A 72089-nucleotide genomic window follows, 5' to 3' on the forward strand; every position below is an offset into this window, starting at 1 on the left:
TTGATAAGGTGAGGAAGTGACTAACCCAATTAAGCTAGACAAATGAAATCTTAGCCTAGATACCTAAGGAGATATTAGGAGTACACCATAAACCCTAGAATAACCATTCTTAAATGAGAAAGCTCAACCTATGGTGTTATACTCAAGATAATTGAGACAACCATAACAATGCCCATTCAAGAACGATAAAAGAAAGTATATATTGATCAAGACAACACTTGATCTTGAGAGTGGGAAACCTATTAAATGAGAGATCCTTAGGAAGCCAAATCTTGATCATTATTAATTCAGTGATGATCATAAACCCTAAGAACTTGAGGTAAAGATATTAAGAACAAGTTGATCATGCCTAAACCATGATCATGTCCTTGAGAAATGTGAGGATAAGTTAAACTCTAATAGGATAAGTAGATATTATTCACCACATGAAATCATGGGGAGATCATTAGTATGCAACAATAGGCTTATATCCTAAACCTTAACTTGTGAATCACTTGGTGATCATAAGTACAATTCTACCATATTTACATTCCACTTGTCCTTCACTTCAGAACCACAAGAAAACCTTAGAGTAAAACTCTATACTTTATATGGTAAGAAACCATTCATTCATATGACCAAAGTTAACTATAAAAAGAACTATAATCAATATAGTTACTTCAATGATAAATTGAGGTTAATAATAGAAGTTAATTGGTGGAAGATAAAACCAATTCTCAAATCCTTAGTAATTAGAGAAGCACATGAAATATTAAGCAAGTAACCATCTTATCATGGTTAGGGGAGATAAACCCTAGCACATGCAATATGGTGTCATATCATCTCTACAACCTAGAATTTTATCTCAACCCTAGTTTATGCATCACTATGGTGATCATAATATGAACCTAGGCCATAAATTGAGATTCAAACCAATTGCCATTAGGTAAATATCATTAGAACCGTAATGGTTCATTAATTAAATACTATGCTTCAATTATTAAACATAAGAGCCACCTAATGATAAATTCATAATTAAAACCTATGGTGGTGATCAACCACTTATCATTATACCCAATCTCACACCATGTTGATTGAAACACCTACTTTAGGTATTTCAAGGTGTCATTAAATTATAATACCAGTGCTAACCTTAAATAGGATTATAGTAAGTCTTACAAGACCTTACTAAAGGAGTGTTCACATTGAATCATATGCCAGGAACTAAACTCTCAATTAAGAGAACAAATCCTAATCATACCTTCTAAAACACTTGGAGTATAATTATTAACTCTAACCATTCCAAAAGGGAGTGGTGTTCCAAATGAAAAAGGAAATTAAAATGAGTACTTGAATTCTTGCCTAAATGAAAATTTCAGCGAAAGCTCCCATATATTTGTATTTATTCAAAAACAATACAATAATACAATGATCCTTGAATTAGACCTCATGAAATACAAATTGATAAACATCTGCAAAACAGAAAAGAATTCAAAGCTGAATTAAAACCAGAGATTCAAATTTGAAAGAAATATAAAACAGAAAATAAAAACAGAAAAGAAAAATGAGAGAAAACCTTACCTGCCTCACCTGGCCGGACAGCCCACGCTGTAGCCCACCCGAACAGCCCAACATCACAGCCCATCAGCAGCCAAGCCCAACCCAGCAGCCAGAGCAAGCACAGCCCAGTACCTCTTCGTGAAATATCTACGAAGGAGGAGACGTCCTCATCTTCTTCCTCGCGCGGAGGACAGCACGACGCCGTGTCTCTCTTCTCCCTCGCGCTGGCAGCATCCCCTGGCTCGACGTCGTGACGAGGCGCACCCTGTCGCCCTATAAAAGCTCCCGAACGAACCCTAATTCGGTTTCCTCCTCTTCTGCTCCGTTCCACTACCATGCCGAAACCATGCCGCACCATCTCACCATTACCGCCGTCGATGGAGGCCACCCCGGTGTCTAATAAGTGGACCTGGAGATGCGCCTCGACGCGTAGAGCATGTGTGCGGAAGCTAGCATCATGGGGAGCTTGGAGTCGGCCTAATTTCAACAATTCCTCCCTCAGCACCTCGCCGGAATCGGCGAATTTCTCGCCGTCTCCGCCATCAATCGCCGTCGCCGACCACACCGTTCGCTTCAGGGTATGAATCCGCTTCGTTAGCATCCTTTATTGCATCCTAGGTTTGCCTGTAGCTCACTGTCGAAATCGGGCCGGAGTTTGCCGCCGCGGAGACGCTCGCCGGAGTTGTCTCCGGTGACCATTAGCCAGCGGCGCCGCCACTATAGGGTTCACCACGTCACGGTGAATCGTTTGAAACCAAAAACGCACCCGCGGGAGCACCACCGCGCCGTCATTGCCGACGGCAGCTCGCCAGCGATAAGCTCGCTGGCCATGTTGGCGTGTTGGACCTGGTCCACGCCGACGTGGCGTCGACCTGGCCAATGGCCCACCTGGTCGGTGCCCACCGGGGGTACATCAGCCGGGTGTGTTTAGTTATTTACTTTTAATTTTCAATTCACAAATTACTGCAACTTTGCAAAATTATATTCAAATCCATATTAACTCAGAAAAATGAAAATAATATATAAAAATTCTTAGAAAACTAAACTCTATCTAATAAAAATATAAAATGAAATTTTTATTTTTAATAAAAATTCAATTATTACAGACTTGTTAATTAAGCCTTATTTATTAATTCTAAATTCAATTAAACTTCAATAATTAGAAAAACTTCTAAATTTAATAAAAACCAGTAAGTAAATCAGGAAAATATTAAAACTAATTTTCCTTTACTTTTAACTTATTAAATCCTTAATAAGAGGATTTAAAACCCAATTAATAATTACCTTAATTATTAATTATTTAAAAATAATAAAATGCCAAATTCAATATTATTTTTATTTCAAAGTTATTAATAACTTCAACTTTATTAATGAAGTTATTAATCCAATAATTATAGGGTAATTAGGAAACCCTAGTTCCATTAGAAACAAAGTGATAACCTCATCATTTCATGTGTAATCCTAAAACCCTAGTGCCATTTAGATCTAGATCCATTACTTCTTATGAACCCTAAATGGATCCCAAACCTAAACCTAAGTAACATGTGATCATGTTACTTCACCAGTAAACATAGATTCATATCTAGCAACCAAATACTAGTTAGAATCCACATAAAATATGGGAAATCCTATCACTACTAACTAGCATCCCATGTGTTCATCTTCATTAGACCTAAATAATCCAGTAGGGCCAACCAAATGGAAACCCTAGATTACATTACAAAAAACCACCATCCTTAATTAACCATGCTTATCATCACATCCTTGTGATGAACCATAATAGCAACTATACTTGCTATTCTGTATCACATACCATATTCCACTAAAACCTACTAGTGTTGGATACTTATCCACCATTCCATTTAGGAGCCACTCATTCTTTACTTAAATAGAACCAACAGTAAAACCTAGACCACCTAAACCCTAATTGTTATACTTCTTATTATTTAAGAAGTATGTTCTTCAAAAGTTATTCTTTTGAAGTAAATAAAGCATCATCATCAATCCTGCTTATAAGGACCTATAAACCCTAGCTTGACTATCACCAACAAGGTATACCACCTTGATAGCAACTATTGGTAATTAAGATGTTTAGGCTTAACTCAACAATACCAACCTAGTAGCTGATGAATCCAACTAGGTTGTGGTCCATCTAATACTAACTTCAGAAACTAGATGAAACCATAGTCAACCATAGAACCCCACCAATCTAATTATCATACTTGTTCTTTATTAAAGAACATGTTCTTCCAAAGTTATTCTTTTGAGTTATATAATAAGTAATCATCAACCATGCACTATAGGACTTAAAATTGACAACTGCTCTTTACTTATTATACAACTAATATTCCTTGGTGGGTATGATTGTTACTATGCATCTTACCACTTACTTATGATTCTAAACCAACACAAACCTGAATAAAAACCTTGTTTGTGAATCACTCTAAAAAGTGCAACACACCTGAACTAATCATTACCATTCACTAATCCTAAATCATCGGGTTAGGTCGTGCTTAGAGCGATTGCATCTCATACTTATGCATTATTGCATCTTTGCCAATCTTTTAAAACATCGTCCTTACCGGACGATGATGCTATTTCAGAATTTGGAGTTATTGCGTATCGAAGACCTTGCCTGCATAATCTTGCAGTCAAGAAAGGCAAGTTCATCACTTGCTCATGTCATTTGAGTATTTTTACCAAATTACTTGCAAAGTACTATATTTATCACTATTGCATGAAAAACAAAAACACTATTTTCATAACTATGAATATGACTATGTGGTGGGCAATGGAACCATGGATTGTGTTGATATGGTGGAGGTTCCATTGCAAGGGTTTATACCCATCTAGGATTAAACAACAAATGTCGCCAGTGATTCTTGTGCCGTAATACCCGTGTTAACCATAAGATCTGGAGTGGGACGGAATAGTCAAAAGTGTTTCCACCTCTCGTTCATCAACGGATGCGCTTACCGTAGCAGTTGTGTCTGGCGGAACAACCGGAGGGTGGGGAGCCCATTCTAATTCCCCACGGTAAAGCATTGCTTGCCGTAGCAGTTGTGTCTTGCGGAACAACCGGAGGGTGGGGATCCCATTCTAATTCCCCACGGTAATGCGGTCTATGATGGGTTGCAGCCACCGGCGTAGGAGTGTATGGTAGAGCCCAGCACTGTTGTCGTGGTCGGGGTCCACCCTGAAATTACGGGAATCATGGGACCGACGTGGACCCAGGGTCGGCGCATGCAACAAAGGGTGGGTGTTCGAGGTAGCGGAGGAACATGATTGGCTAGACCTTATACCGGGCCTCACACCAAAGGAAGTGTGGACGGGAACATATGCCCGGTTGGCACCAAGGTTAAGATCTCTTATGGGTAAAGCAACACACCTGCAGAGTGTAAAGAACCGTGACTGTCACTCCCTGTTCCGGGATATGGAATCGCGAACGCGCCGGAAAGGAGCTCCATGAAGTTCTAGTAAACCGGTGAAGGCTGACGGACATAGTTCTTCTGAATAAAAACAACCTTTTGAAGAAATGATTATGAAAACCTGCATTGGTATTAGACTTTCTGGTCTAATGCCGTAGCTAGTGCATTAAACACCTCTTTCCTATAATGAACTTGTTGAGTACGCTCGTACTCATCCCACTCTTAAATCCCCTGCTTAGATATGGAGGCCTCGAAGGAGGATCTACAGTGCAACTCGAAGGCCAAGGAGCCAATAACTACTTCACGAGACAGGACCCTGTCAGCGGAGTCAGATACGTCATCCAACAAGGAGAAAACCTAGATTAACAGTAGAAAGGAACTAGCTTCCTCAACCTAACTCCTACTTAGCTAGAATCTACTCTTAGCCTCTATAGCTAGTCAAATACTCTACAAATAGAGTTCGTGATAGAATTAGACTACGAGTCGTTCTTCTGGAGTTTATTTGCAGATTTACCTCATTGTAAAGTAGGAGGCTGTGATGATCTTATGTAACTGAGTCAATGTTGTAATTCTATAGACATGCCTTGGACCCGCATATGTTTCTGTTGTACCACTCTGAGCGATATAATACTAGTGGAACGGTGTTTCATTGGTGTTATATCAGACTTGCATACTACACCATGCAGTGGTATGCTGGGTCACCACAGTTGGTATCAGAGCAAATGCTTTGACCCTAGGATTAAAACCCTTTAAAGGAGACCTATAGGATTGGTAGTGTCTATAGGAAGTTGTCTTAACTAAACCAAATCTTCTTATGACTTGAGATGGATATTCACTTGAGAATAATCCTGATACACTTGAGTCAACATTCTTACTTGTCTTTACTAAGTAAAGTTAGCAGATCTCAAACATGTAGGACACCATTAAGTCCTTCAAACCATAAATGAGTAGATCACAGTTGGTACACAATACATGGTAGTCCAAAGAGAGGATACAACCATAAGGAAGATATCCTAGTGGAAGATGTGTACCAACACATGTTATAATTAAATAAGAATTAATCAGACCTGTACTAGAAGTAATATCAAGTGATGATAATCATTAAGATATCCTAATAGAAGATGTAGATCCAGACAAGTAATGGGTAAGTAAAATCTATCCAAACTTGTGAAACAGTTGCTAGTAAGTGATAACTATGAGTTATATGAGGTAGTATAGACCATGATGAGTCAATCATGAGAGGTAAGTAAGAGAGATAGAAACAAAACATATCTACTTACAGAGTAGTGATAGTAATCATATATGATTCACCTGAGAATCATTATGTGATGGAAGTAGAACATTTAAAGTAATTAGGAGGAGTACAATAATAAGTCAGGTGTTCACCAATAGTGTAAAAATTGTGTTCCAAAACCATGGGAACTGTGTCAAGTACATCAGAACCCTAGTAACATGGTAAGAACACATGGAAGTATAGGAACTACATTCCAATAGTATGTGTTTAGAGTAACCATACTAGAACTAGTGGTATCATATAAAATAGTCCTCAACAGCACTTATGTATGATATAATACTTTGTTAGTACTTCCAAACAAAACTAGGTTAAACTTAGCTATCCTAGACCACTTTGTTTCAAGTTTATCTCATTGGAAATGTGCAATTAGGGTAAAGGTTGAGACAAATAGTAGAATTCCCTATATTCGTGCTAAGTATCACGATATAAACCTATCTTATGTGGTGTTATACACTACACATCAGAGCCTGATGTTTAAAGATGTCTTACTCAACTAATATATTCAGGCTTATGACGATGTGTATTATAAGCACAAAGCTGGATTTTCTTGGATCTTATTGGATTTTCATTGTTTGACTAGATCCATACATGAAGTTTGACTTTGATATGCAAATGCATGTTGCAATATCAAGTTCTTACTTGATGCTATAGATCTAGAGGGTAATGGTATTCGTGTGAGGAAGTGACGAATTGTGAAGATTCCGAAGACAAGATGAAGGTTCATCAAAATAAGGAAGTAAAGTTGTGGGAAGCAACCACAATACTCAGAAGGAAGTACCAATCAAAACTCATGCCTTACCTCAACAGAGGAGTACTTTAGTACATAAGAAGCATGAAGGTGAGAAATATAATGATTATGGTGAAGCTCAAGCAGATCCATAATTAATATAGAAGAGGGAATGCATGGGAAATCACTTCGAATACTATAATCATAGTGTCAGCTAGTGGTTTTCTTGCAACAATAAACCCTCAAAGAAAGGAAGATGATCTATGAACCTATAGCAGACATAAGAAGACCATAGTCGATATCAGAAGACCACAATTGGTATAATATCAATACTGCGAGATAAAATAGAAGATGTCTCGTCCAGTTGATCAGAACCTATAATAGAATCCATTTTTTTTTATATCAAATAGCCACAGTTGGTATAATAACCACAGCTGGTATCAGTTGGTATTACAAATAGTCCACGATTTAATTAGTTGTAACAAAAGTTTGTAAACAAATAAAAATCTTATCACCAAATAGCTAGATCTATAAACATTTAGTCAAAGGATTCACAGTGGATGTCCACAATTGAGTGGATACACCACAAAGTTTCTTCGCAAAACCTTAGAGGAATATAAATTATAAACAAGACCTAGATCAATATTCTAATCATAAGTCCAATATTTGGAAGAAAAGGAATTGAAGACCATAAGAAAACTCTAAGGGGTAGAGTAAAGACGGAGTTGGATGTACAATAACTCAATATTCTGAGTAAGAAAGATAAAGAAGGTCTGAACCGAGAGGAAATTCAATCTTATTTTCATAAGATTATTGGACACTACTTTCAGAAGGATGTCAGACCAGAAGCCGAGGTTTATACCTCGAGGAAGCAAGAAGGGGACTATATCTTGAGAAAGTGAGTAATAATTACTCAAAATATACGAAAGCTCAAGAAAGTCAAGTATAAAGAAGTTGGACGAAGAAATTACCGTAGGCCAATAAAGCTCAAGAAGGCCAATGACCAAAGGAGATTGACTATACCAAAACTAAAGTCCAATTGAAAGATTCCTTTCATGGAACCTAAAGAAACCAAAATAGTTTTAGGTATTAACTATAATCCATGATTGGATAGACTAAATGAGTCTAATCCATTATTAGAAAAATAAACCATCATGACCAATTCCATGTTAAGTACCTTACCAAGTACCATTATTGCAGTTTTGGTAGTAAGGGAAAACAAAGACCTATTTTATCAAATAGGAGAATGTTATCCAATTAGTCTTCAATTAAGACTATCAGGACAAGAAGAAGTCCCATCATTGATTCTTCAATGAGAAAGGAAACAAGACTATAGGGTTGAAAGAAATCAAATAATTAAAGTTAGAAGCCATGGCTCAGAGACAGGTATTATTAGATTCCAGAGAAAGATCATAGAACTGGAGTAAGAAACTAATGTTCAGAGACAAATCCTAATGGATTCCAGGAAGAATCTGGACAAGTGATATATTCAATTATATCCAGTGAGATCACCACGGAGTTCGAGAAAAGAAGTAGTCTGCACAAGTCAGATCCACAATTCCGAAACGTGAGAGATATCAAACTTCGAGGACGAAGTTTAGTTTAAGGGGTAGAGACTGTAATATCCCAGGTATTGGGGTTACAAAAATAGAAGAAACAGATGTGTGCATTGCATTCATGCATAGAAAATCTGGGGAATTTTCGCGCTTTAAAGTAAAACAGTCCATGAATGGCGAAGTTTCACTTGACCTTGGTGGAATTGAAGTAGCTCATCAGGTCAAGCGCTATAAACCTCAATGTGACTTTGCTAAAACTTTGTTTTGGGTAGAGATGATTTGATCTAAGGGGTTAGATCAAATGGAACTAATAATCAACACAACAACACTTTACTCAATGATCAATTGCTTGATCTTATAAAAGATCATAATATGGAATTCCTTGCCATAACATATGAACATCCATTTAATTGGAAATCAAGTAACAATAATTGGAGAAACTATTCTTCACTTATCTTTTCCATGTCCTAAGACTAATCCTTGATCCTACCATGAACCTCATGGTATTCAATTGACTTCACTCTTGGAAACAAGACAAGGAGATCAACTCCAGAAATATATAACTCTTCTCTATTCCAAATTATTAAGCATCAAACCAAGAGAGATGAGAGTTCTACAATAATTATTAGAGAAGCAACAAACCTTGAGCTAAACCTTGGATATACATCCAAGTATTCAAATCATCATCTTTAATAGGAACCCTAGGATATTACTCAAGACAATCCCTAGAGAGAGAATCCATTTATGTTAAACATTGATATTGATGATCACATCATTCTCTATGAACTTAATCTTAGGATGGAATTAAAGTCCTTCCCAAATGAGAGAGAGACCACTCATACCAATATTAGATTTACCTATTTAAGAATAAAGGACCACCTTGGAACTGTAGTATTAGAAGATTAACCAGTTCATCTTGGAGTGGTGGGATAACCTAATATCACATGGAATAATACCATACTTCTGAATTGATAAGGTGAGGAAGTGACTAACCCAATTAAGCTAGACAAATGAAATCTTAGCCTAGATACCTAAGGAGATATTAGGAGTACACCATAAACCCTAGAATAACCATTCTTAAATGAGAAAGCTCAACCTATGGTGTTATACTCAAGATAATTGAGACAACCATAACAATGCCCATTCAAGAACGATAAAAGAAAGTATATATTGATCAAGACAACACTTGATCTTGAGAGTGGGAAACCTATTAAATGAGAGATCCTTAGGAAGCCAAATCTTGATCATTATTAATTCAGTGATGATCATAAACCCTAAGAACTTGAGGTAAAGATATTAAGAACAAGTTGATCATGCCTAAACCATGATCATGTCCTTGAGAAATGTGAGGATAAGTTAAACTCTAATAGGATAAGTAGATATTATTCACCACATGAAATCATGGGGAGATCATTAGTATGCAACAATAGGCTTATATCCTAAACCTTAACTTGTGAATCACTTGGTGATCATAAGTACAATTCTACCATATTTACATTCCACTTGTCCTTCACTTCAGAACCACAAGAAAACCTTAGAGTAAAACTCTATACTTTATATGGTAAGAAACCATTCATTCATATGACCAAAGTTAACTATAAAAAGAACTATAATCAATATAGTTACTTCAATGATAAATTGAGGTTAATAATAGAAGTTAATTGGTGGAAGATAAAACCAATTCTCAAATCCTTAGTAATTAGAGAAGCACATGAAATATTAAGCAAGTAACCATCTTATCATGGTTAGGGGAGATAAACCCTAGCACATGCAATATGGTGTCATATCATCTCTACAACCTAGAATTTTATCTCAACCCTAGTTTATGCATCACTATGGTGATCATAATATGAACCTAGGCCATAAATTGAGATTCAAACCAATTGCCATTAGGTAAATATCATTAGAACCGTAATGGTTCATTAATTAAATACTATGCTTCAATTATTAAACATAAGAGCCACCTAATGATAAATTCATAATTAAAACCTATGGTGGTGATCAACCACTTATCATTATACCCAATCTCACACCATGTTGATTGAAACACCTACTTTAGGTATTTCAAGGTGTCATTAAATTATAATACCAGTGCTAACCTTAAATAGGATTATAGTAAGTCTTACAAGACCTTACTAAAGGAGTGTTCACATTGAATCATATGCCAGGAACTAAACTCTCAATTAAGAGAACAAATCCTAATCATACCTTCTAAAACACTTGGAGTATAATTATTAACTCTAACCATTCCAAAAGGGAGTGGTGTTCCAAATGAAAAAGGAAATTAAAATGAGTACTTGAATTCTTGCCTAAATGAAAATTTCAGCGAAAGCTCCCATATATTTGTATTTATTCAAAAACAATACAATAATACAATGATCCTTGAATTAGACCTCATGAAATACAAATTGATAAACATCTGCAAAACAGAAAAGAATTCAAAGCTGAATTAAAACCAGAGATTCAAATTTGAAAGAAATATAAAACAGAAAATAAAAACAGAAAAGAAAAATGAGAGAAAACCTTACCTGCCTCACCTGGCCGGACAGCCCACGCTGTAGCCCACCCGAACAGCCCAACATCACAGCCCATCAGCAGCCAAGCCCAACCCAGCAGCCAGAGCAAGCACAGCCCAGTACCTCTTCGTGAAATATCTACGAAGGAGGAGACGTCCTCATCTTCTTCCTCGCGCGGAGGACAGCACGACGCCGTGTCTCTCTTCTCCCTCGCGCTGGCAGCATCCCCTGGCTCGACGTCGTGACGAGGCGCACCCTGTCGCCCTATAAAAGCTCCCGAACGAACCCTAATTCGGTTTCCTCCTCTTCTGCTCCGTTCCACTACCATGCCGAAACCATGCCGCACCATCTCACCATTACCGCCGTCGATGGAGGCCACCCCGGTGTCTAATAAGTGGACCTGGAGATGCGCCTCGACGCGTAGAGCATGTGTGCGGAAGCTAGCATCATGGGGAGCTTGGAGTCGGCCTAATTTCAACAATTCCTCCCTCAGCACCTCGCCGGAATCGGCGAATTTCTCGCCGTCTCCGCCATCAATCGCCGTCGCCGACCACACCGTTCGCTTCAGGGTATGAATCCGCTTCGTTAGCATCCTTTATTGCATCCTAGGTTTGCCTGTAGCTCACTGTCGAAATCGGGCCGGAGTTTGCCGCCGCGGAGACGCTCGCCGGAGTTGTCTCCGGTGACCATTAGCCAGCGGCGCCGCCACTATAGGGTTCACCACGTCACGGTGAATCGTTTGAAACCAAAAACGCACCCGCGGGAGCACCACCGCGCCGTCGCTGTCGACGGCAGCTCGCCGGCAGTAAGCTCGCTGGCCATGTTGGCGTGTTGGACCTGGTCCACGCCGACGTGGCGTCTGACCTGGCCAATGGCCCACCGGTCAGTGCCCCTGGGGGGTACATCAGCCGGGTGTGTTTAGTTATTTACTTTTAATTTTCAATTCACAAATTACTGCAACTTTGCAAAATTATATTCAAATCCATATTAACTCAGAAAAATGAAAATAATATATAAAAATTCTTAGAAAACTAAACTCTATCTAATAAAAATATAAAATGAAATTTTTATTTTTAATAAAAATTCAATTATTACAGACTTGTTAATTAAGCCTTATTTATTAATTCTAAATTCAATTAAACTTCAATAATTAGAAAAACTTCTAAATTTAATAAAAACCAGTAAGTAAATCAGGAAAATATTAAAACTAATTTTCCTTTACTTTTAACTTATTAAATCCTTAATAAGAGGATTTAAAACCCAATTAATAATTACCTTAATTATTAATTATTTAAAAATAATAAAATGCCAAATTCAATATTATTTTTATTTCAAAGTTATTAATAACTTCAACTTTATTAATGAAGTTATTAATCCAATAATTATAGGGTAATTAGGAAACCCTAGTTCCATTAGAAACAAAGTGATAACCTCATCATTTCATGTGTAATCCTAAAACCCTAGTGCCATTTAGATCTAGATCCATTACTTCTTATGAACCCTAAATGGATCCCAAACCTAAACCTAAGTAACATGTGATCATGTTACTTCACCAGTAAACATAGATTCATATCTAGCAACCAAATACTAGTTAGAATCCACATAAAATATGGGAAATCCTATCACTACTAACTAGCATCCCATGTGTTCATCTTCATTAGACCTAAATAATCCAGTAGGGCCAACCAAATGGAAACCCTAGATTACATTACAAAAAACCACCATCCTTAATTAACCATGCTTATCATCACATCCTTGTGATGAACCATAATAGCAACTATACTTGCTATTCTGTATCACATACCATATTCCACTAAAACCTACTAGTGTTGGATACTTATCCACCATTCCATTTAGGAGCCACTCATTCTTTACTTAAATAGAACCAACAGTAAAACCTAGACCACCTAAACCCTAATTGTTATACTTCTTATTATTTAAGAAGTATGTTCTTCAAAAGTTATTCTTTTGAAGTAAATAAAGCATCATCATCAATCCTGCTTATAAGGACCTATAAACCCTAGCCAGCTATCACCAACAAGGTATACCACCTTGATAGCAACTATTGGTAATTAAGATGTTTAGGCTTAACTCAACAATACCAACCTAGTAGCTGATGAATCCAACTAGGTTGTGGTCCATCTAATACTAACTTCAGAAACTAGATGAAACCATAGTCAACCATAGAACCCCACCAATCTAATTATCATACTTGTTCTTTATTAAAGAACATGTTCTTCCAAAGTTATTCTTTTGAGTTATATAATAAGTAATCATCAACCATGCACTATAGGACTTAAAATTGACAACTGCTCTTTACTTATTATACAACTAATATTCCTTGGTGGGTATGATTGTTACTATGCATCTTACCACTTACTTATGATTCTAAACCAACACAAACCTGAATAAAAACCTTGTTTGTGAATCACTCTAAAAAGTGCAACACACCTGAACTAATCATTACCATTCACTAATCCTAAATCATCGGGTTAGGTCGTGCTTAGAGCGATTGCATCTCATACTTATGCATTATTGCATCTTTGCCAATCTTTTAAAACATCGTCCTTACCGGACGATGATGCTATTTCAGAATTTGGAGTTATTGGCAAGATCGAAGACCTTGCCTGCATAATCTTGCAGTCAAGAAAGGCAAGTTCATCACTTGCTCATGTCATTTGAGTATTTTTACCAAATTACTTGCAAAGTACTATATTTATCACTATTGCGTGAAAAACAAAAACACTATTTTCATAACTATGAATATGACTATGTGGTGGGCAATGGAACCATGGATTGTGTTGATATGGTGGAGGTTCCATTGCAAGGGTTTATACCCATCTAGGATTAAACAACAAATGTCGCCAGTGATTCTTGTGCCGTAATACCCGTGTTAACCATAAGATCTGGAGTGGGACGGAATAGTCAAAAGTGTTTCCACCTCTCGTTCATCAACGGATGCGCTTACCGTAGCAGTTGTGTCTGGCGGAACAACCGGAGGGTGGGGAGCCCATTCTAATTCCCCACGGTAAAGCATTGCTTGCCGTAGCAGTTGTGTCTTGCGGAACAACCGGAGGGTGGGGATCCCATTCTAATTCCCCACGGTAATGCGGTCTATGATGGGTTGCAGCCACCGGCGTAGGAGTGTATGGTAGAGCCCAGCACTGTTGTCGTGGTCGGGGTCCACCCTGAAATTACGGGAATCATGGGACCGACGTGGACCCAGGGTCGGCGCATGCAACAAAGGGTGGGTGTTCGAGGTAGCGGAGGAACATGATTGGCTAGACCTTATACCGGGCCTCACACCAAAGGAAGTGTGGACGGGAACATATGCCCGGTTGGCACCAAGGTTAAGATCTCTTATGGGTAAAGCAACACACCTCTGCAGAGTGTAAAGAACCGTGACCTGTCACTCCCTGTTCCGGGATATGGAACTGCGAACGCGGCCGGAAAGGAGCTCCATGAAGTTCTAGTAAACCGGTGAAGGCTGACGGACATAGTTCTTCTGAATAAAAACAACCTTTTGAAGAAATGATTATGAAAACCTGCATTGGTATTAGACTTTCTGGTCTAATGCCGTAGCTAGTGCATTAAACACCTCTTTCCTATAATGAACTTGTTGAGTACGCTCGTACTCATCCCACTCTTAAATCCCCTGCTTAGATATGGAGGCCTCGAAGGAGGATCTACAGTGCAACTCGAAGGCCAAGGAGCCAATAACTACTTCACGAGACAGGACCCTGTCAGCGGAGTCAGATACGTCATCCAACAAGGAGAAAACCTAGATTAACAGTAGAAAGGAACTAGCTTCCTCAACCTAACTCCTACTTAGCTAGAATCTACTCTTAGCCTCTATAGCTAGTCAAATACTCTACAAATAGAGTTCGTGATAGAATTAGACTACGAGTCGTTCTTCTGGAGTTTATTTGCAGATTTACCTCATTGTAAAGTAGGAGGCTGTGATGATCTTATGTAACTGAGTCAATGTTGTAATTCTATAGACATGCCTTGGACCCGCATATGTTTCTGTTGTACCACTCTGAGCGATATAATACTAGTGGAACGGTGTTTCATTGGTGTTATATCAGACTTGCATACTACACCATGCAGTGGTATGCTGGGTCACCACAATTGGCTTGACCCAATTGATGTTGTTGAGTATTGAAATGGTATAGAGGAGTGATCCAACCATTCACAACAAGTCTTAGGGTCAAGATCCTCAAATTCACAAATTTGCTATTTACTCCCATATGCCTCTATGGCATTTTTAGTTTCTTTTTATTTTCTTTGGTTTCCCTTTGTCTTTGGTTTGATAAGTACTAGGTAGGGTTTATGAAGGTTTTCCAATCCTCTAAATAAAGTGGAAACGCCTAGGGTAAGGTTTTACAAAAATAGCCATAGGCACATATGCCTTTTTCTTATTTAAATTCTTTTAATTTTATTTTAACTTGGATGGTAAAAAGGGGTGTGAGGTTTAGGGTTTAAGAGTATTTCAAATACTAATCAAACAAGCAATCATGGCAATAGCACAAGAATTAAACAAGATCTCTATGTATCAAACTTAATTTAATAAAAGTTTTTGTTGGTTCCAAAATTTGGAACTAGGGAAATTCATTTTATTTGTTTTGAAATTTTTGGGATGTTACAGTATCGAACTATGTTAAACTTGTTTTAAATTTCTATGATATTGTGGTTGTGTCAATTTGAACTTGTATGATTCTTTGAATTTTTCAATTTAAACATGTATTGAAATATGATGTGTGCTCAGACGAAGCACACAAATGTCTTTTGCAAGTTGAAGATGCATAGCTCCAATAGGAGTTTTTTTTCGAAATGGGGGGAAATATCGCCCCAGCTTCTGCATCCAAAGGATGCACACGGATCTTTTTATTAGATTATTCACGAACCTTACAAGAAACAATACAAAAGACCAATCTCGAAGCAACCTAACTATACCTACAGTGGGATGAAGAGGGTGACAATACACCAACCCACATCAACCAAAACTAAATGCCTTCCTAAACCGCCCAATAGCAGGTGAGAAGCACATCCATTCAAGCAGACTCTCAGCATACGCCAACGCCCACGCCACAGGAGCTGCTCTCGCCGTCTTCCTCGACTCCATCTTCAAGAGAGATCATCACATTAACCTTGCATGACCTACCGTCGATGCCACCATGACACCAGACGGCTCCACCATCCTGCACCTATACATCATCCCGCATCTGTCGTTGATACCCTGCACCACCATGCCGCTGAGACACAGCGCCAACAATGTGGTAGATGAACACCACTCCACCGAGAACCGCCAACATCCAGCAGCTTCTCCAAAAATGATGCCCCAAGAGGTAGAACGACGCAGGGCGCGCCGCCATCGTCCGATCCGGGAGACCCGGACCTAGGGTTTCCCCCGGAGCAGCACAAGTGAGAGACCGCAGACTGTGACTGCGATGCCTTCAAGAAGGTAGCGGCGCGACACATCGCCATCGTCCGCCAACCGAAGTCAGAGCACGGTTTTCACCGGCAGCTGCGCATCCCCAACTCGCCGAGTGTAGTGCCAAGACGGCAAAGATGACGCCTCGACAAGGTAACGACATCGGCCGACGCCGCCATCATCCGCCAAGACCGAGGTCGAGGCTCAGTTTTCGCCGGCCACCATGACACCCCGGACTAGATCACCATTGCCGGAGACCTGTGTGAGATCCCATGATCCCCACACAGGACTACCAGCCTGGCCGACCACCTCCGACGGAGAATATGGACACCACCGCCATGCCCAGGGTAGATACGCTGGATTCCTCGCGTCGCAAGAATAGCCCAAGATTTCCTCCGCGAACCGCCGTCGGGGACCTCGCTGAGCAGAGCCATGCCCCAGTCCCGTCTAGGCCCATCTGGGCCCAGATCGGTGCCCAGACCACCGCCGCCACCCGTTGCCGTCGACAATAGGGTCACCGATGTGTCCTCCGGTCGCCGCCAGCGCAAGATGTGCCCCCACCGAGTCATGGACGAGAACCTCCGCCGCCGCCGCCACGCCACCGAGGCTTTGCCCGGCAGCACCTCCGGCGGCGGCAGTAGGAGTGGAATTAAGCTACATAGGATAGCGCCTTAGGGAGCGCTAAACACTACTAAGGGCTATGATAAGTGGTTTCGCATCCTAGGAGGTTACTAGGAGCAAATTGGTTTGGTCCTTACCCGTGGAAACGCTAACCTCAAGGCATGGCACACCTACTAAGGGCTGCCCAAACCCCCCCCCCCCCCCCCCCCCCCAATCGCCTTTTTGAATTTTTTTAAATGTAAAAATTCAAAAAAAAAATCCTATGTGTTATGTGCTCTAGTTGTAACATAATGTTTTTTTGCATAATGGTCCCATGTTTCGGTAAAACGACGTTTCTGGTTGCATACAATCCTCGATGATTTTTTTATGGGACATCTGATTTCAACGGACTGAATAAGTACTTATTGTAAGAAATCAAATGTAGTAGAAAGGTACGCATCTTGCATTCAAACGTAAAACCATACTATGTTCAGTTCATCAACATCGTGTATGTATGCAAATGTGAACATGAACACACACGCAAGCATGAACTACGGCACATGCACACTATACACCGATCACACGGCTATATGGGTTCTGGGGACAAGCATGAGCTTCTCCTTCCTACGAACCGTGAGGCCAAACACCTCCGCCATATCAACGTCCTCCTTCTTCACACCAGCCGGAAGCTCCCAGTCGAAGAAGTACGCCAGGTTCGCCAGCATGATCTCGACTGTAGCCAACCCGAAGTTGAGTCCAGGACAGATCCTCCGGCCAGCCCCAAACGGCACGAACTGGAAGTCCTTTCCCCTCAGGTCCACCGCTGCTCTGGCACCACCCTCGAGGAACCTCTCTGGCACGAACTCCTCTGGTTTCTCCCAGGAGCCAGGGTATCTGCCGAGAGCCCACGAGTTGATGATGGCTCGAGTTCCAGCAGGGATCGTGTAGCCGTCAACCTCGCAGTCAGTCATGGCCAGGTGAGGGAGAAGGAGTGGCACCGGTGGGTACAGCCTGAGCGTCTCCTTCACCACGGCCTTCAGATAGTTCATGCCGGAAAGGTTCTCTTCCTCGACGAGTTCTTGTCCCCTGGGAGTGTTGTTTCTTACCTCCGATTGCAGCTTGATCATGAGTTGAGGATTGCGTATGAGCTCGGCCATGGTGGATTCTAAGACCAAAGCTGACGTATCCGTGCCCGCGGCGAAAATGTCCTGTATGTTGTTCATTAAAAATTAAGATGGCGAACGTAACATAAATATATGCATGGAAATCTATTTCTCATTGTTTAACTTAATTATCAGTGATCGACACGTTGCAATACATGTTAAAACTTATAACTAGCATGGACCACAGAGCAACCAAAATGCCAAGATCTAGTGCGATCCATGTACAAGTAGCAAAATTGTAGTTGCAATCTCATGTGCAGGATGTTGTAACTCATGGCATGAAAGAATCGACGCGATCCAACGGTTTGGGAGTCCACTGAGACTTGAGATTTAAAGAGAGTTCAACTGAAAATTAGGAAAACCGAGATTACTTATTTACTCACCATTAGGATGGCCTTGATGTGGTCTCTGGTGATACCCCGGAACTCTTGCTGAACCGATAGCAACACGTCGGTAAAGTCAGCCTCTTCTTGCTCACCGGTCCTGTTCTCTTCGTGCATCGAGTTCTTCTCGTGATCGCTGATTATGGTCTCGAGCAATTCGTCCCATCTCCTGTGGGCCTGCTCGGCCTTGTTGGAGACGAACCTATTGAGAATGGCTAGTCTTGGGAAGTAGTCTTCGAGGTTAAACCCTCCGAGGAGAGCCGTGTTTGCCTCGACCAGCTCTCTGAACAACTTGTTCCGGCCTTCAGCCCTGAAGAACTTGCCCGAGACGGCGCGGCAGACCATGTCGTTGGCGTACGCGTTCATCGTCTCGCCTAGGTCGACGGCCGCGTTGGACGCCGCCGCCTCGCTTATCCTTGCCATCACCTGTTTCACCTGTAAATGAAGAGGTTGTGTAAAGTTAGTCATGGAGCCAATGATCGAAGGGTGGCCGTGAAGCTGTACGCTGGTATGTGCTAGTCACCTCGTGTAGACGGGCGACGCGGTACGACTGGACCTTTTTAACGCTGAAGAGGTGGGTGGTGACGAGCTTCCTCGCCTGCCGCCAGTGCTCGCCGTAGGGGGAGAAACCGATGCCCGACGATGGCCCGTACAGAAGCACCGCGGCGATATTGGACGGCGGGCGGGACGCGAACATGTGGTCGTGCGTCCGCATGATCGCCTCGGCGGCAGGGGGGGACGACACCACGAGGTTCGGGACGGCGCCGAGGCGGAGGAGCATGAGGCCATCGGGGGCGTGCGTCCTGGAGAGGTTGCAGAGGGAGACGTGAGGGAGGTCACCGACGAGGTGGAGATGGCCTATGACAGGGAGCCCCGGAGGGGAAGGTGGTAGACGCTTTGCTTTGTTTCTGCTACTGGTTGTGGTGGCAAGGTGCAGTAGTAGTATGAAGAAGAGCAGTAGCAGTGCTTGCAGCTGCAGAGGTGTCTCATGCATCAGTTGGTACACAACCTCTGCGTAAGGAGCCATCGGGAGGGCGCTGCTAAGTTGGCTAGGTTGTGGCGTGCTAGATCGATTAGAGAGAGGCCGCAAGCTTTTATAGCTGCATCTTTTCCCACACCTTTTTTTTTTTACATTTTATTTTGGAAACACAGAATAGACGTAGCCACTCATACATACACACATACACTCATCCATATAAACGCATGAATGCAGAACCTACGTCTATGAGTACATTCGAGAGTCTGAGTCTAAAAAATTGATCTGACGAGTCTGGAGATTGACGAAATCACCATGGACACCTCGCTGTCGACAGAAACCTCGCCTCCAACTGAAAATATTCCGTCTTTTAATGAGACACCGAAGTGTCAAATCTGAGATTTAAATTCTAGTGGGCTGGAGGTGCCACTACGCTCCTAACCATCCAACCACATTTTGTTTTGGTTGCCCACCACATAAATGCTATGCGGTATCTTTTTTCACACGTAGTTGAGTGTGTCCATTGCTTGGTACAAGTTTTTTTTTTTTGAGATAAGGTTCACCACAGTCTGTTCGTGTCCAACCGAAAAATATTTCAGCTTTTAATAAGACACTAAAGTGTTAAATCTGAGATTTAAATTCTGGTGAACTGAAGGTGTCACTATCCACCTAACCTCCAACCACATTTTGTTTTGTTTGCTCATCACATAAATGATATGCGATGTCTTTTTCCACACTAGCTGAGCGGTTTTTTTTTTGAGATAAGGGTCACCGCCCTCCATTCATTAGGAACATGTATAGGAGCCGAGAAACGTCTGCACGTATGCACAACGCTCTCGTATGTACGTCAAAAACAGAAATACCTTGAAAGAAAATGACCCAACTTTTGTACGATCGGGAAGGTTTCTGTGAGATTTTGCCGTCGGGATAGGAAAAAAACTTCACTCCTCATATTCCGAAAGAAACGTGGTGAATAAGACCCATCCCATAGACATTTTGTGCGGAGATGGGTCAGAAATACGAGCGGCAGGTATACACTTGTAAAACGGATTGATGAGCTCGATTTTTAAGTCTAAATCTAAACAGATTTTTTGTTTGGTGCTAGAGTTTTTTTTGGAAATTAGTAGGGATAATCCCCACTAAACTGTAAATTCGCACTTATTTCTAACTGACATGTTTTGTATGAGAGTGTTGAGCTAGTTTAATTTCTGTTTATCCTCATTTTTTAAAATCTTAGTGTATTTTTCTAAATCCGCATCTCTAATCCACTAGGCATGCATGAAATTGAATAATAACGACTTCTAAATTGACCGACGAGCCCGACCGAAGACGGAACAAACCCGTGTTATGATAGCCGAATGGACTAACTAAGACTTTGTTTGGTAGTAGAGTATTTGTGGACCAATCCTCTAGAAAGTTATCCCTAATAATTCCCATAAAACCTTATCTCACGCGTTCCACTGATTAGTGCACCACGGCAAATCAACAAACCTTAGCAAACATTAATTTTTTTAGGTAACAAGTCACATAGGAAATTTCATAGACCAGCAACTTTTGAGGAGAACGTTGCACAGTCAGTCACTCAAATTTCGTTTTGCACAAATCAGTGAGTCTTTGGGTAATTCTTTGCACAAAGCTCTAATGAGTAGATTCCTGCGTTTAACAGCATACCTGGCAGCTACCGTGGCCTGCCATAGCTATCTGTATCAAATTAGCAGGAAAAGGAAAAGATAAAGTGTATAGTTCAACTAGATATGGTTTGAGTGTGAAACAAAATTGGAGCATACTGGAGCATCATAGATTAGCTAGTAATATGAGCATTGGAGCATCAAAATGACAACAATATTGGAGCATTCTAGTAGCAAAGATGGCAGCAACAATATAACCACTTATAAAATGATGACATGAAAAATGATTTCTCATGGGGAGAGCCCATGGTATACTTAAGAAGGGTGGTGAGGCAACCAAAATTCGTCCTTAGGCAGGATTCGAACCCTGGCCGGCCGGGAGTGCCACTGCATGTCCGACCACTAGGCTATGCCCCGCCGCCGCAGATTGGTGCGGGAGGGGCTTGAGGGGAATGCATGGGCTGCGGACATCACCGGTGAGCTATCCGTGCCGGCGGTTGTTCAATACCTGCGCCTATGAGAGGCCATTGCTCACGTACCCCGGGTCGGGGTTGGGGAAGATCGGTTCTCCTGGAAATGGCGCGGCGATGGTCAGTTCTCTTCTAAGTCCGCTTACCGTGTGCTCTGGCATGGTACGTGCGGGCTGCCAGGGGCGACGCTGGTCTGGGATTCCTTCGCGCCACTACAGTTCAAGCTACATGCTTGGTTGGCTTTGAGGCGTCGATGTTGGACGGCAGATCGGAGGCTGCGCCGCGGATTGCCCACTCACACGCTGTGCCCCCTGTGTAACGTCGCGGATGAAACCCTCGATCACCTCTCGCTCCACTGTGGGTTCGCTCGGGGGGTTTGGGCCGGCCTGGTGGTTCGGCTGGGGCTCCCAGATATCGTTCCCGTGGGAGACGACGGCATCAACGAGTGGTGGACTCGGGCGGCTCATCGGTTCCCACTGGCGGATAGGAAGAAGGCCAACTCGCTGATCATGCTCACTCTGCGCATGCTGTGGCTCGAGCGCAACGCTAGGGTATTTGATGGTAAGATGTCGCCGGTGAATGCTACCTTAGGATCAGTCCTTGAGGAATGGCGTGTGTGGTGTGAGTGTAGAGGTAGGCGGATTAGAGATGTTCACTAGTTCTCGCCTACTTAGTTAGGCCGGTTCGTTGGGTGGATTCTCTTCGCTTGTATGGGACATCTTGGTCCGCTTCTTATGCTTAATACAATGACACGCAGATCTCCTGCGGGTTCTCAAAAAAAATGATGACATGAACAAATCACATAACCAAATGCCTTGTGTCCCATGGCACGTACAACCATCATCTTCAATTCATCATCACCAAAATATGTGTCTCTTTGCACATGCATCACACAAAAAAATTCTAATATGACCACCACGCCTAGCATTTGCACATCATTCATCTTATCCATTCTCAGCTTCAAGACAGCAATGAAGTAGCCATACATTCTAGAGTTTAGATACTCCATTCTAAAGTGAATCAAGTGAAACATGAGGTGCACTGATCTAACCTTGATGTGGGCATAGTCCGCATTATCCTCCATCATGATTGCTGATGTCTTCTTCACCCGACACACCTCCTCAAGCATTTTCAGCCTGCAGACATGATCCCACCTTGCTCTCCAGTGTCTTAGATGGTTGTAGAGCTAGTCCACACCAACTTCACGGCCGGTGAACTTGAGAACAACCTCTACAATAGCTTTCAGGTCATGGTTCCTGAAGAACCGAACTCCAGTCGTTCCTTCCTTCACCAACTCGCACACCCGATTCAGCACGAAGGTAGACATAGGAGTAGGCCATATCATGATGTTCTTCTTCCTAATAGGGTAGTACCTATCAGGCAGCGGGATGTACCGGAGTGGCTGAGCCGGCAGCACAACCCACAGATCAGGGGAGGCCGGCGTCCTATAGACATAATCAAAGTACCAAAGTGCAAGAAAAATAGTAAGCAAGCTGTTTGTTTCACACTTACAAGCTAATAGGACAACCTCATTGACAATAGTAAGAAAACTAGAGAGAGATATTTCTCTATTTAATTTTCCCCTATGGTCTCTTTATATAAGGGGCAAAGTGGGGCAAACGGGCCGAGCGCCCCTCCCTCACCCTCCCCCAGGAGTGCCCTTTTTAACTACATAAAAACATATTTTTATTAAATTAATTATATTTTAACATATTAATTCATCTAATTAATATCTTAGACATATGCTTTAATTTCCTTTTGTCCGAGACATCTCCCAAACTATTCCGAACACCTTTCGGACAATACCGGAACCCTATTCCGGATATCTCTCTCAATTCCGATGAATCAAAAACTATCTCTAGTTTTGTTGAATCTTTAAGTGTGTTACCTATGGTTCGGGAATAACACATACATGATCCGAGACATTGTCTCCGTTCCATTAATCACTAGGGGGGTCTAGATAACCATGGTGATCTATATGCATTCCACAAAGATATAATCGTCATTTGAACCATTGCGTCGAGTCTTATTCCTTTTGTTCATTCGATACCGGCACTCGTTCGAGACATGATCCTTGGTATCACAATACCTAGTATGGTCTCGTTATGGACAATGCTATTTCAACTCGTTCGTGTGTAATTCCATCCCCATGACCTAGTCATACGGTGCACAGCTTTCATGGATGTAATCTCACCGAGTGGGCCCTTTGTATCTTTCCGTTACGTGGACAAACAAATCCCGCTATTGATCCATACCCCTCAACCATCCCATTGGAATACCCAACTACACCTTTTTTTGATCACCCTATTACAGTGTGACGATTGATGCAGTGAAGGCAACCTTTGGTGAAAGTGATTAGATACGAGCTCACGGTCTAAGGATTAAGTCACTACACACTTAATAAACATCATAATTTGAACTTAATGATACTTGATCGTGCTACAATACTTATGTTATGGGTATGTCAATCATATCATTTATCAAATCGATATAACCTCATTTTCCATGATATGTATGTCCATGATCGGGAAAACCTCGATCAATGATTGACCTCAATGAACTAGTTATGCACTTGTGTGCTTACTAGGGACTCATTATTTGTTTACAATACCACAAGTGTATTAATATTTCCTTTTAATACAATTATAGAATGGAACAAAATTAATTATAAACATTTGACATATAATAAATATCTATTATTATTTGTCTCTAGAGCACTATCTCCAACATTAACTACCTCTAACCAGTAAACGAATGGCATTGGTTTTGATCGATCGGTAGGATGCAAACAAGACAAGAGATAACAATGTTGATTTCTTTGGTGGAACATGTCCACCATTGATGTACAAATTCACCACTCCAACCATTCTGAACTCTATGGTACGGGTGTCATGCTCATGGAGAATCTGAAAGGAACTTCTCAACAAAGTGTCCCATCATTATCTTGACTTTGCAACTACACAAGCATATACAAAATGATCCATTAGCAAGTCATGAATGAAACCATGAATGATCATTAGCAATATATTTTTAATACCTTTTGGATAATTCCATGTACCAATATTTTTTCCGTGCTTAGGAGACTGCTTCTTCTTACCATTGTGCTGGAGTAGGACTAAACCGCACTACCCTTTTGTTTGCGTATCTAGTTCAGGTAAAGTAACACACCAACTGAATACAAAATACATTACTAAGAAGAGTAGAAAGTGTACACAAAGTTCATTATTAGAAGTTGAAGAACACACATAGTTCACCATTATATTGCAAGACTAGAAGATGAAGAACACACATAGTTCACCATTACATTACAATACTAGAATATGAATAACACAATAGAGTTGAATATTACATTACAAGACTCCAAGTAAGACACTGGCTACACATTGTGGTAATCATTCCACATCTGCATTGCGGTTTGGTCCCTCAAATTTTTTCCCTTCCACGTGGTTCCCCGAGAGTGGTACAACATCATCTAACTGTTGTACCACATCAACATCATCAACATCATCATCATTGTTAGGGAGATCCACACAATTTTGTGGGTCTATGCTATCATGTTGGTCTTCAAGCCAGTCTTCATCACCATTCTGTTGTTTTATGATATTGTGAAATATTGGTGTATCGGCTTGTATCTTAACCTGATTCCATATTTTGTGGAATGTGCCAACTTTGAGAATAGGACTATTTTTTTTAGAATTCCCAAAAGCATATAAATATGGTTTCTAAGGACAACATGGTGATGGCTAACAATTCCATGTAGTTTTGTGGATGTCGGCAGCCACATCCAAATTCCTTCAAGTGGTAACGAACCCATCGGTACGGTGCAAGAATTGGGTGCTGCCATAGCCACCAAAAACTAGGTGAAACTTTCCAACATGGACTGTGAAACCTCTTTGTATGGAAAAATTAAGCACCATAGCATCACTAGCTAACCCTTCCCAGCCGCAGGAAATGAATGTTACCTTGAGGTCGAAGTCGCATGCAAACATAAAATTCTAGCTTAGGGTGCCTTTACTATTCCTCCATGGAGAGGCACGACTAGGTGTTCTAGTGACTGGCACATGGGACCCATAAATAGCATCAATACAATTTTGCATATAAAAAGTTTGGGAAAAAATAAGAAATAGATAAGAGAACAATTTTGGTAGAAAAATAAGGGTTGAATTCTGGACCTGGAAATATGAGAAGAAGCGGCGTATGTAGATATCTTTGGATGAGTTTCATAGAGATTAAGAGGCTTGGCGATTCTTGTTGTTAAGGTTGGAATAATATCAAAGAATTCCTTGACATACTTGCTGAAACTCCAACCACTATGCTTAAACTCTAATTGCATATTTTTTGTATGAAGCATTATGTGAGAGCATGTACAATAAAAGAGTTAGCTTCTCTTCCACCTTGATTCTAGAATCTAAAATCAAGCCCTCATCTCTAAGATATGACGCTAACCACATGAAAATGTCTAGCTCCATCCTAAGGCAACTAAGCACTCCTTGAGGTGTCCTCCAAGCAATTCTATAATATGCTCATTGCCATATACAAATGAAAGGTGTTGTTTCTATCTTTCTTTTTCCATGTCAAATGGAAGTGCAATGCAGACAAAATGACAAACATGAATATTTATCTGAAGTTTTTCATCATACTAATATACGTTCTATACTCCGCAAGTCCATGATATGCACCCTATATTTAATCAAATCATGGTTATCTTAGCACTGAAAACTAGGACTCAAGTTGTTGTCTTGACAAAGCCAGTGAAATCCATATATGTGAAATGATATACTTAATATAACCTGGTACTAATTAAGTATAGCATTTTAGACCAAGCCAGGTTAATTAAGAAAACAAACATCACACCAATCACTAAGTTTTCGTCTTGTATCCATCATTATGTTATCCAACTATTGGTTTCAGTAAAACTAATGACAAAATTGGATAATTGATTGCCTTCTCTGAGGAAAATTGATAAGGCCACACATAGCATGGTTTATTGCAACATGCTAGTTCAAGACTATAAAGGGGAACAAATAATGTCGACTCTAATTGTTTAACCCATTGCAGCTAAAACACCATATGAATTAACGTATAGTTGATATTAAGTTGTATTGTGTATCAAGTTTCAGAAACTATCACTAAAGTTAACACTGAAGGTATTCAAGCTTACTGCAGAGCCTAGGTAATTAACCCACTTCATCAGATTAGAATGATTGGAATGGTATTGAAGAAGCTACCAATAACATTTGCATGATCAATCCAATTTTATGAAATTAACAACCCAATTTGTATTCGTACTTCTCTAGAGCACAAATGACAAGAAAAGATTCTAGTATTTCAGAAGCTAAAACAGAGAAGTTATAAGAGCATTGTAACTATACCCAGGGAAGTATGTAAGCTGAATGTCAACCTTCAAATCTTCAAAAGAACAACAAATGGTTGGTAGTACATAACTGCATAGTTAACCTACCAACCAAGATAAATTTCTTCTTTCTCTCAATTCATGCAACTAATAAATACATATAATTGCAGTTCATATTCCCAAGTGAATTATCCCTTGTCTGTATTCCTGAGTGAATTATCCCTTGTGTGTTTTTACAACCACTACGCTTAAAAATCACACACTAACCACCAGACGAAAACTTACTCAATATACTGTTCTCCATTCCCAACATGTTCTATGTTCCCATATATACTATACTAACTAAGATAACTTATATATCAAGATATAAAAATTGAGGAAACAAGCACTAACTAAGATAACTTATATATCAAGATATAAAAATTGAGGAAACAAGCACGTACAAGGAATAAAAATAAAACTATTTATTTTAGACAAGTAGATAAACATACCAGTGTTTTTACACGATCCCGTGAGGATGGAGTCTCGTCACTAAATGAATTTACCGGAGAGAATGCAAGACTTGCAGAATAGCAAAACCTGAAGAAAGAGAGCAATCTTCAGTGTAACACTTGCGGAGTAGCAAAACCTGAAGAAAAGAGCAATGATCAGGTCAAGTTCTCAATGGGCAATCAACGGCCATATCAAATAGATAATAAAAGGACACAAAGACAAATAGGTAAGCTACTGAATCCAAGTGACAGTCACAAAGATAAATACTGGAAACCATACAAGTATTGACTTCGTGCAGTACAATGAATACTACAAACTATACTAGTATATGCCAGTACTAACCCAAAGTTAAAGGATGAATCTCGTGAGACAAACAGAATGGTGGCGGTGTAGAGAGAGAGAGAGAGAGAGAGAGAGAGAGAGAGAGAGATAGAGAGAATGCGAGCTTGGATCCTGAGACTTTTCCAGCCTTCTCAATAATCACCTACATTAAATAGATTGTTTAAAGAACGGATGTCCAAACAAGTTACAAGGAAATTTGAATTATCATTCTATTGTATAAGTTCCGGTGACTTGCAATCGGTGGTCTTACACGATAGAAAGTTAGTTAGCAAGCTTCCTCTCTATTGCTAACAAGTTGTGTGCGTGCTTTTCTATGCTGGCCTAAATCATTTACACACTTATTTTTGATTCAGCTTAATGTTAGGACCTTGAATATATGCTAGCTATAAGAACCAAAAATTGACAGCAAGTGCTCGAAATACTATCTGTTCATGCAAAGATATAATAATGGATAGATGTGCTGCTAAATGGAACATGTGAACAAGCTACTGGTTGCCGGCAATGCAAAACATAATTTGTTCATGCAAAGATAAAATAATGAAAAAGCTAATGAACAAGCTAGTGGTTGCAGGCATTGTAAAACATAGTAGTGATTGTGCAAAGGTGATCATTCGCTGCCCAATCTAGCAGCACCTGCTGCCAATATGGCTGAGAATCGGTCATGTATACCCGAGGTCTAGGTCTGGGATTTGGTCCAAGTAAAAAATGTTTGTTGGGGACGGGGTTAATCGGGGATGGGAGGGGAAGTTTTGGCCCTAAACTCATGTACCAAATAGGCTTATGGGGATTGGCGGAGATTTGGGGATGAGCCCGAGATAATACTCGCCCATCCCCACCAATACACTCGTACCAAATGAGGCCAAAGTAGAAACCTGATGAGAATACAACTGGTTAACCTCGTCGGGTCGGAAGATATTTAATCGTTTCAACATTCCAAAGTTAGGCATAGTATTTCTGGAAGTGGATACCAATACAAGTATTTGCATTTAATCGCTAATAAGAAACATTGGAAAGATAAAATCCTCCCGCTAGAATAAGAGGAGGATGGTACGATAGTTGGTGAGGATCACCTAAAAATCTATACAAAAAAGTTTTCATCGGTTGTTGTAGGTATACTTCATGGGTATGCCAATGACATGGTGTAGATCCGGCAAGACCGGGTGGCCCACAGATGGTGGTGGTGGCATATGGCCCACCAGGCGGCCCAGTTGTTGTTGATTGAAGATGGAGGAAGTCCAGCCCAAGAGTAAGGAGCCGGATCCCAACCAACCTACACCAGGAGTCAGAACTATGGAGGCCCATTAAGGAAGCCGGATCCATGACAACAAGTTAGGAAGTAGGTGGATCATTGACGTGCACGGCAATGTAATATTACGTAGTTAGGAAACTTGTATTCCGGGTAGCTAGGACTGTCCGTAGAAACCCTAGAGCCGTGTGTCTTTATAAGCCAGATCATGAGAGCCCTAGAGACATGATGACCCACAAGTATAGGGGGTGTATCGTAGTATCTTCGATAAGTAAGAATGTCGATCCCAACGAGGAGCAGAAGGTGTTGACAAGAAGTTTCGATGAAGGATTCACTGTAAATGCTCACAGACAAGTAGTCAGGGGGTTTTGATGTAGCAGATGAATAAAGTACGAGTAAGTAAAGTGCGAGAGTAATAATTTGCAGCGAGTGGCCCAATCCTTTTTAGCACAAAGGACAAGCCGGTTTGTTTACTTATAATGACCAAACGTTCTCGAGGACACACGGGATTTTAGTCTAATGCTTTCGCTACATACGGCTAATTAATCTTCATTGTTTTGATAAGTGTTGTGTGGGTGAACCTGTGCTAATGTACCTCCCTTCCTAGGACTAATACATACTTGTGATTATACCCCTTGCAAGCATCCGCAACTACAAGAAAGTAATTAAGATAAATCTAACCACAGCCTTAAACTCTGAGATCCTGCTATCCCTCCTGCATCGATATACCAACGGGGGTTCAGGTTTCTGTCACTCTGGCAACCCCGCAATTGGCAAACGAGTACAAGATGCATTCCCCTAGGCCCATAAAGGTGAAGTGTCGTGTAGTCGACGTTCACACGACACCACTAGAAGAATAACACCACAACTTAAATATCATAACATTGAATATTACTCAACCATACTTCACTACTAACATTTAGACTTCACCCATGTCCTCAAGAACTAAATGAACTACTCACGAGACATCATATGGAACATGATCAGAGGTGATATGATGATGAATAACAATCTGAACATAAACCTTGGTCCAACGGTTTCACTCAATAGCATCAATAACAAGTAGAAATCAACACCGGGAGAGTTTCCCCTATCAAACAATCAAGATCAAACCCAAATTGTTACAGCGGTGACGATGTGCAGCGGTGGAGACGGCGGTGATGATGATGGTGGTGATGATGATGGTGATGGAGATGATGTTCAGCTCGATGGCGGTGACGATGGCGTCGATTTCCCCCTCCGGGAGGGAATTTCCCCGGCAGATCTCAGCCTGCCGGAGAGCTCTTTTCTCTCTGGTGTTCTCCGCCCCGCAGAGCCGGCTGTGACTCTTCGCGACTTACTCCCCGGAGCTTAGGTTTTTGGGACGAAGAAATACGCGAAGGAGAGGAGGCCAGAGGGGGCTGTGGGCCCCCTCCCCACAAGGTGGCGCGGCCAGGGCAGGGCCCGCGCCGGCCTGTGAGGGGGGCCCATGGTGGCCCTCCTCGGCTCCTCCTTCTGGCTCTCGTCATCTTCTGGAAAAATAGGATTTTTCATATAACTTTCGTCAAATGTTGATCTTCCGAAATATTGCATTCTGACGGCGCTTTTTCCAGCAGAATCCTGACTCCGGTGCGCGATCCTCCAATAATCATGAATCATGCAAAATAGATGAAATAACATAAGTATCATCTCCAAATATCAAATATATCAATGAACAACAGCAAATTATGATATAAAATAGTGATGCAAATTGGACGTATCAACTCCCCCCAAGCTTAGACTTCGCTTGTCCCCAAGCGAAACTGAACTCGGTAAACAGGACCACATGTTTATGGAGTGAAGAGTCGGTAAATAAAATACGGACAAGAAGCATCATATTCATTCACACAAGACATTCTAGTAAACAACTTCCTCATATAATCGAACTTGAAACAAGTATAGGGTAATCACAAATAAAGGTGCATAAGAAATCATAGTTGGTGATGGCAAACTTCGTTCTTGGTCAGAGAACAATTAACAGGTTATACTTATCTATCGAGCAGCGCTCTTATGTTAAAGTTTATATGGCACAACTTGCATACTCAATCATAATAATCTCCTCATGATCCTTGATAACCTTCAAAGCTATATTCATTCAGATAAAACTTATATTAAACAAGGAAGAGTAAAAGACATGATGAAGTAAATCACAATATAGATGGTTTGATCACAACAACTCAAATGCTTGCTTAAGATGGAGGGAAATAGGTTTACTGACTCAACATAAAGTAAAAGACAGGCCCTTCGCAGAGGGAAGCAGGGATTAAATCATGTGCTAGAGCTTTTTCAGTTTTGAAATCATATAAAGAGAATAAAAGTAACATTTTGAGAGGTGTTTGTTGTTGTCAACGACTGGTAGCGGGTACTCTAACCCCCTTGCCAGACAAACTCTCGAAGAGCGGCTCCCATAAAGTTTTATTTTGGGTTGGCACTCCTTCCAACCTTTCTTTCACAAACCATGGCTAACCGAGTCCTCGGGTGCCTGCCAACAATCTCATACCATGAAGGAGTGCCTTTTTATTTTAGTTTTATTATGATGACACTCCTCCCCACCTTTGCTTTCTCAAGCCATGGCTAACCGAATCCTTCGGGTGCCGTCCAACAATCACATACCATGGAGGAGTGTCTATTTAGGTTAATTAATTTGGGACTGGGAATCCCATTGCCAGCTCTTTTTTGCAAAATTATTGGATAAGCGGATGAAGCCACTACTCCATTGGTGAAAGTTGCCCAACAAGATTGAAAGATAAAACACCACATACTTCCTCATGAGCTATAAAACATTGACACAAATAAGAGATAATCAATTTTGAATTATTTAAAGGTAGCACACGAAGTATTTACTTGGAATGGCAGGAAATACCATGTAGTAGGTAGTTATGGTGGACACAAATGGCATAGGTTTGGGTTAAGGTTTGGATGCACGAGAAGCATTCCCTCTCGGTACAGGTTTTTGGCTAGCAAGGTTAATTAGCAAGCACAAGAGTTGAGGGAAAACAAACAAATATACATGTGATAGAAACAATCATGCATCTTCCTTGTAAGCACAAACAATTTTAACTTCAGAATAATAAGCTATGAGCTAACAAGAAAAGAAGACAATGAAACAACTACATGTATTTCTCTTTTCTACTTAAACCTCACAGTGTTATTGCTAATGACCAATGCTAAGTTTGCCAAAACCAAATAGATTAACTCAATGCTCCCAAAGTGATACTAATACTAATAACAAGATCAATCATATAATAAAGATTGCAAACTAAAATAAGATGTGCAATATGTAAATGATAAGACTTCTCATTAATATTCCATAACGATAACTCACACCAAGGGATACAAAGACAACCAACTAAAAGAGAGATACTTCCACACTGCAACCCATCTTATATGATAGCTTCCCTACTCATTATATGACACTACTTGATAGTAAAAAGTAAAAGATAGTGATGATGTGATACCGCGGTACTCCCCCAAGCTTGGAACAAACCATGGGGATGCCAATTCCGATGATGAATTACTCCTTCGGCGATGGTGGTGATGAATTCCTCCCCCGCTTCTTACAGATCTCCTTCAGCTTCAGTTTCTCAGTTTGGCAGTTCTGCACTAAGACTCGAAGAGATTCATCGTTATCTGAAGTTGGCGGTGGCGGCCTTGTGATGGGGATCGAGTAATATTCCAGCATTCTACAGAGTCGGTAATTCTCCTCCTGAAGTATTTCCACTTCTCTTCTTAGAGCACGGTACTGATCACAAAACTCATCGGTAGCTCGTAGAGCTTCTTCCAACACAGGGAAAGATTCGAGGCTAAGAGCAGACGGTAAGGGTCCCTGCAAGTTATGAGAAAAAGAACGTCGAGTGTCAACAGATCCCACCAAGGATTGCTTACTCCCAACGGCTTTTTGCTCTTGTTTTGACGACACCCTCTTCACTTTTTCCACCGAAAGCCCCTTGCCCTTGTTGTTGGAGGCCATGGTGCTCCTAGATTGAAAATAGATCCTGGTAGAAACAGCTCAAAATAAAACACGTCGAGAAAATGATATACGGACCTCCAGGGGTCCGGGGGATTATATAGCAAGAATTTTTATGTCATAAGGAAAGTACCAGGTCGAACCAGAGTCGGAGAGGGGCGACGAGGCGGCCAGCTCATAGGGCGGCGCAGGCCAAGGCCTGGCCGCGCCGGTCTATGGGGGCACTCCCTCGTGCGTCTCCTCCACTCCGTTTCAATCTCGTAATTTTTCATATTTTCCAAAAATACCAAAAATATTGTTCGGAAAGTAAATTGCGAACTTTTTATTACCAGTACTGTTACCTATTCAAAGTCGAGTTCTGGTGGACTGTCAATTTGACCTTTGATGAAAGCCTCCGGTGTTTCCACTCGAATAACATCAACATCTACATTGTAAGAATCACCTGAGATATAATGCTTGAGTCTTTGTCCATTCACCACTTGTGTGGCATTGTCTTGGAGAGAGCTAATTTTAATTGCTCCTGAACGATACACCTCCTCAACAACATATGGTCCTTCCCATTTCGAGAGTAATTTCCCTGCAAAGAATCTGAGACGAGACCGATACAATAGGACTTTATCCCCAATATTAAACTCTCTTTTGATAATCCTTCTATCATGCCATTTTTTAACTTTCTCTTTAAAGAGTTTAGCATTTTCATAAGCTTCACTTCTCCATTCATCTAGAGAACTCAATTGCAGCAACCTCTTCTTACCGGCTAGTTTAGGATCTTTATTTAGTTCTCTTACAGCCCAATAAGCTTTGTGCTCTAGTTCTAAAGGTGAATGACAAGCTTTTCCATAAACCATTTTATAAGGTGACATACCCATGGGATTTTTATAAGCAGTTCTATATGCCCATAGTGCTTCCTTCAATTTACTAGCCCAATTCTTTCTAGTTTTATTAACAGTCTTTTGCAAGATAGATTTAATCTCTCTATTCGATAATTCTACTTGCCCACTAGTTTGAGGATGATAGGCGGAAGAAATTCTATGATTAATACCATATTTAGCAAGAGTTTTTCTAAAACCACCATGAATAAAATGAGAACCTCCATCAGTCATAATATATCTAGGAACTCCAAATCTAGGAAAAATAATATCTAAAAGCATTCTTAAAGAAGTCTCACCATCAGCACTTTTTGTAGGTATGGCTTCCACCCATTTAGTAACATAATCAACAGCAACAAGTATATGAGTGTTACCTTCTGAAGAGGGAAAAGGTCCCATGAAGTCAAATCCCCAACAATCGAACGGTTCAATAACAAGAGTATAATTCATAGGCATTTCATTGCGTCTGGAGATATTACCAACCCTTTGGCATTGATCACAAGATAAGATAAACTTCCTTGCATCTTTGAAGAGAGTTGGCCAGTAAAAACCTTATTGTAGAACCTTTTGCGCGGTTCTTTCTCCAGCATGATGTCCTCCATAAGCACTACCATGACATTTACTCAATATCTCCTGTTGTTCATATTCGGGAACACATCTTCGCAGAATACCATCCACTCCTTCTTTATATAAGTGTGGGTCGTCCCAGAAATAATGCCTCAAGTCATAATAGAATTTCCTCCTTTGCTGGGCTGAAAAGGTTGGAGGCAAGTACTTGGAAACAATAAAGTTAGCATAATCAGCATACCAAGGACTGTCTCGCGAGCTCACCTTTATTACAGCCAATTGTTCATTTGGAAAACTATCATTAACAGGCACAGGATCATAAGCAATATTTTCCAATCTAGACAAATTATCAGCAACAGGATTATCAGCACATTTCCTATCTACAATATGTAAATCAAATTATTGCAACAGAAGTACCCATCTAATAAGCCTTGGCTTAGCATCTTTCTTTTGCATAAGGTATCTGATTGCAGCATGATCAGTATGTATAGTAACTTTTGAATCAACAATATAAGATCTAAACTTATCGCAAGCAAAGACTACAGCTAACAATTCTTTTTCAGTTGTAGCATAATTTCTTTGAGCAGCATCAAGGGTTTTACTAGCATAATGAATAACATTCAATTTTTTATCTACTCGCTGTCCAAGAACAGCGCCTACAGCAAAATCACTAGCATCACACATAATTTCAAATGGTAAGTTCCAATCAGGAGGTTCAACTATAGGAGCAGTTGTCAAGGCTTTCTTTAGAGTTTCAAAAGCTTCCTTACAATCATCATCAAAAACAAAAGGTACATCTTTTTGAAGAAGATTAGTAAGAGGCTTTGAAATCTTGGAGAAATCTTTAATAAACCTCCTATAAAACCCAGCATGACCAAGAACACTACAAATACCTTTAACATCCCTAGGATAGGGCATCTTCTCAATTGCTTCAACTTTAGCTCTATCAACTTCAATACCTCTCTCGGAAATTTTATGTCCCAATACAATTCCTTCATTAACCATAAAGTGGCATTTCTCCCAATTAAGAACAAGGTTAGTTTCTTCACATCTCTGCAAAACTTTATCAAGGTTCCGCAAGCAATTATCAAAAGAATTCCCATAGACAGAGAAATCATCCATGAATACCTCTACAATACTCTCGCAAAAGCCATGAAAAATAGCAGACATGCATCTTTGAAAAGTAGCAGGGGCATTACATAAACCAAAAGGCATACGTCTATAAGCATAAGTTCCATAGGAACAAGTGAAAGTGGTTTTCTCTTGATCCTTAGTTTTAACAGCAATTTGTGAAAACCCAGAATAACCATCAAGAAAGCAAAAGTGAGTATTCTTAGACAACCTTTCTAACATTTGATCAATAAAAGGTAAAGGGTAATGATCTTTCTTAGTAACTTTATTAACTTTTCGATAATCAATGCACATCTATACCCTACAACTACTCTTTGAGGTATGAGCTCATCATTATCATTAGGCACAACAATCATTCCTCCTTAGGAACACAATGCACAGGACTAACCCATCTACTATCAGCAATAGGATATATAATACCAGCTTCAAGAAGTCTTAATACCTCATTTCTTACCACATCCTTCATCTTAGGAATTAGACGACGCTGAGGTTCAACAACAGGCTTCGCATCATCTTCCATATTAATGGCATGTTGGCAAATAGAGGGAGAAATCCCCTTCAAGTCATCAAGAGTGTAGCCAATAGCACCTCGGTGTTTCTTCAATATTTCCAATAACCTTTCTTCTTCAAACTCTGAAAGCTTAGAACTAATAATAACAGGATATATTTTCTTATCATCAATATGAGCATATTTAAGATTATCAGGCAATGGTTTTAAATCAAAGACAGGATCTTCCTTTGGTGGTGGTGTTGTACCCAGATCTTCTACCGGTAAATCATGCTTAAGAATAGGTTGACGAAGGAAAATTTCATCAAGCTCATCTCTTTCTTCCCTAAAAACTTCACTCTCACTATTCTCCAAATGCTGCTGCAAAGGATTATTAGGAGCAAGAGCAATAGATGCACACTGTTCAACTCTAAAATCATTATTAGGCGAATCAGCTTTATAAGGAGTTTTGGCAAATTTAGAGAAGTTAAACTCATAAGATTCACCAGCAAATTTAGTCAAAATTTTCTCTTTCTTGCAAGCTATAACAGCTCCACAAGTATTTAGAAAAGGTCTACCAAAAATGATAGGACAATATTTACTAGCAGCAGAACCAAGTACCAAAAAGTCAGCAGGATATTTAATCTTACCGCATAGAACTTCCACATCTCGAACAATACCAATTGGAGAGATAGTTTCTCTATTAGCCAGCCGAATAACCACATCAGTATCTTCAAGTTCACAAGAACCAATTTCGTGCATAATCTCCGTGTAAAGCTCATAAGGAATAGCACTAATACTTGCACCAATATCACATAAACCATAATAACAATGATCTCCAATTCTAACAGATAGCATAGGAACACTAGCTTTTCTAGACTTATTAGGATGTGAAACAATATTAGAAGCATCTTCACAGAAAATAATATGACCATCTTCTACATTTTCAGTCACAAGATCTTTAACAATTGCAACGGCAGGTTCAACCTTTATTTGTTCTTCAGGTTCTATAGGTTTCTTTTCACTTTTATTAACCGCACTATTTATAACAGAGTACTCCTTCATTTTAGCAGGGAAAGGAGTTTTTTCAATATAAGCTTCAGGAATAACATGATCAACAGTTTCAACTACAACACATTTATTTATAGATGAATCAATTTTATCTTTATACGGTTCATGATACTTATCAAAATTCTTCTTAGGCAATTCATAATGAGAGGCAAAAGCTTTATAAAGATTTGCAGCAACTTGAGAATCAAGACCATAAGTAGCACTCATATTACGAAATTTATCAGTATCCATAAAATCTTCAATGCATTTGTAATCATAATTTATACCTGATTCTCTATCTTTGTCGTTCTCCCATCCTTCAGTATTTTCCTGGATCCGATTAAGAAGGTCCCTTTTAAACTCTTCTTTGTTGCGCGTAAATGATCCAGAACAAGAAGTATCCAGCAAGGTCTTGTCTTGAAAAGAAAGTCCTGCATAAAAATTATCAATAATAACATTACCAGGAAGCTCATGAATGGGGCATTTGAGCATTAAAGACTTCAATCTCCCCCACGCTTGGGCAATACTCTCTCCATCATGAGGCCAAAAATTATATATGCGGTTCCGATCTTTGTGAATTTCACTTGGAGGATAGAACTTAGAATAAAACCGGGGCACAATATCATTCCATTCAAGAGAATCCCCATTATCCAGTAATTTATACCAATGCGCCGCTTTACCAGACAGCGATATAGAGAATAATTTCTTCCTCACTTCATCCATAGCAATACATGCACACTTGAATAAACCGCATAATTCATGTAAGAACAGTAAATGATCTCCAGGGTGGACGGTTCCATCCCCGTATAACGGTTATCCACTACACGTTCAATAATTTTCATAGGTAATTTGTATGGTATTTCTTCCTCACCTGGCGCCTCATCCACTACCTTTGCAGTAGTAGTAGATTTTCCAAATAAAAACTCAAGAGAAGATCTCTCCATAATGAATTATGGCAGCAGGCAGAAATAAAATCAGCACAAACAGTAGAAATTTCCCTTACCAATTCCACTTACCAATAGCGCTTCACTCCCCGGCAACGGCGCCAGAAAATAGTCTTGATGACCCACAAGTATAGGGGGTGTATCGTAGTATCTTCGATAAGTAAGAATATCGATCCCAACGAGGAGCAGAAGGTGTTGACAAGCAGTTTCAATGAAGGATTCACTGTAAATGCTCACAGACAAGTATTCAGGGGGTTTTGATGTAGCAGATGAATAAAGTACGAGTAAGTAAAGTGCGAGAGTAATAATTCCAGTGAGTGGCCCAATCCTTTTTAGCACAAAGGACAAGCCGGTTTGTTTACTTATAATGACCAAACATTCTCGAGGACACGCGGGATTTTAGTCTAGTGCTTTCGCTACATACGGCTAATTAATCTTCATTGTTTTGATAAGTGTTGTGTGGGTGAACCTGTGCTAATGTACCGCCCTTCCTAGGACTAATACATACTTGTGATTATACCCCTTGCAAGCATCCACAACTACAAGAAAGTAATTAAGATAAATCTAACCACAGCCTTAAACTCTGAGATCCTGCTATCCCTCCTGCATCGATATACCAACGGGGGTTCAGGTTTCTGTCACTCCGGCAACCCCGCAATTGGCAAACGAGTACAAGATGCATTCCCCTAGGCCCATAAAGGTGAAGTGTCGTGTAGTCGACGTTCACACGACACCACTAGAAGAATAACACCACAACTTAAATATCATAACATTGAATATTACTCAACCATACTTCACTACTAACATTTAGACTTCACCCATGTCCTCAAGAACTAAACGAACTACTCACGAGACATCATATGGAACATGATCAGAGGTGATATGATGATGAATAACAATCTGAACATAAACCTTGGTCCAACGGTTTCACTCAATAGCATCAATAACAAGTAGAAATCAACACCGGGAGAGTTTCCCCTATCAAACAATCAAGATCAAACCCAAATTGTTACAGTGGTGACGATGTGCAGCGGTGGAGACGGTGGTGATGATGATGGCGGTGATGATGATGGTGATGGAGATGATGTCCAGCTCGATGGCGGTGACGATGGCGTCGATTTCCCCCTCCGGGAGGGAATTTCCCCGGCAGATCTCAGCCTGCCGGAGATCTCTTTTCTCTCTGGTGTTCTCCGCCCCGCAGAGGCGGCTGTGACTCTTCGCGACTTAATCCCCGGAGCTTAGGTTTTTGGGACGAAGAAATACGCGAAGGAGAGGAGGCCAGAGGGGGCTGTGGGCCCCCTCCCCACAAGGCGGCGCGGCCAGGGCAGGGCCCACGCCGGCCTGTGAGGGGGGCCCATGGTGACCCTCCTCGGCTCCTCCTTCTGGCTCTCGTCATCTTCTGGAAAAATAGGATTTTTCATATAACTTTCGTCAATTGTTGATCTTCCAAAATATTGCATTCTGACGGCGCTTTTTCCAGCAGAATCCTGAATCCGGTGCGCGATCCTCCAATAATCATGAATCATGCAAAATAGATGAAATAACATAAGTATCATCTCCAAATATGAAATATATCAATGAATAACAGCAAATTATGATATAAAATAGTGATGCAAATTGGACGTATCAAGACACAACCACAACTCATTATAACAACACGAAAGCACCCACATAATTCCAGACAAGCAGGAGTAGGCCCTGCCTCTGTGTAGCATGATCCAAAGCTGGGTAACTCGCGTACCACCATCCCGATGACTCTCCGCCCTATGGCCCCATTTCCTCCCCCCCCCCCCCCCTCCATGAGGATCCCTCCTCTGGGGTATTGTCGAGTAAGCAACGACCGTTGGCACCCACCGTGGGGCTAGCGGCGTCTGGAGGCCGGAACCGGGCGGGTTCCACCTTTGGAGGCTAATACGTTGCAAACGCATGTATAATTTTTGATTCTCCATGGTTGTTTTACATCAATTGATATATGTTTTGTTTACACTTCATGGAACTTTTGTGAATTTTCCGTAACTAACCTATTGACAATATGCCACAGTGTCAGTTCCTTGTTTTCTGCTATTTTGTATTTCAGAAAAGTTGTACATGAAATATTCTCGGAATTGGACGAAACAAAATCCCAAGTTCCAATTTTATTGAAACAACGACGGAGTCTAGAGGGTAGATGAAGGAGGGCTAGGAGGCGGCCAGACCAGGCCTAGGCGCGGCCCGCTGGCCACACCTAGGGGTGGTCTGGGCCCCCTGGCGGCCACCAACCTCGCCCTTCCGCCTATAAGAAGCCTCCCGATGCGTGAAACCTAAATCAATAAGTCTCCACCCACGAAAGTTCTGTAGCTTCGCCACCATTGCAGACAAGATTCGGGGGACAGAAGTCTCTGTTCCGGCACCCTGCCGGGAATTGCCCCCGGAGCCATGTCCATCGACTCCACCGCCACCTTCATCGTCATTGCTGACTCCCGTGATGAGGAGTGAGTAGTTCTCTCCCGGGGCTGAGGGCTTTACCGGTAGCTATGTGGTCTATCTATCTCTCGATGTATGATCTTTATGTGATCATGAGCTTTGTAATCTAGTTGAATAAGTAGATGTTATTCTTCAACTATTGTGCTACTCAAGTGGTTTTATTATGTGATTTCCGGGGACACCTTGTCCAGCGGTGTGAAGGTGACAGTGTGCAGACCGTGTTTGTTTCTTAAGCTTAATTTATAGAAATATTTATGAATTGTGGTGTCTAGTTAGTACCATCTTTGTATGCTCAAAGTAATAGCGTGGGGCGTCCATAGATTGGGAATGTGAACTTTAAGGACTTCTTATGCATCCCTACGTAGTGAATTTGTGTTTGTTATCAAACTGGAGAGTGATTCAAAGTAGCGTAGTGAAGAGATAATATCTATGTATTCAATTATGGTATCATTGTTGAGAATGTCCACTAGTGAAAGTATGATCCCTAGCCCTTGTTTCCAAGCATTGAAACACCGTTTACAAACAGTTCTGCTACATGTTTGCTTGCTGCCATTTTTATTTCAGATTGCAATTACTACTTACAATCATCCATATTACTTGTATTTCACTATCTCTTCGCCAAACTAGTGCACCTATACACCTGACAAGTATATTGGATGTGTTGGTGACACAGGAAACTTCTTGTATCGTAATTGCAGGGTTGATTGAGAAGGATATCTTTGACCTCAACCTCCCTGAGTTCGATAAACCTTGGGTGATCCACTTAAGGGAAACTTGCTGCTATTCTACAAACCTCTGCACTTGGAGGCCCAACACTGTCTACAAGAATAGAAGCGTGCGTAGACATCAAGCTCTTTTCAGGCGCCGTTGCCGGGGAGGTAAGGTAAAAGGTACTCACATCCTCTGGCTGCTAAATCTTCTAGTTGCTGGTGAGTGCTCGAAGTTTTTTCCTTTAGATTCCCCAATTATATCTTTTTGTTTCTTGTTTTTATTTTCAGTAGTTAGGCTTCATAGAAAACAACAACAAAATTAGAGTGCTTTATAGTATTTATCTTGAGTTGGGACATGAGGTGTTTGAAGAGAAAATTAAAAAATCTATGGAACTTTATTTGCATGCTAATAGCAATGTTATTAGTATGAATTCTTTGAACACCATTATTGCTAATACTATGGAAAATTCTAAGCTTGGAGAAGCTAGTTTTTATGATCTTTTTAGACCCCCAGCTTTAGAGGAGAAAATTTGCTCTGATGATATTTTATCTCCCATATATGATGATGCTTGTGATATTTTAAATCAACCTCCTGAAAGTATTCCTTTTAAAATACCTATGAAAATTGTTTAAAAGGTCGTGGATGAGCGTTATGCAGGGGATGGAATAGTCCATCCAAGTGATCACTTGTTGAAACTTAAACAACTTTGTGAGTTATTTAAGGTTGCAGGTTTATCAAGAGAAAATGCCGTGAATAAATTATTTCCATTGTCACTTAAGGACAAAGCAAGGGAGTGGTATCAGCTACTAGATGATCCTCATCATCTGGAGTGGAAGGAGCTTGCATCTCTTTTTTACTTTAAATTTTATCCTCCTCATGAAATGCATTTAGATAACACTACTAGGAAAAAGGCTATTGCTGACGCACCATTTTTTGCTACTGCCGGCGCACATGCCTACACCGGTACGAACGGGCCGGTGATAGCTAAATATCCCTGGCGCACCAGAGGGTTCGTGTGCACTAGGTAGAGCTAGCGCCGACGCAACATCCTAGTTCGCCGGTGCTATAACTTTTTGGAATAAAAAAAGTAGGGCCAAACGCCCGCATGCATCTGCAGCGCAGGCCCTCCACGTGATGCTTGTGCTTCCATTATTACAAGCAGTAAAAGAAATTACAAGTGCTCATGAACATTTACAAGTGCTCATGAACATTTACAAACAGCACCCTAAAAATAAAACGAAAAAGCAATCGGGTGCTTCTCTTCTTCTCCTCTCTGTGCGCCAGTCACGGAGGTGCTCCCCGCCTGGGAGCACGACGAACTGGGTGCGGCCTCACACCGCGCACGCCGCCTCGCCACGTCCCACCCGGAGCCGCCGCGGTGGCGTAGCGGTCCTCGAGCATCGCTAGAAGGCGGAGGAACGCGGAACTCTTGCGCGCAGGGACCTCGAATCAGCACCGCCGCTCAATCTTGGAGCCGCCTCCCGGTACAGCCCCGGCGCCGCTCCCTCTTGGAGGTTCTTGTCGCCCGCGGTGGAGGCGTCTCCGGTGGCCCCGCTGCCAGTGACGAGGACGATGACAGGGGATCGGCTGGTCAAGCAGCCAGGGCCGTGAAACAGCGCCATCCTCGGCTCAACCCGCGACCGCGGCTCTGCCTGCCGACCTTGGCTTGGCTCGTGACCACGGCGTGAGGGCACCGAGGGCGGCGGCGGGAGATGCATTGCTGAGAGAATGGGTATGGTGAGAGGAAGACTCTGTGTGGGAGATGCGCCCGCGAGAAGAGAGATAAGAGAGGGTCATAGGGACGGGTGGTGTCTTGTGTGTGGCACGCGCAGGACGCGGGGACGTGGTCCTGAGGTGCTTTTTATTTTTTTAAATCTTATTCGTATATCGTCGCTGGCGCACTCGTTTTTTGATCCGCCGGCCAAACTGTCATCATCCCCGGCGCATGATGTTTTGATCCGCCGGCATTGTAGCCTGGCTAGAAGCCTTGGTACGAGCCTCCAATATCACTGGCGCACAAGACAACAGGTGCGCCGGCAATAATAAGGTACCACCAGCGCGCCCAATAATTGTTGCGCCGGCGGTAAATAGCACCGGCGTACCATATGTTTAGTGCGCCGGCGGTAACTCTTACAACTATAGACCTTTCCCTAGTAGTACAGGAACTATATTTATAATTTTCATCCTGATGATGGAGAAAGTATTGCCCAAGCGCGGGGAAGATTGAAGTCACTAATGCACAGATGTCCAATTCCTGAGCTCCCCAGTAACATTGTTATTATTAATTTTTATGCAAGGCTTTCAAGGCAATACAAGGACTATCTAGATGCTTGTTTGGAGAGATCTTTCACAAGTAAGGAGGTTGAAGCTAAGTGGGATCTTCTTGAAGCAATTCAAAACAATACCAAAGATTGGGATAACGATAAAGGTAAAGAATCAGGTATAAACTATGAGTATGATTGCATTAAGTCTTTCGCTAAAGCTGCTGATTTTCAAGAGCTTAGTGCTAAATATGGTCTTGATCCTAAAATTATTGTTGATTGTTGTAAAGCCTTTGCTTCTCAGAGTACGTAATTTTCCTAAAGTAAATTTGGATATATACCATGAAATTTTTAAAGACACTTGCATGAAAAATGAAATTATTATTAATTATTGCAATACACATGCCCAAACTTCTGAAAGTACTATTTCTTATAAGCATGTTAGTTTTTGTGGAGCACTTAGACCTTGTGAAAAGAATCAAATTGAAGAGGAATATTGTATCCATCGCAGGAATAAAAAAACTAGAATGTGGGGCAGGGTTTTAAATGATCTTGGTAAAAAAGTTTGTGCCCTCTACCCTTTTGTTTGTGAACTTTGCTATGAAGTAGGTCATTTCAATTTTCAATGCTGAGGCCATGATAATAGCCTTTCGAATCCAATGAGTGCTGCAAGTTTGTATTGTGATGACATGATCACTCCTAATCAGCATGATGTACTTACATTATTTTTGGGGAGTGAAGAGTTATCAAGGAAATCTTCTTTGGTAGATATGAGTGCTCTTGATATGAATAGCGTCCTACATGGATGTCATCTTTATTGTGTTGATAATTTCCATGCAAATACTTACATACCAAATATTTTAAAAGACGAAACGTTACCAAAATATGACAGGACTAATATGTGTTTTGCTCTTATTAATGAAAAGGAGGAATCATCCAAAGTTTCTTCTATTGTTTCTGACAATAAGCAAGGGTATGTGGAGAAGATCCCTTTCAAGCCTCTCCCTCCTAAAGAGAAGAAGAAGAAGATGATGAAGAAGAAGAAGAAGAAGAGAAGTTGGAGTAAAAGGAGAGAGGAAACAGTATTTTCCTCGAAACATGTTGCTCCTATTATAGTTTTTGTTGATGAGTCTGAACACGATGATGAGCCTATGCCTGTTACCTATAGTAGTGATCATGATTGGGAAAAGCACACTACTTTTGATATTGAAAATCGATTTGGTATCAATTCTGAAAATGATGATGTTAATAATTGTTGTACTATTAGTACTATCCATGTTCCTTCCAATGATTATATGTTTACAAATGAACACACTTTGGAACATGACTGTTCTATTGCTTATAATGATAATATACTTCCAATATATGATGATTACAATGGTGAATACGATATTTTCAGTTCACCTACTATTGAGGAGAAAGTTAATTATGATTACTATATGCCTCCAATATTTGATGATTATGGTGGTAAGAATAACAATGACACTACAAGAAAAGTTCTAATCGTCAACATCCAATTTTCGTCAGGTATGGCCCCTTTTTCGTCGCCTATGGGACTAAGCCGACGATATGGGTTCTGTGGTCCAAACTGCGTCAGGCAAAATCCTACCACGAATTTTTCGGAACGTCGCGTTTGGGCGCCCTTCCGCCACGGAAAATTGGACCGTTGCAGAAGTGTTTTTGGGAGGCCGTTGACTGCTAATGTTATGCAAACTGGCACGTGGTTGACGCCGTTAACTGTCAGTTAACGCCGTTAACCGGCTAAAACCCCATGGTAGATGGTAGGCCCACACAAGGCCTGCCACGCCTTAAACGGGTAGGCCCATTTAGTTTGCGGGCCGGGCTAGCTGACTTAGTTTGACCAGTAAAATATATAACTGGGTTGGTCTATTAGGTACGTGGGTTGGACCTAACTTCTAAGCTTGACTGGTCAAAACTTAAATGGGCCAGCCTGCTAAGCACGTGGGCCGGGCCGAATGCCTTCGTTTGACCGGTCAAGGGATAGCTGGGCGGGCCCACTGAAAAGGTGGGTCGGGCCTAATGTCTTCGTTTGACCGGTCAACACGATAAATGGGCTGGCCCACTAGTCAAGTGGGCCAGGCCAAATGTCTTCTTTCGACCGGTCAACACGATAAACGGACCGGCCCAATAAGCATGTGGGCCGGGCCAAATGCACTAGTAACATATGGGTCTTCAATGACGGTATGATACTGATGATTGAGAAATCCATTAGCAATTGTCTTTTTCTATGACGATAGGGCGTTTTCGCATCACAGATGGCGATTTGGGCCGCTCGGCCCGAAAAATTAGTGACGAGCGAGGTCTAAACGTCAACGATTGTGCATAAATGAGCGCCGCGGGTTGTGGGCGTCCCAAACTGCTGAGTCAGCAGGGGCATCACAACAACTGGGCTTCGGGCCGGTGGACACACCTGACCAACACTCTGCACGTTTCTGTTCACGTACTTTTCTGTCTGCCCGCACAACAGTACAAGGCCTGCAACACTGGGACCATATTTGTAAGGGGAGACAACCACTGTCTGCACACATGTACCTGTCATGCACCACTCGGGCCCGCATGTCAGGTGCCGACACGACCCACGTGCGTGGGGCCGCTCGTTCCGACAGCCTCTAGTCATGCGAAGTGGCCCAGAACTGTCAGTACCACCAACATGGGTTCCACATGTTAGTTGTCATGCCAATTCTTTTTGCGCACATGCCAGCACAAGTGTCTGCCTGCCGTCAATTCTAGACGCATGGCCCCGTAGGTCAGAGCCTGCTGGGACCCTTCTCTGAGAGTTTTGGTGGGTCCGGCATGCCAAAGATCTGTGGGGGCCGCATGTCAGAGCCTGCTGGGACCCTTCTCTGAGAGTTTTGGTGGGTCCGGCATGCTAGAGATCTGTGGGGGGCGCATGTCAGAGCCTCGTGGGACCCACATATGACTGTTTTAGTGGGTCTGGCATGCCAGAAATCTGTGGGGTCCGCATGTCAAAGCCTGGTGGGTCCCAGCATGCCTGAGCTTGGTGGGCCCAACATGCTAGAGTGTGGACCCAATATGTCAGAACTTGTGGAGCTCGTATGTCAGAGCTTGGTGGGTCCCTGGTCCCAACCCCGTCGGGCCCACATGTAGTCGTGGGACCTACTGGATTCACTATGTGTCCCACCTGTTAGCTACGCGTCGTGGTGTCCTTGGGCCAGATTGGCTGACTATAGGCCCAAGGCCAATTTATTCAGGTCGAAACAAGACACACAGAGGAAATTATTGGCCCAATTCCAATTTATTCTTGTTGAAACAAGACACACAGAAGAGCCCAGAATATATTCGAAGCCGAATAATGGGCCCAAGGCCTATTCCTAGAAAGTTATATCCCAGCACAGATAGAATTCCCACACCTACGCTCAGACAGTCCGGTTCGCAGCTCAAGCTGTTGTAGGCCCAGTTCAATGTTCTACCACGAATGAAGGTCGACTTGTATTAGGCCCTTCGTTGGGTTACCCGCAATATCAATAAACAAGAGACCCCTCAAAAAATTCAATAAAAAAGAGGAGCACAACGGGTAGTATTTGACAAGCAAACGGGAAGATTTAGCAGAAATTATGTTGCGGAAAACACTTTGATTGCGTACAACTCATCTGCTTTACTTCGATGCCCGAGTAATTTTAATTTTCAAACTTTCAAACATCAGAAAAAGATACAGTCACATTCACCACTACAGTGAGAGTAACCATGTTGAACAAATCAGCTTTTCTCTTTTTTTTATGGATTATTGGGTAGGCCTCCATAACCTGCCTAATGCAATAGTTCGAACCTCTACCTTGTGTCACCATGTTTCTTTTTGTAGATCAACAGGGACCTCATCCCCGGTTCCATTGATAAACAACGAAACCTGAAAGTTCCGCAAGTTCATTACAGGGATTACATTTTGCAGAAAACAGTAGCGTAGATAGAAACTACAAAGTTATTTTCATAGCTACAGAGCTGGAACAAAGAGTAACGCCCGCAGGTTCATCACATGGTTCCAGCGCTGGGAGAGAGACCAGTAATCCAGTTTCAGGGTGCCACCATATTTTTCGCTATCCTTAATTAGGTAATGAAAAACGATCGAAAAATATTTTAATAAATATAGGTCAACTTAAGATTACATAATTAAAACTACTACGATATGAAGAGCAGGAATTCAGAAGAACATCTCATCTACACGGTCATCTGAATGTTCTCCTCTACGGGATCTGGGCACAGGCGCAGGACGTTGTAAACCTCCTTCAGATCGTTAAAATAGTATATGGCACATTCTACGTTCTTTTGGAGATCCGACGGCGGCTTGCACATCGCATAGCGCACCAATTCGTGGTCCTTGACCTCACTGCATTTGTTGCACAGCATCAACATGTTTCTGCTCTATAAACATGTTCTCTTCAAGGAGGCGCTGGCGCTCAAGCCGTAGCTCTGTATTCTTAGACATCTCCTCCTGGAGGCGACTATTGTGCCGATTCATCTTCGCAACAGTCTCCTCCCGGAGATCGTGCCACTGGGTGATCTCCCGCCGAAGCTTGTGGCGTTCGCCGAGAAGATCGGGTACCTTATCCTCCATCAGCTGCTGGTTCGATGGGGAATTCTTCTCTGTGAGATTTGAGGTGTGCGTACTCAACTACAATAAACACCAAAAATCATGAGCAAGCAGATAGCTAATATGAAAATAACAACATCTAGAGGCAGTACTGAATTACTGACATCGTCCCTCCTTACGCTGTGGAAGATCTCCTCGATCGACCCTAGATCTATCGCGGCCATATCAGTGACATCGTCCCTCCTTGGGACGGGGGAGATCTCCTCGGCTGGCCCTAGATCTGTCGCGGCCATACCGGTAGCAAGACCTCGTACGGGGGAGGGATCTCCTGAGCCGTTGATCCTTGAGAAAATATAGATCGTAATCAGAATCTAGGCTAGAAATTAACGAGGAAGAAAAATAATGCAACAAGTGCTTTATTCGTCCACAAAATACATCTAGGAATTTGAAGCTAGACTTACCCTGACATCGAGATCCCATGGCGGCCACGTCGGCCTGCCGAGGACCAGCCCTCGACACACGGAAGACGCTCCCTCAAAGAAAGGACCGACATGGAGGCATGCAGAGAAGGGTTGTTTTCCGCCGGCAACACACATACCATTAAAGGATAAGAAACTTCCATGGCGGAATCAACATTCCTCTTCCGGTTTCTCCTTGTATAATAAGACATGGCGATCGCATCCCGGGCGAGCGTGGAAGTAGGAGCTAGTATGAAGAAAGTAAGAGAGCGGGTTATTTCTCGAGCTCTCCGCAGGTGTAAACCGAGGAAGAAGAGATAGTGAGCCGTACGGTTGGTGAGGTGAAAGGTTTATTAATTCTAATTCCATACCACCGTCTCCTCGCCTCCCTAGAATCAATCTTGGCCGTCCATTTCCTATCAATGGACTATATGGAGTACTAGATTTAAATGGCCACTGGAGTTAATTCCTCGACCTCATCGCAGTATTATTCCCATCTGTCCCCACTAAACAACCACTAGCGGTTCGTTCTGCCCTGCATTTCGGCAAGTTCCGGAAACCCCCATTGTTTGCAGTTGCTCTCCCTCCCCCTTCAATCCCTCTGATTAGTTCGATGCTCTTCAGCGCTGCCATGGACAACGGCGGCCTGTTTACGCTAAAGACGAGCGTCGTTCCCCATGGGACAACCAAGGTGGACGTGATGTACACGAATGACCCTTCCGTTCTCGAGAGCACCCTCCAGATGTACGAACACAAGCTGCTAGAGGACATTCCAAGGTTCATCGGCCTCGACCTAGAGTACACTTTGGATCAATCAAGTAACGACATCATTGAGTTGGCCATGGACCAGCACATCCTGGTGTACCATTTCTGCAGGTGTGTTCTGCACATGCTCTTCCTTTATCCTTTTTTTAGAAACTCTTCCTTTATCTTGGATCTTCTTTCTTATTTCGAAGTAGACTAGGTTCTAACTTGAATGAAAACACGAACAAACTAACTTGTATGAAAAATGTGGTCTAAAACTGTAATATCCAACCAACTTGTATAAAAAAAATTGGATTAACCACGGTATCTTGTTTCATACTTTTGGTACTCAAAATTTTTTCATGTCTTGCACAAATTTCATGTACTCATACTCACCGATAACCGGCATGGATGTCAAGATATTAACAACTGAATCTTAACTTGACACTTGAATTAGATCATATAGTCGCACCAATAATTCATGTTAGTTTGATGTGTATCACTGATGCAAAATCATTGTTTCACTGCATCAAGTAAACATTTATTTGAAGGAAAAAATATGTGTACTATTTATGCATATACTATCTTACAAGATTGATTTGTGTTAACATGCAGGAGTCCTGACATGCAGGCGCTGGGAGAATTCATTCAACATAAAGGAATTTGTTTCACAACTGTTGACAACATGGGTGACTCTATCAGGCTTAATAAAGATGGCATTACAATTCCTGAACATAAGTGGATTGATATCCAGGATATGATCAATTTCAATGGTCCTGGCAAGAGGACTGGCATTGGTGATTTGGCTGCGGTCATCATTGACCCATCTTACAAAAACATGAAGAACAAGTTCCCTACTAAGAGCCACAATCACTAGGAGTGGCAGCCATTTCCTGAAGTAAACTTGAGGTATGCCGCGATTGATGGGTATGTCAGTTTTGAGTTGTACAGGTGACTCAACAAAATCAATGAAGGGCAGCGTCAAGCGCAACAAATTACAAGGGAAGTGGTTTGCCCTGATTGCAAGGAAGCAGCTAGGTTGGCCAATCTCCTTCCTGCCTGGCGCGACGACAACAAGTTTATCGGGACAAACTACTGGGACTGGGTATCTTATTGCAACAAGCACAACATACCATTTGATCCGAAGAAAATGCCACCAGGGGTAAAGGCCCCGTGGGAGCCTACTTCCGGATCTTCGTGGGATGGCAGCGCACGTGGTGATCATGGTAGGGCAATGGCTGTATGTGGTGAGCTAGCAAGGGCAGGGCCTGTATCTGTTTGGGAAGCTCAAATAAGGATTCCCGACACACGAAGTGCGTACAAGAACAAAACTTGGACTGCCAACCCATGGGAGGCAAGTACAAGCCGACACGGCAAGCGCGTCAAGAGGGATGATGATAATTGGTGAACTAGGCTGGCGTTATATGTTTCCTAGATTGTACATAAGTTTAGAATGATGAACTAGTAGTATTGTTTAGGTGATGTAATTACTTTTGCAACAATGTGTATGAGGTTTTAGAACCATGCTTACCTAATTACACTCAATGTGTGCTAATTAATGTTATTTCTTCTATACATAAGTTTGGAATGATGATAATTGCTGAACTAGCAGTGTTGTTTATGTGATGTAATTACTTTTGCAACAATGTGTATGAGGTTTTAGAACCATGCTTCCCTAATTACGCTCAATGTGCCAGTTGGACTAGAAATTAACGAGGAAGAAAAAGAAGGCGACAAGTAATTTATTCGTCCAAGAAATGCATCAAGGAATTTGAAGCTAGACTTACCCTGACATCGAGATGCCACGGCGGCCATGTTGCCATGAGGACCAGCCCTTTACACGCGAAAGACACTCTATCAAAGAAAGGACTGACATGGAGGCCTGCAGAGTGCAGAGAAGGGCTGTTTGCCGCTGGCAAGGCACATATCACGGAAGGATAAGAAACTTCCATGGCGGAATCACTAGTTTCGTAGGATAAGTTCCACTAGATAAGCTGCATAAACTAACTACTATTAGTCTGTTACACAGCTTAAAGGTGCCAACACCAGTTTCATCTGACCCCAAAATGCCAAATGTCTAATAGATAACTTACCGAAGACAATTCAGCTAATGACAACACATACTACTAAACCCACAAATTATGCCAACTAATCGCTTGGTTAAACTGGTACGAGGAGGAATCGTTTACGGTCACCCAGTGCGACGTGCATCTGCTGCAGCCATCTCATCTCCAGCCTTCAGCTCGATAGCTTCCTCGACCCTGACTGGTGGGCTGCAGGTCGGGCGCAAGATACCCCTGCAGACCTCCGCCAAGAAGGAAGCGCTATCTTCGATATCACGGAGCAACTCTAACGGAATGCTCTTCTCGTAAAAGCTCTCGCAGGACGGGGCATGCGCGAAAGCTCAACTTGCATATCCACGACCGCCACTATCAGGCCCTCGCAACCGTCACCGCTAGAGTCCTGCGAAAGCTAGCAAATCTAATTAAGTCCAATCATTCCTAAAATTTACTAATACTTCGTACTCCAAAGAATAAGGCTTATACTTCGTCTGATCAAAATAAATTGAGTCCACTTTATTGAAAAATATGCATGCATGTAATCTAGAAACTTAACTACAAGTACTAGATGCATACCAATATAAAGTTGGGTCAATTAATATGAGCCGAAGAGAGTAATATTTTTAGAAAAGCAAACTATGTATAGTTTGACCAAGTTTTTACAAAAAAAATTAACTTGCAAAATAAAAAAATTAATATCACTGGATATATAATGAAATTTGTTTTATACGATATCTACAAAATATCATATTTATTGATAGATTATTCTAAAAGTTCCGTCAAAACTTACTTGGTTTGACTTTTCAAAAAACTTAGGGCTCATTTGATTCATAGGATAGGAAAAACATAGGAATAGGCAAAGCAAAGGGTTGGGATATCATGCACATTTGAATCCTAAGGAAAGCTAAAGTGTGTTTGATTGTAGCAAAGGAATTTTTCCATGAGGTATGACCTAATGGTTTTTATCCTATATGATTAATTTCTATATGATGTGTTCTTATGAATCAAACAACTTGTATAGGAAAATTTCCCATAGGATCGCTACACAATTCCTTTGCAAATCCTTTGAATCAAAGGAGCCCGTTGATGTCTACTCACGCTTCTTTTCCTGTAGACAGTGTTGGGCCTCCAAGAGCAGAGGTTTGTAGAACAGCAGCAAGTTTTCCCTTAAGTGGATCACCCAAGGTTTATCGAACTCAGGGAGGAAGAGGTCAAAGATATCTCTCTCAAGCCACCCTGCAATCACGATACAAGAAGTCTCTTGTGTCCCCAACACATCCAATACACTTGTCAGATGTATAGGTGCACTAGTTTGGCGAAGAGATAGTGAAATACAAGTAATATGGATGTATATGAGCAGTAGTAACGGCGCCAGAAAATAGCTTGCTGGCGTGCAGTTGACGTGGGAGATATTGCAGGAAGTAAAGATGCAGTAGAACAGTAAATAAGCGATGATTGCAGTATTTGGAAACAAGGCCTAGGGTTCATACTTTCACTAGTGGACACTCTCAACATTGATCACATAATAAAACCACTCTACACTCTCTTGTTGGATGACGACCACCATTAATTGTGTAGGGCTACAAGAGCACCTCAATGCCGGAGTTAACAAGCTCCACAACATTCGGAGTTCATATTTAAGTAACCTTAGAGTGCATGATAGACCAACACAATTATACCAAGTACTAACATAGCATGCACACTGTCACCAACAGACTATGAAAGGAGGAATAGATCACATCAATACTATCATAGTAATAGTTAACTTCATAATCTACAAGAGATCACAATCATAAACTACGCCAAGTACTACATGATGCACACATTGTCACCATTACATCATGGAGGAGGAATAGAGTACTTTAATAACATCACTAGAGTAGCACATAGATTAATAGTGATACAAAGCTCATCATATGAATCTCAATCATGTAAGACAGCTCATGAGATCATTGTATTGAAGTACATGGGGGAGAGATTAACCACATAGCTACCGGTACAGCCCTTAGCCTCGAGGGAGAACTACTCCCTCCTCATGGGAGACAGCAGCGGTGATGAAGATGGCGGTGGTGTCGATGGAGATGCCTTCCGGGGGCACTTCCCCGTCCCGGCGGCGTGCCGGAACAGAGACTCCTGTCCCCCAGATCTTGGCTTCACGATGGCGGCGGCTCTGGAAGGTTTCTCGTACCGTGGCTTATTCTCACGAAGTTTTTAGGTCAGGAGGCTTCTTATAGGCGGAGAGTCGGAGTCGGAGGGGGTCTGGGGCTGCCAGACAACAGGGGGCGCGCCCCCCTTGGGCCGCGCCGCCACCTTGTGTGGTGGCTCTGTGGCTCTCCTCTGGTCCCTCTCGGGTGTTCTGGAAGCTTCGTGGAATTATAAGATACTGGGCGTTGATTTCGTCCAATTCCGAGAATATTTCCTTACTAGGATTTCTGAAACCAAAAACAGCAGAAAACAGGAACTGGCACTTCGGCATCTCGTCAATAGGTTAGTTCCGGAAAATGCATCAAAACGATATAAAGTGTGAACAAAACATGTAGGTATTGTCATAAAACAAGCATGGAACATCAGAAATTATGGATACGTTGGAGACGTATCAGCATCCCCAAGCTTAGTTCCTACTCGTCCTCGAGTAGGTAAACGATAACAAAGATAATTTCTGAAGTGGCATGCTACCAACATAATCTTGATCCAATAATGATGTAAAGCATGTGAACTGAGATCAAATCACTCAAAGCAAATGTCTATATTGATATAAGAGATGATAATGCAAGAGTTAAACAAGCTAGAAGTTTTCATGAACTATTGCTTTAAAGACATGAAACCGTACAAAGTTCATTAAAGATGTGTTAAGTATCCAGCGTAGAAGTTCTATCCTTCATTCCAAGCATCAAGTAAATTTTCACAACATAAGAAGGATTCAGTCAAGTAAACATAAACATGAACGTCATGAATCAACTGTTTCGAAGTCTACTCAACCGGTGAGCGCAAGCATTTGGTATTAGCACCAGGATGTTATGGCATAAAGAACGTTAATGGGGGTTTGGAAGGACAAATGGAAGAAAGTCTTGCAAAGCTATAAGTGATCATTAGACAAGAGGAAGTCTTATGATCGAAGCTATGCAAGGAGTAGTGATTGCCATGCAACGGATGCACATAGAGCTATATGTGTATGAAAGCTCTCCAATGGAACTAGTGGGGGTGCATCCAACTTGGTTGCTCACGAAGACCTAGAGCACTTTTGAGGAGGCTCATGCTTGGAATATACAACCCAAGTTCTATAGTGTAAATTCCCCACATAGTTATACTAGTAAAACATGAAAACTCTCTCATATGAAGTGTAGGTGCTAAACATGAGCACAAATGATGACTATGAATAATGCAGGTGCTAAAACATGAGCACAAGTGTGGATAAAAGATAGTAATGTTGCCCCCTTTTTCTTTATTCTTTTATTTTCTTTTTCTTTTCTATTTTTTTTTCTTTCTTTTATTTTTCTCTTTTTGATGGCCTCCATGGCTCTTTTCACTTTTAGGGGCAACATCCTAATATGACAACACACTTTTTGGTACAAATAACCATAATGAATAAAACATGATGTATGAAACTATATGCCTCTGCCAGTGTAGCAGGATGTGCAATGATCTAGCGTAACATGGGTAAACCTCACATCAGCTGTATAGAATCATGCAAAGCAATGTATAAATGATAAATGACAACATGTAATGTAAAATGGAAGTTGCATGGCAATATATCTCGGAACAACTATGGAAATGCTGTGATAGGTAGGTATGGTGGCTGTTTTGAGGAAGATGTATGGCTTATGTGTAACAAAACAAGAGAAAGTCCTCCCACGGGTTTGGATGTACTGGCGAAGTATGCACAATTCTCAATGTGAGCAAAAGGCAATGCACAGTACCGAAGAGGCTAGCAAATTTGGATGGTGGAAGTGCCAAAAACCGTAGCTTAACATTAGTCAAAAAGAACTCACAAGCTTATTGCAAACATCTAGCAGGTTCAACATTAAGAGCATGATTAAAATTTACTCCAAGGAGGGCCATTCACGGTGGCACAAGTACCCCGTTAGCTCCCTCGGCCTTCAGCACAACTTAGTTATTACGATGAACTCTCAGACATGGAAAGCTATCAAGTCCAACTACACCTTCAACTATTTAAGTAGAGTTTGTAGTATGGCACAAGCTTAAAGACAACAATCCACTACTAATTTTAACTTATTTATCCAGCAAGCTTTACCATCTAAATGCCTCAAAACATTTGCAAAGAATCAAGTTATCAAAGCTCAATGATCTACAAGATTATGCAAGTGTTTCATTATACCACTACCACATGCAACATTTTCTGAACCGACCTTCGCCATGAACATTAAAAGTAAAGCTAAGAACACTAGTGTTCATATGAACAAGCGGAGCGTGTCTCTCTCCCACTCAAGCATGAATTTATTCAGAGAATGAAAATAACAAAAACGAAAATAAAAGCACACAGACGCTCCATGTAAAATACATAAGATGTGACGGAATAAAAATATAGTTTCAATTAAAGAAACCTGATAAATTGTTGATGAAGAAGGGGATGCCTTGGGCATCCCCAAGCTTAGATGCTTGAGTCTTCTTGAAATATGCAGGGATGAACCACGGGGGCATCCCCAAGCTTAGACCTTTCACTCTTCTTGATCATATATCATCCTCCTCTCTTGACCCTTGAAAACTTCATCCACACCAAACTTAAAGCAAACTCATTAGAGGGTTAGTGCATAATTGAAAATGCACATATTCAAAGGTTACACAATCATTCTTAACACTTCTGGACATTGTCCAAAGTTACTGAAAGTTAATGGAACAAAGAAATCCATCCAACACAGCAAAAGAGGCAATGCGAAATAAAAGGTAGAATCTGTCAAAACAGAACAGTCCGTAAAGACGAATTTTTTAGAGGCACCAGACTTGCTCAGATGAGAAAACTCCAAACTAATGAAAGTTGCGTACGTATCTGTGGATCACTCACGTAAATTGGCAGATTTTTCTGAGTTACCTACAGAGAACCCTGCCCAAATTCGTGACAGCAAGAAATCTGTTTCTGCGCAGAAATCCAAATCTAGTATCAACCTTCGATTAGAGACTTCACTTGGCACAACAATGCAATAAAATAAAGATAAGGAGAGGTTGCTACAGTAGTAACAACTTCCAAGACTCAAATATAAAACAAAAGTTGCTGTAGTAAAATAAACACATGGGTTATCTCCCAAGAAGTGCTTTCTTTATAGCCATTAAGATGGGCTCAGCAATTTCAATGATGCAATCCCAAGAAATAAGAGTTGAAGCAAAAGAGAGCATCAAAAAGCAAATTCAAAACACATTTAAGCCTAACCCACTTTCTATGAAAAGGAATCTTGTAAATAAACAAATTCATGAAGCATAATGCAACAAGCATAAAAAGACTAGACAAGCGCAACTTCAAGATTTTCAGCAAAAAGAGAGGTGTTTTAGTAACATGAAAATTTTTACAACCATATTTTCCTCTCTCATAAAGATTTTCAGTAGCATCATGAACAAACTCAACAATATAACTATCACATAAAGCATTCTTATCATGAGTCTCATGCATAAAAGTATCATTACTCTCCACATAAGCATAATCAATTTTATTAGTAATAGTGGGAGCAAATTCAACAAAGTAACTATCATTATTATTCTCATCATCAAATATAGGAGGCATATTGTAATCATAATTAAACTTATCCTCCATAGTAGGCGGCACCAAAAGACCACTATCATTATAATCATCATAAATGGGAGGCAAAGTATCATCAAAGAAAATTTTCTCCTCCATGCTTGGGGGACTAAAAATATCATGCTCATCAAAACCAGCTTCCCCAAGCTTAGAATTTTCCATATCATTAGCAACAATGGTGTTCAAAGCATTCATACTAATATTATTGCTACTAGAATGCAAATATGGTTCCATAGGTTTTTTAATTTTCGCATCAAACAATCCATGTCTTAACTCAGGAAATAGCTTAAAAAGCTCATACTTGCTTTCCATTATGCCTAACTAGTGAAATAAAAACAAGAAACAAAAAGATGCAATTGCAGGATCTAAAGGAAATAGCTTCGAGCACTTACAACGGCGCCAGAAAATAACTTAGTTACCTGGGACCGGAGTGTGAGTGCCTTTTACCTTTCCTCCCCGGCAACGGCGCCAAAAAATAGCTTGATGTCTACTCACGCTTCTTTTCCTGTAGACAGTGTTGGGCCTCCAAGAGTAGAGGTTTGTAGAACAGCAGCAAGTTTTCCCTTAAGTGGATCACCCAAGGTTTATCGAACTCAGGGAGGAAGAGGTCAAAGATATCCCTCTCAATCAACCCTGCAATCACGATACAAGAAGTCTCTTGTGTCTCCAACACACCCAATACACTTATCAGATGTATAGGTGCACTAGTTCGGCGAAGAGATAGTGAAATACAAGTAATATGGATGTATACGAGCAGTAGTAATGGCGACATAAAATAGCTTGCTGGCGTGCAGTTGACGTGGGAGATATTGCAGGAAGTAAAGATGCAGTAGAACAGTAAATAAGCGATGATTGCAGTATTTGGAAACAAGGCCTAGGGATCATACTTTCACTAGTGGACACTCTCAACATTGATCACATAATAAAACCACTCTACACTCTATTGTTGGATGATGAACACCATTAATTGTGTAGGGCTACAAGAGCACCTCAATGCCGGAGTTAACAAGCTCCACAACATTCGGAGTTCATATTTAAGTAACATTAGAGTGCATGATAGACCAATGCAATTATACCAAGTACTAACATAGCATGCACACTGTCACCAACAGACTATGAAAGGAGGAATAGATCACATCAATATTATCATAGTAATAGTTAACTTCATAATCTACAAGAGATCACAATCATAAACTACGCCAAGTACTACATGATGCACACACTGTCACCATTACATCATGGAGGAGGAATAGAGTACTTTAATAACATCACTAGAGTAGCACATAGATTAATAGTGATACAAAGCTCATCATATGAATCTCAATCATGTAAGGCAGCTCATGAGATCATTGTATTTAAGTACATGGGAGAAAGATTAACCACATAGCTACCGGTACAGCCCTTAGCCTCGAGGGAGAACTACTCCCTCCTCATGGGAGACAGCAGCGGTGATGAAGATGGCGGTGGTGACGATGGAGATGCCTTCCGGGGGCACTTCCCCATCCCGGCGGTGTGCCGGAACAGAGACTCCTGTCCCCCAGATCTTGGCTTCGCGATGGCGGTGGCTCTGGAAGGTTTCTCGTACCGTGGCTTATTCTCCCGAAGTTTTTAGGTCAGGAGGCTTCTTATAGGCGGAGAGTCGGAGTCGAAGGGGGTCTGGGGCCGCCAGACAACAGGGGGCGCCCCCCTTGCGCCGCGCCGCCACCTTGTGTGGTGGCCCTGTGGCTCTCCTCTGGTCCTTCTCGGGTGTTCTGGAAGCTTCGTGGAATTATAAGATACTGGGCGTTGATTTCGTCCAATTCCGAGAATATTTCCTTACTAGGATTTCTGAAACCAAAAACAGCAGAAAACAGGAACTGGCATTTTGGCATCTCGTCAATAGGTTAGTTCCGGAAAATGCATCAAAAAGATATAAAATGTGAACAAAACATGTAGGTATTGTCGTAAAACAAGCATGGAACATCAGAAATTATGGATACGTTGGAGACGTATCACCCGTAAGCTTTGAAACTGAGGTAGTATCGATTACCACGAGTGGTTGGGCGATATTTTTAATTTAAACGACAAACCACATTTTTTTTCAAAACACCAACCCAAATACGGAGTATAGCAGCACTATCACATTGTAAGAGCCATATAAGGTTTGCAAACAATAGCTAAGAAATGAGTTTTCTTATGTGTCGTGAGATCGATGAGACAGTCCTGGACAGTAGTTGCATTTTGGTGTTGCTAGAAGTGCCTCATCGCGTTGTTTGCTTCGTCCTTCCGCCTATTTATTCTTCGTATCGGGAAAACCCCAGGGACCCGAGCCAGCATCCACGAAAAGGTCCGACGTCGCCATCAACCGAAGCCACAGTTCGGGAGGGTTCAGCAGCCCATCCCGGCACCCTGCCGAAGAGGGAAATCACCGCCGGAGGCCTCTACATCGCCATGTCTTCATCCGAGGTGATGCATGAGTAGTCCTCCACGGGACCATGGGTCCATAGTAGTAGCTAGATGGTTGTCCTCTCCTTGTTGTGCTTCATGTATAGATCTTGTGAGCTGCCTCTAGTGAACTATGGACCCCGGTCCTTCTTCTTTTAATTGCAATCTTCTACATCATTTTTCTGTTCTGTTCTCTGCAAACAATTCTTTTTCCACACGTTTCGTTTAATCCTTTGTTTTCAGCAAAACCAGTGAGCTTGACAACCTCGCTGAAAGTTGGGGACAACGTACTTGGTTTTTTGTGTGCAGGTCTCCACGTTGCTGCTGACGCCGGCAGTGCACCCTGCCACGAGTTGGTTCGCAACACCTAGGGAGAGAAAGTTTTTCTCCTACTGGTCGATAAACCTTGGTTTCTTACTTAGGGAAAACTTCCTGCTGTGCTCATCATATCTTCCTCTTGGGGTTCCACTCAATGTTGCGCATAAATTCTCCTTCATCAACTCCGCGCTCAGCAGATATCTGGATGCACTCCCATGTGTCCTTCGCACAAAGTGACGAAGTTGGAGAGGATGGTGTAGGCGTTGGGTCAGATGTTGTGGGGCTGTAACCCATAGGTGTCAAGGGCCTCGAGGAAGAAGTCTAAGGGTGGAAGCGAAAGCCCTCGCTCCACCCATGCCTTGGTGAAGACTCGCTCGTTGACCTTCGTAACCGGAGTCGAGCTGTCCTTGGTGAACCTGTAAGAATCCAGAGCAAGGAAACCCTCATCTTGAAAAGACTTCAACTCAAACTCTGTCAAGTTGCAGGGTGCCACGGACCCTTCTCTCCTTCCATGTTCCTGACCTTGGAAGCCTTCTTCATCTCCACCTCTTTTACCTTGTCCGCCATCCGAGCTTGCCCTTCTAGTTCTTCTAGAACCTCCGCCTTAGTCGGAATTTTTCCGAGTCGGTTGCTGGAAGATGCGGAATAAGGTTGAGCTAAGCGAGGGTCGGAAAGATGTGGCGGCAGAAATGATAAAGGTGGAACATTTAAAGGTTTCAGTTGAATGGGAGGAGGAATATCCGGAGTATTTTCAGCAGTGTATGGAGGGTTTTGAGGCATACTTCATGCTGCAAGTACAATATCGAGAAACTTTAAAGCTAGTCGGATTCCCGCTACCTTGTCTCTTTCAAGTCCAGCGAAGCATACCTGCAATGGCGTGGCGGTTCCCCGTCGTCGCCAGCGTGCACAGAGAGCTTGGAGGGAGGTGGAAGGCCTGTGCGCGACTTTGAATTGGTGGCGGAAGTGAAATCCCAATCAACCGTGTGCAGCTCTGGGACAGTTGAGCCTTGGAGCGGAGGCGGTCGAAGTTTTCCTGGAGGAAGCTCGCCGACGATCAGATCTTGTGGGCGGCGCATGCGCGAGGAGGAAGATGAACTTTAAGATGCGGTGAAGAATAAAAAATGACCGCACCTGATGGCTATTTATAGGCCAAGCCTTGAGATGCGTGCGTTGGATCCTACGGTGGGAGCTAAACAGTCGCGACGTTGGATTTCCGCCATGTGTCCTAGGTCAGAAGTGGTCAAACAGTTGCAGGGGTGACCTAACTACAAGATTCCAAATTACCCGAGAAGATTCACTCTACCGAAAATTTCACGGGGGAAAATAGGAAGTCATGCACGGTGAAGGGCGTAGAATCGGCATAGTTGTCATTGCTAGAGATCATGTTGAAGAATTTCCGGTTACATTGAGGTCGGGAATGATATTATTTTGGAAGATCTTCGAGATTATCTCTGAATTGAAGTGAAGCGGAAGCTAGACGAGAACGTTGAATCTTGAAGAACTTCGGTGGCTACTGTTGTGGGTATACTTCATTGGTATGCCAACGATATGGTCTAGATCCGGCAAGCCCAGGTGGCCCACAGATGGTGGTGGTGGCATATGGCCCACTAGGCAGGCCAGTTGTTGTTTATTGAAGATGGAGGAAGTTTGGCCCAAGAGCAAGGAGCCGGATCCCAACCGACCTGCGCTAGGAGTTAGAATTATGGAGGCCCATGAAGGAAGCCAGATCCATGACGACAAGTAAGGAAGTAGTTGGATCCTTGAAGTGCACGACAAAGTAATATTCTGTAGTTAGGCAACTTGTATTCTGGGTAGGACTCTACGTAGAAACCCTAGATCTGTGCGCCTTTATAAGCCGTATCCTAGGAGCCCTAGAGGCACAACCACAACTCATTGTAACAACGCGAAAGTGCCCACATAATTCCATACAAGCAGCAGTAGGCCCTGCCTCCGTGCAGCATGATCCAAAGCTGGGTAACTGGCGTACCACCGTCCCGATGGCTCTCCGCCCTATGGCCCCCTCATCTTCCCCCTTCACGATGATCCCTCCTCTGGAGTATTGTCGAGTAGGCAACGACATCATTGTTTTGACGCATCGGCCTCAAATTTCTTCACCATGTATGATGTGTATATGAGGCCATTGCGAAGTTATCCATTTTGAATAAGAGCATCGAATTCATCTTTCATGGCCGAGTGCCATAATGGATCAAGAAGAGCGTCTTTGTAGGAGCTTGGGATAGGTGAGATCTATGGAGTAGCTGAGAGATTGAGAAAACGTCGGGGAATATGAAAACCCTTTTTACCACGAGTACACATGACATGATCATCGGTAGGAATATGGGAAGTGGATTAGTTGGTGAAGAAGAAGGTGTAGTGGACGCGGGACAGACTGAGCTAGAGGACGTGCTGACAGGAGAGACTGCCACGGCAGGAGAAGGTGACACGGCGGGCTACCGCGGGCTCACGGCAGGCTGCGGGCTCTTGGCAGGAGGTGGTGCTGCCGCGACAGGGGGCCCGGCTGCCACGGTGGGAGTTTCGGTAGGAACTAAAAGATGACGCGCTATGGGGGTAGGTGACGGTGAAATAGAGTTAGGGATCGGCGGGGACTGAACAACTGAAAAGGGAAAAGTATTTTCATCGAAGGTGACATGACGGGATATAAGAACACGACCAGAGGAAGGATCGAAACATCGTGATCCTTTGTGATCATCGGATGGACCTAAGTATATGCATGGCAAAGATCTTGGAGCTAGTTTATGGGCGGCGGTAGAGGAGGTGTTAGGAAAACATAGACAACCAAAAGCACGCAAATCAGAATAATCAGGGTGAGATAGAAAGAGAGATTGAAAGGGAGAATAAAGAGAGCATGTTTTAGTTGGTTGTATGTTTAAAAGATATGTGGTTGTCCGTAGAGCCTCTGCCCAAAAACATGGTGGAAGAGATGCTTGAATTTGTAGGATGTGTAAGATGTCGTTGATAGAACGAAGAGAACGTTCAGCCTTGCCGTTTTGAGGAGATGTTATGGACAGGAAAAACGAAAGAGGATGCCTTGTGCGAGAAAGAAATTTAAATTTTGGTTATTATCATTTCCATTGTCACATTGGATGAAATGAATTGGGAGACCAAAGTGAGTTAGAACATATTACCTAAAATTAATGAAAAGTTTGTTAACATCAGATTTGGCACGAAGAGGGAATGTCCAAAAATAGTGAGAGTAATCATCTAAAATAACAAGATAATATTTGAACCCTGAAACACTTGGGACGGGAGAGGTCCATAAATCACAATGTAATAACTCAAACGGAGCAGTAGTAGATGTAGTTGATGTGCCAAAAGGTAATATAATATGTTTGCCGCATTGACATGCATTACAAATAGAGGATTCATGAGAAAAACTAGAACTAGAGATGCTAAACTCTTGCAGCATGGATGACGCGGTAGTTTTATTAGGGTGACCGAGACGACGACGCCATAGGTCGACGGAGGTAATCATGGCTTGAGGTGTGGAGGTGGGTGCGCCATGGAGAGGATAGAGATCGCCCAAACTATTGTAACGAGCGAGGACCGCCGCCGTTTTCAAATCCTTCACAGATAAACCAAAGGGATCAAATTCTATGGAAACATTATTGTCAATTGTGAATTTACGAACAAATATTAGATTTTTATTTAATGATGGAGCAACTAAAATATTTTGAAGAATAAAATTTGTGTTTAGATTAATGATATAAGAGTGACCAGTGCATGAGATTGAAATAGAGGATCCATCACCAACGGTGATGGTAGAAAAGGGAGATGAGGAACAAGCTGACAAAAAATCCATATTTGAAGACATATGCGAGGAAGCACTAGAATCAAAAATCCAATCCGTACCTTCGTGGTTGTTGAGTGTGAAATTTTTCATGGCAGCGAGGAAGACGGCTTGGTCCCAGCTTGGTGGAGCGGTTGACGGAGCGGGAGACGTAGGCATGTACTGAAGAGCCGGAGGAGCGTGGTACATGTGGGGTAGCGATGTCGGCGGAGCCATGTAATGCTGTGGCGACAGCATGTAAGTCGGTGGAGCCTGGTCGGTGTAGACCTGCTGCGGAGGAAGAGGTGCGAGAGGCCCGGGTGCACCGACGGAGGGGCGGAGGCCGGGACTCCGGTGCTCGGTGTAAGCCGGTGGGGCATCGTACGAAGAGGGGGTCGACCAGGGCATCGGCCAGGCCTGAACGACACCCGTCCATGGGTCATGCTGCGGCTAACAAGGGGCCATGGCGGAGGGCGGTGGTGGCACTGGTGGTTTCGGTGCGGGTGGAGCTGGTGTAGGAGCAGGTGGCCGCGACAGAGGAGTCGGCGCTGGAGTGGGTGGCCGATATACGGGATTTTTGTCGCGGTAGTTGGTGCTCGGATGCCATCCAGGAGGGGCCGTTGGTGGTGTAGCAGGGGTAGGAAGGAGGGGCGAGCGAGGCGCCATGTGAAACACCTGCGGAGAACGTGCGGCCTTGCGTGTTTGATTCTGAGCTTCGAGTTGCAAAATAGATCGCACTTCGGCAAAGGTTGGGTAGGGTTTCAACAGCGGGATGAAGGTGATTTGCTTCTCGAATTGATCGCCAAGACCAACAAGAAGGGCGTTGATGAGGGTGCAGTCGTCGACGTGATCACCGAGTTCCTGAAGTTCGTCACCGATGGCCTTGATGCGTTAGCAGAAGACGGTGATGGGGGAGTCGCCTTGAGTGCTGGTGCGGAGCTCGATGTGAAGAGCGTTGACGCGTGAGTCGGAGTTGTCCTAAAAGAGCGGCTAAAGGGCGGCCCATAGTTGGGCAGTCGTGGCGTCGTCGGTGGAGACCAGGTTGAAGAGCTCGGTGGAGATCCTGGTGTAGATCCATTGGATGACGGTGAGGTCGTCCTTGACCTAGCGTGGATCGGCGGGCCGTGGTGGCGAGGTGAGGTTGATGTGATCGCAGAGGTTGCAACGGCCAAGATGAACATGGAAGAGGTGGTGCCAATGGTAAAAGTTATGCTCGGAGAGATCGAGGACGATCAGGACGAACGGAGAGACGTCAGCGATCGTGTCGGCTAGGGTAAGTTGTGGGGGAGTAGAGGTAGAGGAAGAAGATAGATCGACACCGGTGTCGGCGCGCGCCTCGGCCGCGGTCCAGAGTGGACGCGTCGGCCGCGGCGGAGTGGGCGTCTGATACCATGATAGGTTGGGAGAATGATGACTTGTATTGATTTTGACAATATTACAATGTTTATATAGAAGAGAGGAGGGGGGTCGATCGGCCTAGGGTTAGACCCAAACCGACTTAGGCTAGACTCCTAACATAACACAAAACAAACTCTAATAGGGAGTGACACATGGACTTTAAATGGGCTAGAATTTTACTTCCCGGTCTCTGCACGAACTAAGGGTGCACACATCTAAATATGAGTACCGGATTTTAATCATGGTTAAGACGAAAGTCTGGTCCTCATGATAAGTTGATTGAATACGAGAAAATCTTGATCCTCAAGAATAAAAATATATAGATACCCAAATTTGTGTCCATAATAATTTGAAATTTTGTATTAGGTTTGTACATTCACTCCCCCAACCTCCCCCCAACCAAGCAGGGTACGACCAGTCACTAGAGTACGCCAATAAGGACGCTCTACAGATGCCAAACAACCTGAAGTTGTATACAATAAAATTAGCAGCCTTATGCATCTTGTCCTACATCTATCCAGCAAGATTTTCCCGTGCCGCTTCGAGAAAATGAGACACGGGCTCCACAAGATCAACTTGAAAACCAAACTTTAGCTTACAATGAATCACTAAAATGGTGCCATACGAGGAGAGGGGTGACATGTGTCTGACCGTGCGGCGCTCATGGTGAACCAGCGACGCGCACGATCCTCCGCTGGGAGCAGGGAGCTCTCTGCCACCACGCTGCCGCGCTGCCCACCGTAGTTCCGCGCGCCGGATCCGGGGGTTCGAGGTGCAGAAGCTCGCGATTTTCTCTCTGTGCTTCCTGCCACCGCCAGCAGAGATGATGGCATCTCTGACTGCGATGGAGGCGCGCCCGCGACGGCAGGTCCCGGGGTGGCCTCGCTTGGAGACTTGCTTGGGCACGAGCTGATGTTCTTGGCTGGAACTTCGCCGGCGGATCTCCCGGAGACGGAGGGGATGGCTCGTCCCCAGATCTAGGTGCCATCGTCGACAACAGCTGCAGCGCCACCGTCCTTGTTCTCCTCTGTGGACTTCCCCTCGCTTCCATCAGGTGGAAGCGGGCGGAGCCCCACCTCTGGATCTGCGCCACCGGGGCCGCTTCTGATGGTCGGAGAGGTTCCGATCTGGGTTGTGGCGACCGGAGCGCCGTCGCCGCCCGGCGTGGAGGCCTAGATGAAGCTAGGGTTTCAGATCCCTTCCGCGGTTGCGATGACGGGCCTGGGCCTTGCGGGTCCAGTTGGGCTATCTAGCGCAAGTGGGCCGCCAGGCCTTGGGCCACCAGCTGTCTCCACGGGGGAACGGTTGGATGCGTGCCATGTGTCCCAGGGGCAAAAGTGGATCTGGCTGAGGGTTGGAACCCTAGATCCAACATTAGGGTTCCCAGCACACGGACAGGACATCTCCCGCCACCACCGTCGAGCCAAGTTCCCCCGCCCCCGCATCGACCTAGCCTCAGGTGCCATCTCCCTCGCGTTGATGGACCGCAACTGGCGTGGCGGCAACTCGGGGAAGTGGCCCTGTGAGGAGATCTCGGCAGGAGCTGCGCGCCGCCGGGACCAGGATCTCCGCCAGCGCCTGGATCGTGAGCAGGAGGAGCACCGCAGGCAACAGCGTGCTTGGGATGACAGCTCCCAGCGGCCCAGGGAAGAAGAAAGGTACACCCATGACCAGCAGCTCCCGCCGCCCTCTCCTCTGAATCAGCGGGGGCACGATTCAGGAAAGGGGGTGGGCCCTCGTCGCAACCGGCCGCCAAGAAGTCCGCAAGGGCTGGATCTGACCGGTTCCCGGGCCGGGCTACCGGTATCGGTTGCGGGTGAATCGTTGGGGGGCGATGTCACTCGCATCATCTGCTACAAATGTGGACAACCAGGGCATATGCAAGTGGAATGCACCGCCAACCCCTTTTGTGTCAACTGCAAGAAGGAAGGCCACCTATCTGCTATGCGTTCTATTTTCTCCAAGCTCCAAGAACCGTTCTGGTCTGGTTTTGGTGGAGACAGCAAAGGTTTCTATTGCTTAGAAGTGGCAGAAGAAGAGCTGCAGAAGCCCAAGGCGAATTCGACAACTGTTTGCTTCGAGGCTGGGGAGCTTACGGCAGAACAAGTTGAAGCAGAGTTCAAAGATCTTGTGGAAGAAGAGTGGGACTGGCAAGTCCACAAAGTCTCAGAGACCGGCCTCTCCCTTGTCTTCCCCTCCAAAGAAAGTCGGAGGATAGCGATCCGCGGGGGCGGCATCAAGCTCCCATCGAGCCAGTGTCACGCGCTGGTCATGTCTAACACGGCCGACCCAGCTGCAGTGGAGCAGTGAGTGGAGACCAGAGTCAAACTCTTCGGAGTCCCACCACCCTTCCGCTACAGCGATCGACTCCTGGTGGGAGCTAGGCAGACCCCTTGTGGTGGACGAATCTTCGCTGGCCAATGTGGACGGACCCGTCCGTATGACAGTTGGTTGTCGGGCCCCAGTCCAACTCCCTGACTCCTTCATGATGTTCGTGAACATGCAAGGATTCAGAGTTCAGGTGGTCGGGGAGGATGCAGCGACAACCACTAGACCTCCGTCACCACCGCCCCCTCACAAGCCAGCTGAGGACGAAGAAGAGGAGGATGCTGCGGACTCGGACGGTGACCGCGTGGACGGTTGCCGTGGTCGCTGCTGGCGTGAAGTTGACGTGGGAGTTAGAGATCTCTATAGTGTAACTTTTCTTCAGGTCCCCGGCAACGGCGCCAGAAAACTGTCTTGATGACGCGTAAAGCACACGCCCGTTGGGACCCCAAGAGGAAGGTGTGATGCGTGCAGCGGCAAGTTTTCCCTCAGTAAGAAACCAAGGTTATCGAACCAGTAGGAGTCAAGAAGCACGTGAAGGTTGATGGTGGCAGAGTGTAGTGCGGCGCAACACCAGGGATTCCGGCGCCAACGTGGAACTTGCACAACACAATCAAAGTACTTTGCCCCAACTTAACAGTGAGGTTGTCAATCTCACCGGCTTGCTGTAACAAAGGATTAAATGTATAGTGTGGAAGATGATGTTTGTATGCGAAGAACAGTAAAGAACAATGTTTGCAGGAGATTGTATTCGATGTAAAAGAATGGACCGGGGTCCACAGTTCACTAGTGGTGTCTCTCCAATAAGATAAATCATGTTGGGTGAACAAATTACAGTTGGGCAATCGACAAATAAAGAGGGCATAACAATGCACATACATATCATGATGAGTAGTGTGAAATTCAATTGGGCATTACGACAAAGTACATAGACCGCTATCCAGCATGCATCTATGCCTAAAAAGTCCACCTTCAGGTTAGCATCCGCACCCCTTCCAGTATTAACTTGCAAACAACAGACAATTGCATTAAGTATGGTCCGTAATGTAATCAACACAAATATCCTTAGACAAAGCATTGATGTTTTATCCCTAGTGGCAACAGCACATCCACAACCTTAGAACTTTCTGTCACTGTCCCAGATTAAATGGAGGCATGAACCCACTATCGAGCATAAATACTCCCTCTTAGAGTTACAAGTATCAACTTGGCCAGAGCCTCTACTAGCAACAGAGAGCATGCAAGATCATAAACAACACATATATGATAGATTGATAATCAACATAACATAGTATTCCATATTCATCGGATCCCAACAAACACAACATGTAGCATTACAAATAGATGATCTTGATCATGATAGACAGCTCACAAGATCGAACAATGATAGCACATGAGGAGAAGACAACCATCTAGCTACTGCTATGGACCCATAGTCCAGGGGTGAACTACTCACACATCAATCCGGAGGCGATCATAGTGATGAAGAGTCCTCCGGGAGATGATTCCCCTCTCCGGCAGGATGCCGGAGGCGATCTCCTGAATCCCCCGAGATGGGATTGGCGGCGGCGGCGTCTCTGGAAGGTTTTCCGTATCGTGGCTCTCGGTACTGGGGTATTCGCGAAGAAGGCTTTAAGTAGGCGGAAGGGTAGGGTTGGAGGCGGCGCGAGGGCCCCACACGCCAGGGCGGCACGGGCCCAGCCCTAGCCGCGCGGCCCTAGTGTGGCGGCGCCTCGTCGCCCCACTTCGTAATCCTTTCGGTCTTCTGGAAGCTTCATGGAAAAATAAGACCCTGGGCGTTGATTTCGTCCAATTCCGAGAATATTTCCTTTGTAGGATTTCTGAAACCAAAAACAGCAGAAAACAGCAACTGGCTCTTCGGCATCTTGTCAATAGGTTAGTGCCGGAAAATGTATAATAATGACATAAAGTGTGTGTAAAACATGTGAGTATCATCATAAAAGTAGCATGGAACATAAGAAATTATAGATACGTTTGAGACGTATCAGTCGCCATGCCAGCAAGGAGCCGCAGAGCCTGGCGCCAAAGAACCAAGGTAAACCAACCGGGGCCAGTCGAAAATCGGTGCCTCTTGCTACAACCTATCCTTGCACGGACAAGGACCCGACGCTGACCACTCTGCCAAAGTCTGTTTTCTCCCAATATGGCTCGAATCTCACTAAGGATCGCGGCATCTTCCCCATGGTTGCACAGATAGTTGCCTCGGCCTCAATGCCCTGCTCCAACATAGAGGAGGAGTCTCTTGACAGCGAGCCCCTGATCTCGTTGTCTATCTCCGAGGTCTGCACACCAAGGGGTGGGGCAACCTCAGGTCAGAACTACGTGTCTCTGGGCAAGGCAAAATCCCTCTCTGGGGAGGATAAGAAGGAGATTGGCTGGCAAAGTCCGTCTCCTGCTGCAAGGGAGGATGACATGTTGAGGGAGAAGGAAAAGAGAAGCAAGAGTAACAACGATCGCCCATCCAAAGTATGCAACTTGGGCCAGGCGACGGTAGCTACGCACCTGGAATTCTCGGATGACAACGTCTCGGCTTCGAAGCTGGTGGGGGAACAACTCCAGGGAGGTCAAGTGATCCCGGAGTTGGCTGCGACGGTGGCAAGATAGCCCAGGAGCCGGGCATCGCCGGTGGAAGCTTCCCGCAAGAGCGCCCGTTGCCAAGGACTCACTGAAGGACCAGTGCTGGAGCGCGCGATGCGTGCGGTAGCGTACAAGGACCCAAGTAACCCCAAACCGCTATCCTCCTTTGCTTTCTTACACGATACCACCTCCGATCTTTTGCTTTTTGTTGCCAAAGATAGTTGTGTCGTTTTTCCTTCGACTGCTTGTACTCCTCTTGAGGTTCTCTCACTAATCCGTGCAAAAGAACTGGCACAGGCCGATCTAGCACTGGCCCGTAACACAGCGGAGGCCAAACTAGCCAAAGACAAAGAGGCGGCATAGGCTGCGAAACTTGCCAACAAGTTGGTTGTAGAGGTGGTGGCGTCTCCTGTACCAGAAGGGTCTGGCATAGGACCCGCCCAGAATCCCCCGGCAAAGAAGGGTAAACGAGGGACAAAGAAGGTGGTTGCCCAGTTAACAAGGCCATGAACCCGCCAAGCACGGGCTAAAGGACGGGTGTCCTAATGCGGTGCCTTTTCTAGAACACCAGGGGGTTCGGCTGTCGGGGGTGCCGGACCCTGTTGAAGGAGTACCTCCGCACTCACCACATTGATGTGGTATGCTTACAGGAGACACTCAAACAAGATTTCACGGACCAGGAGCTTTGCACCCTAGAAGTTTGATACGCGTACAGCACGCGTCCGTTGGGAACCCCAAGAGGAAGGTGTGATGCGTACAGCGGCAAGTTTTCCCTCAGTAAGAAACCAAGGTTTATCGAACCAGTAGGAGCCAAGAAGCACGTTGAAGGTTGATGGCGGTGGAGTGTAGTGCGGCGCAACACCAGGGATTCCGGCGCCAACGTGGAACCTGCACAACACAACCAAATTACTTTGCCCCAACGTGACAGTGAGGTTGTCAATCTCACCGGCTTGCTGTAACAAAGGATTAGATGTATAGTGTGGATGATGATTGTTTGCGGAAAACAGTAGAACAAGTATTGCAGTAGATTGTATTCGGTTAAAAGAATGGACCGGGGTCCACAGTTCACTAGAGGCGTCTCTCCGATAAGAATAAGCATGTTGGGTGAACAAATTACAGTTGGGCAATTGAAAAATAAAGAGGGCATGACCATGCACATACATGATATGATGAGTATTGTGAGATTTAATTGGGCATTACGACAAAGTACATAGACCGCTATCCAGCATGCATCTATGCTTAAAAAGTCCACCTTCAGGTTATCATCCGAACCCCTTCCAGTATTAAGTTGCAAACAACAGACAATTGCATTAAGTATGGTGCGTAATGTAATCAACAACTACATCCTTAGACATAGCATCGATGTTTTATCCCTAGTGGCAACAGCACATCCACAACCTTAGAACTTTCTCATCCTTTGTCCCCAGATTTAATGGAGGCATGAACCCACTATCGAGCATAAATACTCCCTCTTGGAGTTACTAGCAAAAACTTGGCCAGAGCCTCTACTAATAACGGAGAGCATGCAAGATCATAAACAACACATAGATAATAGATTGATAATCAACATAGCATAGTATTCTCTATCCATCGGATCCCAACAAACACAACATGTAGTATTACAGATAGATGATCTTGATCATGTTAGGCAGCTCACAAGATCCAACAATGAGGCACAATTAGGAGAAGACGACCATCTAGCTACTGCTATGGACCCATAGTCCAGGGGTGAACTACTCACTCATCACTCCGGAGGCGACCATGGCGGTGAAGAGTCTTCCGGGAGATGATTCCCCTCTCCGGCAGGGTGCCGGAGGCGATCTCCTGAATCCCCCGAGATGGGATTGGCGGCGGCGGCGTCTCTGGAAGGTTTTCCGTATCGTGGCTCTCGGTACTGGGGGTTTCGCGACGAAGGCTTTAAGTAGGCGGAAGGGCAGGTCAAGAGGCGTCACGGGGGGCCCACACAGCAGGGCCGCGCGGGCCCCCTGTAGGCCGCGCCGCCCTACTGTGGCGGCGCCCCGTGGCCCCACTTCGTGACTCCTTCGGTCT

The 72089-nt window shown here is 43.2% G+C and overlaps 2 protein-coding genes across 2 annotated transcripts; one reads left to right on the top strand and one right to left on the bottom strand.

Moving 5' to 3' along the window:
- Positions 1 to 17536: 17536 nt before the first annotated feature.
- Positions 17537 to 19718, bottom strand: LOC127296363 (indole-2-monooxygenase). Its single transcript, XM_051326425.2, has 3 exons — positions 19164 to 19718; positions 18641 to 19075; positions 17537 to 18302 (listed from the first exon to the last, which is right to left on the bottom strand). The coding sequence occupies exons 1-3, from the start codon at positions 19665 to 19667 to the stop codon at positions 17673 to 17675; spliced, it is 1569 nt and encodes a 522-aa protein (XP_051182385.1). The 5' UTR covers positions 19668 to 19718; the 3' UTR covers positions 17537 to 17672.
- Positions 19719 to 49271: 29553 nt separating this feature from the next.
- On the top strand, positions 49272 to 50261 carry LOC127332025 (uncharacterized). The gene is made up of 2 exons (XM_051358280.1): positions 49272 to 49516; positions 50000 to 50261. Exons 1-2 carry the CDS (start codon positions 49272 to 49274, stop codon positions 50259 to 50261), a joined length of 507 nt encoding a protein of 168 aa, XP_051214240.1.
- The last annotated feature ends 21828 nt before the right edge of the window (positions 50262 to 72089 follow it).

The sequence above is a fragment of the Lolium perenne genome, chromosome 1, assembly GCF_019359855.2.
Source record: "Lolium perenne isolate Kyuss_39 chromosome 1, Kyuss_2.0, whole genome shotgun sequence".
Classification (NCBI taxonomy): Eukaryota; Viridiplantae; Streptophyta; class Magnoliopsida; order Poales; family Poaceae; genus Lolium; species Lolium perenne.

What these genes read in the sequence shown, in the direction of transcription:
- LOC127296363 (XM_051326425.2), bottom strand. Translation starts at nt 19,667, where the DNA reads ATGGCTCCTTACGCAGAGGTTGTGTACCAACTGATGCATGAGACACCT. An exon ending in GCGTCGCCCGTCTACACGAG is followed by an intron (nt 19,076 to 19,163) that starts GTGACTAGCACA and finishes CTTCATTTACAG; the next exon opens with GTGAAACAGGTGATGGCAAG. An exon ending in ACATCAAGGCCATCCTAATG is followed by an intron (nt 18,303 to 18,640) that starts GTGAGTAAATAA and finishes AACAACATACAG; the next exon opens with GACATTTTCGCCGCGGGCAC.
- LOC127332025 (XM_051358280.1), top strand. Translation starts at nt 49,272, where the DNA reads ATGGACAACGGCGGCCTGTTTACGCTAAAGACGAGCGTCGTTCCCCAT. An exon ending in CTGGTGTACCATTTCTGCAG is followed by an intron (nt 49,517 to 49,999) that starts GTGTGTTCTGCA and finishes GTTAACATGCAG; the next exon opens with GAGTCCTGACATGCAGGCGC.